This window comes from Miscanthus floridulus, chromosome 16, assembly GCF_019320115.1.
Source record: "Miscanthus floridulus cultivar M001 chromosome 16, ASM1932011v1, whole genome shotgun sequence".
In the NCBI taxonomy this organism is placed as follows: domain Eukaryota; kingdom Viridiplantae; phylum Streptophyta; class Magnoliopsida; order Poales; family Poaceae; genus Miscanthus; species Miscanthus floridulus.
The window spans coordinates 10,629,918-10,700,663 of NC_089595.1; the positions used below are offsets into that span (position 1 = coordinate 10,629,918).

Here is a 70,746-nt window from a genome sequence, read left to right on the forward strand (position 1 = left end):
CTTTGTCGAGGTCGGAGGCCTGTTTGGCCAAGTTTTTTTTTGTGCCTTGATGCCTAAATTTGGACAGGTCTTTGTTAAGGTCAGAGGCCTGTTTGGCCAAGGTTGTTTTTGCCTTGATGCCTGAATTTGGACAGGTCTTTGTCAAGGTCGGAGGCCTATTTGGCCAAGGTTGTTTTTGCCTTGATGCCTGAATTTGGACAGGTCTTTGTCAAGGTCGAAGGCCAGTTTGGCCATAGAGGTCGTTTCAAATTGCCAATGCCTGTGGCCGACGCTTTAAAAGGACCTATGCTTATTTTTGTTCACCGAATATTGCGGCGCCAGAGCTGGCCGCTTTTAGTTTTGAACTTTTTCAGCGTTCTTTTGGGGGAATTACCTCTTTATACTTCTAGAGGATTTTTACATTGAGCCTGCCTCGTTAAAAACCTCACCTCTGCTTGGAGTTCCCCTGTGAGGAAAAGAGTACAGGCTCTTTTACATTTTTTGGGTTTAAGAAAAAAAACTGAAAGGTAAATGAACGGAGGGGCCGCCGCTTATTAATTGCGGAGGTTGCCCTTTGGTACATTGCCTAGATGTAGTATCTGTGGAGGCTATCAATATTCCATGTGTGGGTTGTCGTGACACCTTCGCTGTCAGTCAAGTGGAAAGAGCCCGGGCGGCCTGCTGCCGTTGCTGTGTATTGGCCTTCCCATTTCGGCTACAGTTTTCCAACAAGTTGTGCGCTGGGTTTTCTTCTGAGTACGAGGTCTCCGTGTTTTATGTCTTTCCTAACCACCTGAGAGTCTCTCCACTTTTTGGTTTGGGATTGATATTTTGCAATGTTTTTGACTGCTTCTAGTCTTATGGCTTCTATTGTTTCTTTTGCATATTCTTCATCTTGCAACATTAGCTGTCTCGTTGTGCGGAGGCTTTCGTGCTTGATTTCTTCTGGCATCATGGCCTCTTTTCCATAAAGCAGTTTGAATGGTGTGAATCCTGTTGTTCTTGAGATAGATGTATTGTGTGACCAAATCACTCTGGGTAATTCATCTACCCATTTTCCTTTGCGTAGGCCCAGCAATGTTTTTGATATTGCTGAAAACACTATTCTATTTACTCTTTCCACAGCACCATTGGACTCTGGGTGGTATACTGAGGCGAAGGCTAGTTTTGTCCCAATGCTTTTGCAGAATTCTTTAAAGTTCTCTGAATTGAATTGTTTTCCATTGTCTACTGTCAGAATCCTCGGTACATTGAATTTGCAAATGATATTTTGCCAGAAGAATTTTCTGACGGTTTTTGAGGTTATCTTCGCCAGCGGCTTTGCTTCTATCCATCTTGTAAAATATTCTACTGCCACTACTATGAATCTGTTTCCTCCTTGGGATGGTGGTAATGGGCTGACCAGGTCCATACCCCATCTTTGTAGCGGCCATGTCGGAGGTATAAGCTGGGTCTCTGATGATGGTTTTGACTGCCCAGGAGAGAATGTTTGGCATGCTTTGCATGTTCTGACTGTCTGCTCTGCGTCTTGTATGTGTGTTGGCCAATAAAAGCCTTGCCTTATTGCCTTTGCTGATAATGCTCTAGAGCCAATGTGCGACCCGCAAATTCCTGAGTGTATTTCTTGGAGCAACTCTATGCCTTCGCTCTGTGATATGCATTTGAGGAGAGGCTGGACTACTCCTTTCTTATACAGTACACCATCTATGATTGTGTAATTTCTTGCCCTAGCCTGTATTCTTGCTGCTTTTGCTTCATCTTCTTCGGTGGTTTTGCCTTCTAAGAATTCTGTTATCGCCTTTCTCCAATCTTCATTTTGCAGGTGTAGTATGGGCTTAGGTGTCTTAGATGTCTCCGTAGTTGCCGGAGACTTCAGGATCTAGTAAAAAGTGTTTGGTGGCAGTGGCAGGTTGTTTGCCACCGCTTTAGCTAGCTCATCTGCCTTTGCATTTTCTGATCTTGGGATGTGCTTCAGGATGAAGCCCTCAAATCTCCGCTCCAAATTTCTGACAATGGATAGATATTTGATGAGTTCTAGCTCTCTTGCTGTGTATTCTTTCTCTACTTGGCCAATAACCACTTGAGAATCTATTTTGACTATCAATGTTTTGGCCTCTAGGGCCTTTGCTTTACTGAGCGCTAGGATCAGGCCTTCATATTTTGCTATGTTGTTTGTTGATTTGAACTCTAGCCTTGCTGCGTATTTCAGTCTGACGCCGGAGGGTGCCGTTAGGACGGTGGAGGCTCCTGCTCCGGCTTGGCCCCAGGCTCCATCCGTGAATGCTATCTAGCCTTGAGTGGTTGGTTGTACCTTGGGCTCTATCGGAGGTGTCCAATCTGCTATAAAATCGGCTAGTGCTTGTGATTTGATTGCTGTTCTGGGGACATAGGAGATACCAAACTGTGATAGCTCTGTAGCCTATTTGCCTATTCTACCAGAGGCTTCTTTGTTTCTGAGCAAGTCTTGCAGTGGCAGCGATGTTAGAACTAAGATTTCGTGGGCTTGGAAATAATGCTTTAGTTTTCTTGATGCCGTCGGTACTGCATAGGCAACTTTTTCTACCTCAGTGTAGTTTAGCTTGGCTCCAGACAATGCTTTTGAGATAAAATAAACTGGCTTTTGAGTTTTGCCTGATTCTTTTTCCAGCTCATGGACTAAGACTGCGCTGACTGCATGGTCGAAGGCCACCATATATAGCAATAGGTGGCTGTCTGATTTTGGGACGGAGACCACCAGTGAGTTTGCCAGATACTCTTTCAAGTTATGAAATGCCTCCGACTGCTTGGATCCCCACTCAAAGTTGTCTCCGCCCCTTAGTGCTTGGAAGAAGGGGAGGCTGTGTTCTGCTGATTTTGAGATGAATCTATTGAGTGCTGCTATTCTTCCCGTCAGCTTTTGCACTTCTTTCTTGTTTTTGGGTTCTGCCATTGTCATTATTGCTCTAGTTTTGTCTGGGTTCGCTTTGATGCCTTCGCTGCTTATGATGTATCCGAGCATCTTTCCTTTTGTGACTCCAAATATACATTTTTCTGGGTTGAGGCGGAGGCCAGCTGCCCTGAGGTTGGCGAAGGTCTCCTATAAATTGGAGACATGATCATCCTTGTTCTTGCTCATGACCACTATGTTGTCGACGTAGGCTATGATGTTTCTATCTAGTTGTGAACCCAAAACTTCCTTTGTCATTCTAGCAAAGGTTGCTCTGGCATTTTTGAGGCCCTCTAGCATTCTGGTGTAGCAATATGTCCCGAATGGAGTGGTGAAACTTGTCTTGTCTTCGTCTTCTTTTTTCATCCAGATTTGGTGATACCCAGAGAAATAGTCGAGGAGAGAGAACCTCTGGCATCTGGCTGCCTTGTCGACGGAGGCATCTATTCTTGGCAATGGGAAATGGTCTTTTTGCAAGCTTTATTCAGGTCTGTGAAATCTATGCACATTCTCATTTTGCCATTCTTCTTTGGCACCAGTACTACGTTTGCGAGCCATTCTGAATACTTTACTTCTCTGATGACTTTTGCGTCTAGCAACCTTTGCACCTCCGCCTTTGCTGCCAGGATTCTGTCCTCTGACATTTTTCTCTGTTTCTGCTTTATTGGCCTCATGTTTTCATTGATATCCAGTTCATGTTGTATGATGTCCCTACTGACTCCCTGTAGGTCGGAGGCTGACCAGGCAAAGATGCCTTTGTTTTTTACTAGAGTTTCCATGAGCTCTTCCTCCTCTGCTTTGCTCAACTCTGAGCTGATTGTTACTTTTCTGTCTGGTAACTCCTTTTCTAGAGGGGTCACCTTTGTCTCTTCTTGACCTGCCATATCTGTTTTTCCTCTGGGCATATCCGAAGGCTCTAGTTCTTTGTGTGCCGAGTCGACTGCATTGATGTTTCTTTGGGCTCTGTAGATTGCTTTTTCTATGTTTCTTGCTTCTTTCTGGCTACCTCGGACTGTGATAATACCATGGAGTGCTGGTATTTTCATGCACAGGTAGGCCATATGCAGGGATGCGTTGAATTTGGTTGTGAATCCTCTGCCCAAGATGGCATTGTATGGGTAATACAGATCGACGATGTCGAAGGTTATGTACTCGGTTCTAGCATTTGCTTGGGTTCCAAACGACACTGAGAGTGAGATTTTTCCTAATGCTTGTATCTGCTTGCCTCCGAATCCTATCAAAGGGGATTCGGAGGGCTATAGTTGATTTCTGCTGAGCTTCATTTGGTCGAAGGTATTTGCGAAGATGATATCTGCTGAACTGCCAGTGTCAATCAGTACTCTGCTTATCTCCCATGCTACTATGTTGGTCTTGATTACCATTGCGTCTGCGTGAGGGTAGCTCTCTAGCTGGAGATCTTCTTCTATGAAGGTGATTGGGACTCTGGACCAATCTGTGTATTTCGCTGGGCCTTGGACTGCTACGTTGTTTACCAGGCGGAGGTGATCCTTTTTCTGTTTTTTTGTTTGAAACTCCATTGATGATCCTCCGGGGATTGGTAGTATCATGCCTATTGTTGGTAGCGGTCCATGGGGTTGACTTGGTTTTCTGGGTTTGGCTCATTTTTTGGTGCTGGTGGTTGGTTGTGAGGTGGCGGTGGAGGCAGTTGCTGCATGTGGTGCTGTTGCAGCGGAGGCTCGAACCTGATTTGGTTTTGTGCTGGTGGGTTTGTTTCGAGGTAGGTTATATGGGGAGATTTTGGGTTTATGTAGGTCAGGCTTGCCTCCGACCTATAGTTACCCGCTGGAGGCTGCTACGAAGGCGCTAACCGCCATGCTGGTAGGAAGTTTGGGTAATAGGCAGAGGCCAGTGTAGAGGGATGTATTTGTGTTGCGTTTAGCTCTGGGTACATTGGATAGTACTGCTGGTGGCTAGTTGTGTAGGTGGTGCTGACCTCTCTTGCGCTCTACTGTGTCGGAGGTTGTGCAGTCTGCTTGTTCTTCATCCTTTCCTGTGTCTCTTTTGTCTCCGGACAATCTTTGGTCCTCGATGCTGAGCACTTGCCCCTGGCCTGGTTTCTGATTTGATGCATTCTAGTTATTATAGGTTTTCTGGGAGTTTTTGCTGCTGTTTTGCTGTCTATTTTGACCCTGCTCCTCTAGCCTTTTCTGGAGGTCATTGTCTGATCTGCAGTATTTCTCGAACTCGTCATACAACTGTTGTATGGAAGTTGGTTTCTTTCTTGCTAGGTGTGCAGCGAATGGACCGATTCGGAGGCCTTTGATCGCTGCTTCGATGGTGATCCCGTCTGGTGCCTTTGCCTTTAGTTGCACGAATTTTCGGAAGTAGTCGTGTAGTGTCTCTCCCTGCATTTGCTTGCACTAGAACAGATCTGTGGAAGTCAGCGACTGTGCTGTTAGCCCCTTGAAATTTGCCAATATCTTGTCCCGGAGGTTTTCCCAAGAATAGACTGTGCATGGTTTGAGCATAGAACACCAAACCAACGCGTCGCCTTCGGTTGCAATGACAAATGACTTTGCCAAGACGGCGTCGTCTCCGCCGACGGAGGCTACTGCGGCCTCATAACTCATAATAAACTGATGGGGGTCTGTCTTGCCATTAAACTTTGGTAGTGTGATTGGCTTGTACGCCGTTGGCCATGGCGACTGTTGTATGCCTTCAGAGAGTGGGGACTTAGGATCGATAGGCCTCCGCATCACCTGAGATGGCATCATGGTCGGGCTGATCACTGGCGGAGGTGTTGCTGCGGAGGCTAGGATTGCGGAGGTTGACGCTGGTACTGCATGCTGCATACTTAGCATCTCAGCATGTAGGACTGCCAACTGCTGTCGTATTTCTGCTGCTTGTGCTGACGCTTGAGTGGCTTGCTGATTAGCTGCGAATGCTGCTGCCATTCTATCCCTCTGTTGTTGCACTCTTTGCAACTCTGCTTACAGCTGTTGCAGTTCTTGCTCGAGTGTTGTGTCTGAATTTGGTTGGGCCTCCGGATCTTGGATCTCTGGATCTTGGGGTTCCGGTGGTTGAGCCTGGGCATCTGCTCTGGTGTCATCCTCCGCTGGCGAGGTTGCGTAGGTGCTACGAGTGGTGCGTCTAGGCCTTCCTCTTTGACCCGTGGTCGTTGCTGCTCTGGTGGTGGTTTTTCTTTTCCCTGCCATCATTGGTTTGCCTTGGCCAAACCACGGTGGGCGCCAATGTTGAGACTAGCGGTCTCAGACAGCGTGGAGGAGACAGAGGCCTCCGCCCGCCAAGCGTCGCCCTCAGGCGGAGGCTCGGGGAATAGGCACGACAGGTGGGCGTGTAGGGAAATGGCACGCAAAACTAAGGTTTCATTAATTCATTCTCCATCCTTTTGTACTGTTACAAGTGTTCCCTATTTATAGGACTCAACTACTTCTTGACAGAATTTATTACAATGCCCCTCAACTGCTACAGTACGTTCCTAGAATATTTCGCCACCGGTCTCTCGTTTACGGGGCAATCTTGCCACACCGTCTTCAAGTAATGGGCCTCCATAAGCGGCCGACCCACCGTGCCTCGGTCTTCGGCCTAGAGGCCTGGGTTCCCGATGCTGGCCTCTGACCTCAGGGGCGCGCAGCTGCCTACGCGAGTCTCCGCCGATCCGGTTAGAGACCTCATCCGTAAGTCTCTGCCCGGCCGCGCGGGGGCCATGCTGGCACGCTCGCGCGGACCACGGGCGCCTACGCTTAGGTACCTGCACACACTTAGGCAAGGTTGTTTGTTTGATTAGTTCGGGGGTAGGGCGGCCTCCGCCTTTAGCGCCGGAGACGCCCGTCAGCCGAAGCGGGGCGGCGTCCGCCTGAGCGGCCGGAGATGCCCGTGCCCGGCCCGGGCGAAATCCGCGATAAGCTCGCTGAGCCTCGTGCAGCGCCCTACAAGCATAACCAGAAAAGTTCTTTTAATCAGCGCCAGATCTCCGCCCTAGGATGGGCGAAGACGCCTTGGTGACACCTCGCCGTCGAAGGCCTTCGCCACCCGCCGAGGCCGTGTTACAACAGTTTCCTCAGCTCATCGGATGGATAAACAAATAAAATAATCAAAGATGCGAGCAATGCGCCGGTGCTAAAGATAAATTGTTGGAGCAGTCACCGTTTACGTTATCTGTAAGATGATCTGGTGGTGACACGTCGGTGTTGTAGAAAGCTGCTCACGTTAACTGCTGCGGATAGGATGAAAACGGATCGGATACGGACGAATATCACCGATATTACATTTGTTTTCATATTTCTGTCCGGATTCGGATTCGAATACGGATAGTGTCAACTATGTCGGATAGGATACGATTGGATATCGACATCATAAATATGCGATTTGAGTATTCGGATACGGATACGGTATCGAATATTGTATATCCGAACTCGGATACAGACAGATCTCAACCCCTCTAAACGGATTCGGTTTCGAATACGATCGGAAAATATCCGTACCGTTTTTATCCCTAGCTGCGGGTATGAGTTTGCCATGTCATATACAGCCACCTAACAACCCACACATACAGTGGTTTGGCTGAGGCACAGACTAAATAATTAATGGCAGGCCCACCTCTCTTCTCTTTCCTCCAACTCGGTATAAAAGTGACGTGGCAACTCTTGCAGATTGCTTACGTCAGCTTACAATACCTGCGTTGGTTCTGCCGTTTGGTGTCGTCCGTTTGCCGTTCGCTGCCGTCTCCGCCCGTTGGCCGGCTTGTGCTTTTTGTTGGGGAGCCTGGCCCGCGTGTCAGCGTGCTGGTGCGCTGGTATCTGTAGCCGTTGGGTGGCCAGCGGCGCTGGCTGAAGGGGTATTTGGCTGGCTCCTTCCCTTCTTTCTCTTTCACTCTTCTCCACTTGCTCATACTCTCAAGAACACAAAGAGAAGAATAAGCTCCTCCTCCCTTCTCTCTCCCAATCTTTGTGCTAACTCGATTTGAGAGATTGAGGCCGGATTCAAAGTGTTGATCTTGTGAGCTTGAAGTGCATCTCCTCCCTCTCCTCTCCATCTCAAAGCTTAGTGCTCATTCAAGAGAGGAATTAGGGAAACCCTAGTGTGTGTGCATTTGATTTCATATTTGGTGGCACCAGGTGGTTATTGTGATTGTGGATTTCTTGTTACTCTTGGTGATTACCGTGTGGTTTGGTGAGGGGATTTGGTGATTGTGTCCGCCCCCAATCAAGGATTGCATTTGTGAGGGGTTCTTGAGCCTTCCCCGCGGGAGATCGCAATTGGATACTCTAGTGGATTGCTCGTGGCTCGTGGAACCTCATCTTGTGTTGGTTGTGCGGCACCCGGTAGCGGTTTTGACGTGTGATGCCAATTAGCGCATGAACCATCAAGTGAGTGATTCGCCACAACGAGGACTAGCTTGCCGGCAAGCAAGTGAACCTCGGTAAAAAATATTATGTCATCCCTTGCCGAGGATACTCTAGTGGCTTCTTTGCTGTCGTAGCAGAACATATAGGTGTACAAAACGTTGGATGGAAAAAAAATTAGCATAGGTAGGAAAACAGTTGATAAAGAAGATGGAACCCACGCCTTCACATACTGTTGTCGCCAGGTTCACCAATAAGCTATAAATAGAACACTTGACTAAATCCACTTTTTTTATAGAAAAAAAGAGTGGTCGGCAGATGGTGTGATGTGCATGGCACCGCAGTAAAGCCCAGCCATGCAAAGTTTTTTTCACTTGTGAAACCCTTGGCGGGCCGGACTCCGGCGGACGGCTGTACCACAGCCCACCACATTGCTGGATATCCTGCTAGACATGTGGTTGTGCTCCAGTAGAGTACAGTAGTCACGGTATTTTGGTACACTTGGGTTTCGCTTAATCAGAGGAAAACTGTAACGTAACTTCGGAGTTGCCTGAGGTGCAGGTCACTTTGGTCGCCAAGATTTTAGCATGCACTCTGAAAGCTGCAATGCCTTTTCGATCTCCCGGCATCTATCATTTCATCTCATTTCTCGCTACCAGATTCCAGCAGGGCAACACTGTTTTCTCACTCAGTCTTGATCAGCCCGTCATCACCGCTGTGGCCAAGGGTTAATTAAGCTGGAGGCGATGGGAGACGACGTGACGCATATGGGCCCACCCGCCATAGACACAACAATCTGTTCCCATTGCCTTACTCCCCATCGCTTCTCATCGCCTCTCATGTTCTGGGCCCACCGGTCATAGACACACCAATCGGTTCTCATCGCCTCTCCAACCATTGTAAAAATTCTCTCCTTTTTAAAAACTATTTTGATATCTAACATTGTTTGATTTTTTTCTTCAAAACTAACATTTTTTGCCATGGCGCGGCCAAATGGCAGCGCGGCGAGGCTGCCACCGTGGCCGCGATCGGACCGCTGACCGCTGACGTGGGTGGCTATATCGCGCCACACGTCAGGGCGCGCCACCGGCCATGCTGCCGTGCACTCTCCCTCTCCCTCTCTCTCTCTCTGCTCCCAGGCCTGCATGCAAACGTGGAAAGCAGCTCCCTCTCCCTCTTCTCAGGCTTGCACTGCACCACTGTCCTCTCTTTTTTTTTTTATTGGCCGCATGCAGCTGGACAAAGCAAACATCGCCTCCTCTCTTTTCCTGGCACTGCACAGCCTGCGCCCGCTGCTGCTTGCTGGCTGGCAGGGCTGCTCCTTGGTCCTTGCATGTGCATGGGTGAGTGTGTTGTGTGGCGTGCGTAATTAGACCAATTAGACCATAATTGAACACTAATTAGACCATAATTGAACAACGTTTTGAGCCTAATTAGACCATAATTGAACACTAATTATCAAATAAAAACGAAAACGCTACAGTAACCCAAAATTCAAAATTCACCCAACTGAACACCCTCTAAATCCCTGCAGTCAACAAGGGTAATGCAGTAATGCCCCTTATACGATCTATCCTTGCCAGGCAGTCAACAAGGGTAATGCACACGCCACACACTCAGGCACGCACGCCGCACAACACACTCACCCATGCACATGCAAGGACCAAGGAGCAGCCCTGCCAGCCAACAAGCAGCAACGGGCACAGGTCCTGAAAATGACAGAAAGGACACATGTGTCCCTATCGTTTTTATTCTTCACGTGTGTTGATTGAACAAAAACAAACTATTGCACCTGTAAACTTATACTTTGGCCTCATTTAGATTGCAAATTTTTATAATCCGGACACTGTAGTACGTTTCGTTTGTATTTGACAAACTTTGTCCGATCATAGGCTAACTAGGCTCAAAAGATTCGTCTCGTGATTTACAACCAAACTGTGCAATTAGTTATTTTTTTATCTACATTTAATGCTTCATACATGCGTCCAAAAATTGATATAATGAAGAGAGAGTGAAAAAATTTGGAATTTGAAAGTGATCTAAACAAGGCCTTTATCGCAGCATACATCTATATATAGCATACTTTTTTTTGAAAGATATTACGCCTATTCTTTCCCCGAGGGAGTATATTTTAGCAAAACCTACCTAGTGGGGGAAAAAAATAAACATGCATGATGCTTTCCTTAACCGACAAAGGCATCGATTGGCCTTGTGATCCATGAGAACTAAAAAAAGAGCATCGGAGGAATATTATTTTGTTTGAACAACAACAGAAAGGTAGATCCGTATCGGACCTCGATCTGTGAAAAGGATCGGAAAGCTGCCTTGCCTAGTTGCCTTCCCTACTCACCTAACGCACGCCAATGAGACGAGCCTGCCTCTCCTTTTCTTTCGAAAAAAAAAATTGTGGACCACAAGATTTTAAATTTTTTAGGCACCGAGGAGTAGAGAGGTGTATTTTTTTAAGAATAAAAAGTATATAAATTTACAGGCAATTATTAGAAGGGTATTTTTATATAAAAAGTACCACGTCTTTTAAAAAATTAAATTATATTCAAGTTTTTTTTTCTAAAAGAAAAGGCACCTCAATTCTATAGCATTTCTTTCGCAGGGTACAACACGACGCACACACTTCACGCTCACACCATTCGCACACACACGCGCATGAGTCCATACACACGCAAAGAAAGTGACTAGGAGGCTCTAGCCCCCGTGCGTAGGAAACACACAAGCGTGCGCATACCCTACCTTTCTTTGGGAAAAAAAATAGAAAACACTTTGCCACACCAGGTTCAAATACTAGTGGCTAGCGCTTCTCAATGGATAGTGCTACCACCGACCATAGGACCTTTTACCAATTCTATAGCATTCGATGTACTTTGTGGGACTTGTTTTTTTTAGGTCAAAGGCGATAGGAAGGGAGATGCAACCAATTTTATGATTTACTCCATCCGTCCGGTAATATAGTCCATTCTAAAAATTTTAAGACAACTTAAGAAAACACTCAAATGACGCATGTACCCATGAATTATACCCCATTAAAGAGTTTCTCCACAAATTATGGTTTTCTTTCTAAAAAACAATTTGCCAAATCTAGGCATAGTCATCACATAGAATGCATTATATTTTCGTATAAATTTTAGAAGTCACAATACACTATATTTCAGGACGGAGGGAGTATGGCTTAAATTCTATTTAACCTAGTGCTAACAAAAAATATATATACTAGGATGTTATCTGATCGTCTTCGAGCCCCCCAACGCTCGTTCTTAATTAATGAAAACATCCTTGACAAATTCTTTCACAGTTGTTCGTCTTCCCTAAACCTAAGAATTTCACCCCTGACTATGAAATACGAATGCCCTCCTGGTTGTCCCTATCAATCATTACTTCGACGATTCGTAGGCCGACACAATAGGACCAGAATACTACGATGTTATCCCATGCTAATGTATCCAAAGGGGATGGTTTGCTTTAAGTACTCTAATTTCTTGAAAGTAACAGCGCCGGAGGCACAACCCTGATGAAGTGCAGATCAAAGACAATGCCGTAAAAAGAGTTGATGTAGAAAAAGGCGAAGACAGTAAGCGTGCTGACGAGAATGTTATGGCAATGCCTTGATATAATAATCCTAAAAAGGCAAACAATGCAAATGTCCTGCCAGAAGGTAAGACGTCCTCATATTTGGGAATTAATTAATTATAACATAAATATTTTCCCTGTAGATTATGAGTGTACACAAGAAGATGCTCAGGTAATTGAATACATGAAAGGAAAACATATGAAAAATGTACTCGTCCGAATCGATGATGCTTGGGTAGATAGAGATGACATGGGCTGCCTTTTCCATGATGATGCCCAAGTCGATGGCGCTGTAAGCATGCTTAACACTGCTTTTGCATTAATTAACTGATGTTCATGCGGAAAAAATATGCCAATTTTTAATTTGACAATTAAAAAATTGCAGGTCATAAGTACGTATATCCAATTGATGCGGCATGAAGAACACCTACTTCATAGAGAAGGTGGAGATATTTACTTGGAGAATACATTTATTACTCAATTGCTACAATGCGACGGAAATACTTATTATATTTTATTTAGCACTTATAGTCTGTGTGTATGTTTTTAGATTCTACTGCTATATTATCGAGATGGACTATACACTTTATTCATAATGGACATGCAAAACAAAATTGTGCACATTATGGATCCACTGCCACATGATGTATGTTACAAGGGTTATGATCAAAGCATGCCATATATAGCTATATTTCACACTATTGCTAAAAAGGTTCAATCTCGCCATGAATCTGACAAATTCTAAGTGGAACGACATTATTTATTACTGGAAATGAGAATTCCCTATATGTGTTCCAAAAGTTCCAAAAAACAAAGACTGGTAATCACTTATAATATGTTTCATCTTTCTTATCACAAAATAGATATTTGATTTATGTACAACAAATAAACAAATGCTCTTCTCCAGGAAATTGGGAGGCTTCCTTGTATACCATTTCATGAAGCCATGGGATGGCGAAAGATTGCCACCGATCAACACTATAAGCATATATATTCTCTAACTATATTCCGTACACTACATAGGAAATTAATAACCTAACTTATTATCTGCCATGCACAGCTATCAACTTCACTGAGGATAGAATTCTTGGCAGACATTTTGAAGAGTCGTGCAAACGAATGTTTTGACAGCTTCCTTGAAGATCTCCAAGTCATGATTAAGGACTTAGGTAGAATGTAACTTAGATGGTTAATACAAGAAATCACTTTACTATGCCTTCTTATGCAAAAGTGTTTCCCGGATTGTATACATGCTCAAATACAATTGTGTAAAAGTTAAACTATGGAAAAAAAATCATTGGTTGTTTTCATGTGCATCCCCAAGATAAAGCCGTGGTGTTAGCACGGGCATTATACTAGTGTGAATTAATGCCAATCCGAGTCCAAACAAGACCTCAGGTGGGATTTTTTTCGCTCATCATTCTTAATTGGGTAGTACTAGCGCCTGGACGTCCGGATGGACGCCTGCACCAGGCGCGGACAGCCCGCACCCGCAGCCGTGCAATGCTCCATCCCTCCGCTTCCCACACACATGCACGGTGAAAGGATCAAGATGCCTAAGAGGGGGTGAATTGGGCTAATTCTAAATTTTCTTGCAATAATCAAATCCTACGGTTAGCCCAATTAACCCCTTGTGCCTAGAAAAGTGTTCCTATTGATCTAACGCACAACGGAATTGCAACCTATGTTCCAAACTTTACTCTAGCATGGCAATTTTATGAATGTAAAGACAAGTACTGAATTGCTCAAAGTAAATGCACAAAGTAAATGCTCAAAGTAAATAGAGAGAGAGGAACGCGACGATGTTTTGCCGAGGTATCGGAGAGTCGCCACTCCCCACTAGTCCTCGTTGGAGCACCCGCGCAAGGGTGAAGCTCCCCCTTGATCCGCGCAAGGATCAAGTGTTCTCTACGGGTTGATTCTTCGACACTGCATCGCGGCGAATCACCCAAAGCCGCTCACAACTTGAGTTGGGTCACCCACAAGCTCCGCCGGGTGATCACCAAGCTCTCAATCACCACCAAGCCGTCTAGGTGATGGCGATCACCAAGAGTAACAAGCACGAACTCTCACTTGACCACGCGAAGCCTAATGAGAAGATGGATGCACAGTTTGCTACTCTTGATTCACTAATGAGGCTACTCTCTTGGATTCTCAAATCTCAATCACCTCACTAGGACCTTGCTCTTCTTGGCACTCACAAACGTGTTTCTCAGCTGTTGGAATGAGCAAAAGTGACTCCACACACGAGTGGAGCTTCTATTTATAAGGCAGCCTGAAAAACGAACCGTTATGAGCTTCTGCGGGGTGATCGGACACTCCGGTCATGTTGACCGGACGCTCCGGTCAGTTCAACCCGCAAACCAGTGAATACGTGTTGACCGGACGCTGGCAAACGAATGTTTTGACAGCTTCCTTGAAGATCTCCAAGTCATGATGAAGGACTTAGACAGGATGTAACTTAGATGGTTAATACAAGAAATAACTTTACTATGCCTTCTTATACAAAAGTGTTTCCCGGATTATATACATGCTCAAATACAATTGTGTAAAAGTTGAATTATGGAAAAAAAAATCATTAGTCGAGGTCGATGACGGGTAACTCATCGGCCGTGGTGAGCAGCCCATCGGCCGTACAGCTCCCACAGAGCCTCGTCGCTCTCCAGGTCCTCCGCCGTTAAGTAGAAGCCGGCCTGCACCGTGGCCACCAGGGCCAAGGCAGCCACGGCCACGAGCAGAGCGACGGCGGCTTTCATCTTGGTTCTTGGAGAGCTAACAAGACTGGCCTGCACCCGTTGGAATGTGCGTGTTTGAGTGTGGGCTGTGCGGTGCCTAAGCTGCATGGGCGTGCTCTCTTTATATATCCGCGAAGCCCAAATGAAGGTGATCAATGCTCACCGTGATAATTGATCGATACTCCTGCTAAACAAGCTTGGTTACACACTGATGAGTCTCCAATCATTAATTAATTGTTGCCTAGCTCGCGCTCCATGGGGACACTAACTAGTGTACTGAAAAACACCAGAGTTTCAGGGTGGTGCTTCAATAAAGAGGCATTTCGTGTGTGGCCAGTGAACCAAGAATAGGAAGGATCTCACGCGCTTCTATCCTATTTGCATTTGCATGCACACATACACCAGATCGCAATATGGAGCACTGCACATGGCTCTGCTATTTGTATTTGTACTTTTCTGGATATAATGGGGCTAGGCTCTTTACATAGCTATTTCGTGTATGGCTGAACCAAGACTTGTATCCCGGCCATTTCCTATTTTTAAGCTGGAATAAGCTGCAAGATAAGGCACAAATATGCCCTATGTGCATGTCGTCACCTCTAAACCTCACGCGCTTCTATCCTACTAGGTAGGTAGGGATTCCCTTCTGGTATGATTCGCGATTAATTTGTAAGTTTCGTGTACAACACAACATGCTGTGGAGCAATTTTGTCAAGTTCAGTTCAATTATTTCGGTCTTTGATTTCTCATCTCAGTTGTAAAAGACAGTAAAGACGAAGGTCCTTGTTTTTTTTGTAGAATTCAAGCGCAATTATATATGGGCATTGCTAAGAAGAAAGAGATAAGCGTTACACGCTGAGGTTTGCCTTGGGGGATCGGAATCCATGGAGATCCAAGCAAGTTAATTTTTTTTTGTTCCATTAGTACAGGTCAGCTCAAGTACAGGTAATCAATGAGATGAAGAGGCCATTGTTTGAATAACTAGAGCAACATATTTTCCTTTATCGTGCCATGATCGTGGAACTGTGATCTGAACATCTTAAAAAAAAAAGAAAAAAGAAAATAATTTGACCACAAGGAACCGGCTTAATTAAAGCTAGGCTGCATGCGCTCCTGTTTTTACAGGAATTGAAACATAATATTGATAAGTTGTTGTTAGTAAAACACAGCATGATACCACGTTTAACACCTTCAGTGGTATCCTAAAGGCGCCCTGACTTTCTACAAGCTATCAATGGTATCATGCATGCCCGCCCAATCCGGTAAAAAGGAAACGACGACATCTTCCTCTCAACTTATAGCCTCCCATGTGGGTCTTTGATTTCCTAGTTGAAAAGAGCCTTCTAAAACCTCGCAATTGTAGCAAACAGACAGGAATAAAATGAACAAGTGAAATAAAGGTAAACACAGTTTTAGCCAAATGGTAATTGTAGGTAATGACAAACCCCTTGCACTTGCAACTATAGTTGATATTCAATAGGTGGGAAGGTAATTGACTGAGACACTAAATTTCTAAAATCACGGTTGGTATGACGTGCATAGTTTTAATATTCAAATTGCTTTTAGGTTTAGTTTGCTGCACTAACTGCCCAAACAAACACTATATTTGAGCAAGAAGTAAGCATGTGCTAAGCGTAACATTCATGCCTATTAAATTAGGCTACAAAGGACCGAAATCTTGTTGCTCTAGTTTACTTTTCATCCTACATATGGACGACTTGTATCTTGAGAGCTTGTGCGGGGCCTGACTCCAGATTTCAATCCAACAACAAACAGAGTAACGGAGTGGGTAAATGCTATTGTAGTATTTCTATATCACAGTTTCATCTTCAGGAGAAAAAAACACACCTAAATTCATATTCATAGTGGGAAAGTGCATAAGAAACCATATTGGTTTCTTAATTTGCTAAATAACACGATTAAACATAAATATTTATATCTATTTATTTTAAAATAACATACAAAAAAAAAAAAGCAAATAGCTACCCGCGCTAGCTATTTGCGCGGGCCAATTGCTAGTTCTCTTCACAAGAGAACATGGCAGCCGGATGGTGTACGTGGCTGGGTGGTCGGTGAACTCGATCGGAGACCACGCCGCCGGTCGGCCGGTCATGCTGGGCGACCTACGCCGACGGCGGTGTGGCTGTGCTGGTGACGCCATGGCACATGGCAGTACAACACGTCGGTCTCGTTCCTCCGCACGACGATGGTTGCCCTGCTTGGTGAGCTGTATACAGGGGAATCCAAGAATCTCAGTGGTGCACACGGTGAAGCTATCATTGTTGATCTCATGCTGATGAAAGCCGTGCATTAGCAGTAAGGAAATTTATTCCCGTATGCATGCATGGCTCTGTAGATTGCTTTTGTTTGTGATATGCAGGCGAATTTTCCATGCTTTGCTACAGAATCAGGTCAGATCCGATCGATACGTCTCGATACGGTGGAAGTCTATCTTTTCTTTTTCTCCAACCGGACCTCACAACTTGGTATTGATCTCGGCTGTAACATCCTGAATTTTTGCGCAAACCAAAAAATTCGAACGTTTTAAAAGTTTTCCTGCAATGTGTGAATCATGTAGTCGCTAGGTCAAACAAAGGTCAATTTATAAATAAATTGTTGCATTCATGTGGATTTGTTTGTAGGAGAGCGTCGGTGCTTTTGTTTGTCGGTGTCAGGTGTGAGTAGGGATGAAAACGGTCGGAAACGGTCGGAAAACCTCTCAACCGTTTTCTACTTCTACATTTAAATACGAAAACGAAAACGAAAGCGGTAAAGCCGGACACGAAAACGAACACGAACTTACGGAATATCAAAAATTTCGAAAACGAACTAATTCGAGCGAAATTATGCCGAACACGGTCGGTATACGAAAAATCAATACGGAATATTGACCCGTAGAACCAAGTGCATAACAATTAACAAGTACATAATAATTAACAAGTCCTACAACTTTCTTAAAAAGTATCTCCATTCGACACGATGTAAGGAAGATATGATTTTTTAAGGCAACAAGCGGTTGTACGCGATTAATATATCGCTGACTTTGTTTAATTTTTTTAAACATCTTCAAGACATCAAATGAAAAAACTAAGAACTAAAAAGTTGTAGATCTCGTCAAGAGCTACAATTTTCATATAAAAATCATCTTCATCCGAGATTGTATGAAAAAGATATGATTTTTCTAAAGTTGGACTCATAGTGGGCCAAATTTGGTTCAAACCGAATTTCGAAACCGAATTTTGAATTCGGAATATTCCGAATTAAAAGTAGAAAAGTAGAAAACGGTCAAAAAAATGTCTAAACCGTTTTCGTTCCGATTTCGAATTTGATGTTCCGAATTTCGAACCGAATTCGAATTTGTCCGAAAATACGAATTCGATCGGATTAAATGTAGAAAACGATACGGTTCGGTACGGGATATTTCCGTACCGTTTTCATCCTTAGGTGTGAGTTTGTTTTGAGAGCACAAATCCGTAGCAATTCCCTTCAATCCCTTTTTCAATCTATCTCAAATTCCTTAATCGTAAAAGGAAAAAAACCTTTTTCCTTTTTCCCCTTATCCCCTTTTTGAATTCATATCAAATCCTTTCTTCTTCTTTTTTGAGGAATCTCTCTTGAATTCCTTGACTCAAATTGACAAATCATAAAAGGAGAACCCAATATCATTTTCTTTTTTTTTTCACTTCTCCACCAGCCCAACCCAATCCCTTCTCCTCTCCTGGCTGGCCCAGTAGCGTGCAGCCCAGGTCGCGCCCTCCTTACCCCGCAGCCTAGCCACCACTTGGGCCTCGGCCTACCTCCGCCCGCCGGCCTGCCTCGCGCCCTCTGGCCCAGCAAAGCCGCAGCCCAGCTCGCCTCCCTCTCGTTCCCGTGGCCCAGCTCGCCCCTCTTCCGCTTGGCCCAAGCCGAGGCCCTGCCTAGAGCCGCGCCCGGGGTTATATTATTATCTTGCCATAGCTATAACCATGTTTTTTAATAGAAAATACAATACAGTATCAATTCTCTCTTTATAAAAAAAAAAACTAGAAGTCCTAGCTTGTGCATTGCTACGGGCTTAAAAAAATCCACATTTTCTACTTATTTCAAGTAATCGCCTCCCTTGTCGGCTGCAAGGCCAAGCTCCATACATTACATGCTTTGCCCTCTTCCTCCCTAAGACAATCAGGACATGCCTTCTTCTGGACTAGGAACGACAAGTGCCATGGTTCCCAATGCTAGTTGCTTGGGACGTGTGCCTCTCCAAAGCCGCTGGGGTTCTCGGCGTCAGGAACATTGAGGACCAAAGCCACTGTCTCCTCATGGAGCTGGTCCACAAGTTTATTGGCCCGGACACTCTTCCCTGGAAGTCGTGGCTCATGCGTCACTCCACCTCTGACCTCTGTGATGGCAAACCGATCTCCTTCCATGATCATATTATTCATGAAGAGCTCCGACGGCTTTGGCGCATCATCAATGTGGCCGTCGGCAATGGGAACTTGACTTCTTTCTGGTTGGACACCTGGCTCGGTTCTTCAAACTTCGCCTCCGCTTGCCTCTGTGTCCGACTCCCTTGCTACCGGTGTGGAAACTCTTTTTCAACCATGTCAAACCCACCAAGCTTCTGATGAATTGGGTGGGCTTCTCTATGCTCTGATGCATGTCGATCAACCTCAATAATTCTCCCGATGTTAGATGCCTGAACCTTCCCATCTCGCCCCTCTTCACGAGCAGAGGCACCTACCTTGCCCTTGATGCCCAGCAGGATCCAGTTCTCCAATGCCCCAAGCTCATCTGGACAGCCTACCTGGGAAACTCAAGTTCTTTGGCTCGCTGCTAGATGTTGAGAGAACCAACTCCCAGCAGGATCGATGGACAATTTTTCTGATGATCTACACAATTTTTGCCTTGATGACTCGTATTAGTTTGCTTATTCCCTTGACGTACTGGATCTAACATTGGATATCGAAACTGCAGCCACATCTTAGAAATGCTACTGAATTGATCCTGCAAGCTAATAAAGATTCAGATGATGAAGTCGCCCTGGAAGCTTGCGAGTTTTGGTATGTTTTTGGGAAGCTGAAACCCATCAAGAAGCAGCTAGGCCATCTAAAGAAAAAAGACGTAGACATTCCGAAGGTGCCACTTGACAGCCCATCGATGGGTACAAGAAGCAAGACATGACTTCTTAGTAGCCCTGCCATGAGTACGCGAAGCAAAAGAAGGCTCATCCTTTGATTTGTGATATGCATATTGAATTCGCTCGTTGTATGGAGACCAATGTATGTTTGAAATCGTACTTTTGTGTGACCTTATTTATCTGAGACTGAAATTATGGTGAATTTGTGAACAATTTATGTGTCAATCTATGGTTAATTGCAATGCATTTGTGCATTTTTTATGCATTTGATAAGCTCGCTTTATTGCAATGTATTTGTGTACTAGATTATGTGTCGTATTATGTACTGTTATATGTGAATTCATTTGCGTAATATTTCTCCAAATGTACAACGGACAAATAAAACTCAGCATTATTTTTTCCACCAGGGGTATAATGGTCATTTTAGCCTGGACTTAACGCCGTCAAGTGCCCAAAACAGACGGAAGGCCACAGAAGGAATGAAAATTCGTTTCAGGGGCTAAATTAAAAAAAAAGGCCATACAAAGTCGCATGCGCACAAACAAGTGGCTAGGCCGGGCCGGGTCAAGGTCGCCCTTATTATCTTTTGTGCACGTCCACGTCGTTCACATATAGGGCCCAGCCAACACATCACATGTGTGCACATGTGATGTTTATTGTTTCTCTCTTCATTCACAGGCCTATTATACTACACGCATGTCTTAATTTTCTACCCCCGCAAGGCCGCAAATAATAATATAAGCAGCACAACAACATTTTACTGGAACACTTGTCGCAACTTCCTGCTTCACCTAATTCGCACTGTACCTACTACCTGCTACTACCGTATACCTATTTTCATCATCAGTACCAAGGGTACAATGCATGCAAGTTTTGTTGAGCCATCTGATACACTCCGGCAAATTTATTTATGAGTTAATTGTGGTGTGCACTCTTAAACCTTTTTCACCTTCCACCTAGGTCCATCAACTTTTTTTTTTGCACATCTGATCGAGGATCTATACCGGTACCATAGCTGCCATCCGGCCATATCATTGTCACCGAGGGGCACGTGGTCAACAAATTGCAGAAAGGTCCTTGTACCCTCCCCTCACACAACCATTCCCATATCTCCTTGAGTGTGTTGCCTGTGGGAAAGAGGAGGGATCGACGGGCACAGAGATCGTTAGCAATGACCCTCCTTGGCTGATTTGTTGGTCGATCCCTCGAACTGGAATCTCAGAAACAACAAGGTCCATCCTTCTAGCTAAATATCCAATGTACCTACTTTGCAGTAGCCACTTGCCACCTAAAACATAGTAATCATTGAAATTAATCATTTTTTAATGCTAGCAAAGACCTCCCAACCCAAGTTGCTGTGGTTCATCAGTGTGCAGCACGCACACTCTGCAAAAAAAAATATGACATTAATTGAAGAAGACTTACATTTCTCTCGTAGAGGCGGCACTTGAAGAAAATATGTCCTCGAACTTGAGAGGAACTATGTACCGCATGTGAGCTTAATGACATCGTCGCCGCAGCATTTATACAAGGGACAAGGGGTAGCCTACTTATCATCCCATACTTGAGAACCTCGGTGGATCCAAAATGGAGGTGACGCAAGTGGGTGCAAGGAACAAGAACTCATGACCGACATCATAGTAGGTACTTGGGGGTGCATGGGCTTACAAAGATTAAGCCTAGGGTTCAGGTAGAGAGCATGCAGTGACGGCGCCTGCAGAGAAGATGGTGGTAGCACTGGATTTTGCATTGAGCGCGTTGGGTTGTAGATGGCCAAGGTACATGTCAAGGGATAAGTTAGTGGATTCAGTCCTAAATTGATATGCTTCGTATACATAGGGGCTACATTACAAAAAGTCCACACCTAATAATAATATGTTGACCACGCGCTTCTGAGACCATTGACACACCTTGCTGTCGACAAGCACGACATCTACCGCTAAAAGAACAACTAACGTCACCAAATTCTGAAACAAATTTAGGAAAGTGTGAGCACTCATGACTTAAATTCGGGTGGACAGGTTCCTCCACACAATATATGGGTTTGAAAGAGTGTACTCTGAGTTTTGTATCTTCCTCTTCATTGATACAAGATTTTAAGGTCGGAAAGCACTATGTGCGATTCATTCTTGTTGTTCTAGGTTTCAGTATCTCTGGATCATGATTGCCGTGTAATGGTATCCATCATCAATCAAATTGCCCAACGCAGGCACCATTTTTCGTGGACAAAGAAAGCTGAAATGGGCCCTAATTTGTTTAGCCAGTAGGCAGCCATTTTGTGACTGGGCCATCAGCAAGATCATTTAGCGTCCTGGGCTTGATATCGCCAGAACGTGCCAACAAGCACTGACAAAAGGTGTGTGTCCATGTGGCCCATTTCCCTCAGCTGATTTCTTTCTTTCTTTTCTTCTGTTTTTCGAATTTTGCTCTGCTTCCAACACCTTTTTTCTGTTTGGGAAAATAAACTGAGTTGCTGGAGGAAAAAACTGGCCACCTAGTTTGGACTTTGGAGGGGGAAAAAAGGAGTGTCAATTGGTTCCCATTTCTCTGCCTGAAATAATTAATAATTCCCTTGGAAAATTACTGGGCAGGTTAAGCTTAATTTTATTTGCACCTCCTGCCTGCCTGCCATGTATAAATTGGCTGAATACAGCAGGGACGGGGAGGAAGCATATACAGAGCACAACAAGATCGAGGCAGCAAGGTGGAATTGAAATTTGAAGAGCAACACATGCGTATATGTGACCGAGGGATCGATGCATGGGCGATGATATAGATGGATCATTTATTTGTCAGCGTCGGCGGCGGCGGCATCGTCGTCGTCGAGGAATGGGTAGTCGGTGTATCCGACGACGGGGTCGGAGGTGTAGAAGGTGGTGCGGTCGTACTTGTTGAGTGGCGCGTCGGGGAGGCGGTGTTATGTACGACGTATAGGAATATGAAGTAAAGAATCAAGCCACAGAGGAGACACACGATTTAACGTGGAAAACCCCTCCGATGTGAAGGGGAAAAACCACGGGCACCAGCCAGCAACAATCTTACTATCTCAAGAGTTTTGGGTTACACGCCTATGGCGGCTTACAAGAGAATCAAATCTCCGCTACGCTCCGGCCCAAGCCTCCGGCGACGGGCCTCCGCTTCGCTCCGTCAGAAGCCTGGCCTATATCTTGGAGTGAATTTGGAACAACTCCAACAAACTCCACCTTGAGACAAATTCATCTTGTATCATAAATCAACCCTTCATCCTGAACATAACAAAGATAGAAAACCACTGGTGCCAACAATAGTCTCTTGGACTATCCAATTAAACCAACTAAGCTTGAGCACAGCTCAAACTTAGCAACAGGAATAGGCTTTGTCATCATATCAGCAGGATTATCATGAGTACTAATCTTGCATACCTTCAGCTTACCTTCTTCAATCACATCACGCACAAAATGATACTTAATATCTATGTGCTTAGTTCTCTCATGGAACATCTGATCTTTAGTGAGGTAAATTGCACTTTGACTATCACAGTGCAAACTTATGCAAGATTCAACTCCACAAAGCTCAGCGTACAAACCTTTCAGCCAAATTAATTCTTTGCACGCTTCACAAATAGCCATATATTCTGCTTCAGTAGTAGACAAAGCAACAACTGACTGTAAAGTAGCCCTCCAACTCACAGCACAACTGCCAACAGTAAACACATAACCTGTAAGTGATCTTCGCCTGTCCAGATCAGCAGCATAATCAGAATCCACATAGCCAATAAGACCCTTATCAGTTCTTCCAAACTTTAAACAGGAATCTGCTGTGCCTCTGAGGTACCTGAAAATCCACTGAACTGCCCTCCAATGTTCTTTGCCAGGATTAGACATATATCTACTAACAAGACTCATAGCATATGACAAATCTGGACGAGAGCAAACCATGGCATACATCAAAGACCCCACAGCACTAGAATAAGGAACCCTTGACATGTATTCAATCTCTACATCTGTACTAGGACACTGAGCAGCTGACAACTTAAAGTGGGGTGCAATAGGGGTACTAACAGCCTTAGCATTTTGCATGTTGAAAAGCTGAAGAACTTTCTTGATATAATTTTGTTGACTAAGAAATAGCAAACCAGATTTTCTGTCTCTACTAATTTCCATACCAAGAATTTTCTTAGCACTACCAAGATCTTTCATATCAAAACCACTACTCAATAGCTTCTTTAACTTAGTGATTTCAATCTTACTCTTGGCAGCAATCAGCATATCATCAACATATAACAGCAAATATATAGGTGATCCATTAACATGCTTGATGTAAACACAGCTATCATACTTAGATCTTTTAAAACTGTGTGCTAACATAAATGAATCAAACCTCTTGTTCCACTGACGAGGGGACTGTTTCAAACCATACAAGGATCTCTTCAACTTGCACACATATTTTTCCTTGCCAGGCACTATGAACCCTTCTGGTTGGTCCATGTATATGTCCTCCTCAAGCTCTCCATGCAAAAACACAGTCTTCACATCTAACTGCTCAAGCTCAAGATCATGTGAAGCAACAATACTAAGGAAAGTACGAATTGAACTGTGTTTTACCACTGGAGAGAACACATCATTGTAGTCAACACCCGAAATTTGACTGTAGCCTTTAGCAACTAACCTTGCCTTATACTTTGGAGGCTCGCTTGGAGATAAACCCTCCTTTCTCTTGAAGATCCATTTGCAACTGATGGTCTTCTTATTCTTAGGCAAAGGTACAATCTCCCATGTACTGTTCTTCTCAAGAGACTTCATCTCCTCATGCATAGCAGAAATCCAATTCTCAGTATCACCACAACGAATAGCTTCTTTATAGGTTGCTGGCTCATGAACATTCTCCACCTGTTCAGCACAACTCAAAGCATAGTAAGACAAATTACACTCTTCAATAAGACGTTTAGGAGGTGCAATTGTCCTTTTTGACTTGCGTTGAGCAATAGGTAAATCCTCCTCTAACTGCAAAATAGGAGGAGTTTGCTGAACATCATCATGAGCATCATCCTCAGCAACATCATTATCATGGTCACCATGCTCATCAACAGGCTCCACCTGCACACCTGTATCATCATCAACATGCTCCACCTGCATGCGCATACGCTGCAGCTCTTTTTCTGGAACATGATCTGAGGGCAAACTGTCAGTAAACATCACAGATTCATTGAAAACAACACTCCTGCTCATAAAAGTCTTTCCTGTTTCAGGATTCCATAATTTATAGCCTTTGACTCCCGAACTATAACCAAGAAAAAGACACTTAACAGCTCTAGGCTCTAATTTTCCATTATCAATATGAGCATAAGCAGTGCATCCAAAAACTTTCAACTGTGAATAATCAGCAGGCGTACCAGACCATACCTCAATGGGAGTTCTTTTATTTAGTGGAATAGAAGGCGACCTGTTTATCAAGTAACAGGCAGTATTAGCAGCTTCAGCCCAAAAATGCTTGCTCATCCTGGCATTAGACAGCATGCAACGGGCCTTAGATATGATGGTTCTGTTCATGCGTTCGGCCACACCATTCTGTTGTGGAGTATGGGGTATGGTGTGATGCCTAACAATGCCTTCCGATCTGCAATAATCATTAAATTCACGCGAACAAAATTCTCCACCATTATCAGTACGAAGCAATTTTACCTTCCTTTCAGTTTGCCTTTCTATCATTACTTTCCAGTCCTTAAAAGCAGCAAAAGTATCATCTTTCTGTTTCAGAAAATAAGGCCAAACCCTTCTAAAGTAATCATCAATAATTGTAAGCATGTAACGAGCACCACCAAGTGAGGACTTACGGGAAGGACCCCATAAATCAGCATGAACATAATCAAGAGTACCTTTAGTGGTGTGAACAGAAGTGTTGAAATGTACCCTTTTATGCTTCCCGAAAATACAATGCTCACAAAACTTTATTTTACTCGAAGTGCAGCCATCCAGCAGGTTTCTCTTCATCAATTCTGCCATACCATGGTGACTCATATGTCCCAAACGCATATGCCAAAGGTTAGTTTTACTAGGTTCATCATTAGTAGCAGCAGCAACAGCGGAATCAGAACCAGGTAAGGTACACCCTCTAAGGACATATAACTTTGCAGAATTAAGATCACCTTTCAAGCAAACAAGAGAACCTTTTGATACCTTCAGAACGCCATCTGAACCAGAATATTTGTAACCTTCTGCATCAAGCGTGCTCAATGAGATAAGATTTCTGGACATCCCTGGTATATACCTGACGTTTTTCAGCGTGCGTGTCATGCCATCATCAGTCTTGATCTGAACTGATCCAATCCCTACAATGTCACACGGGTTATCATCTCCCATCCGCACAACATCCCCTTTCTGCACAGACTTATACGAGCTAAACCAATTTCTGTTAGTGCAAATATAAAATGAACATACGGAATCGAGAATCCATTCATCATGACCAGCAACACAACCAGCAAATACTACCAGACAATCTCCAGAATCATCATCAGACGCAGCAGCAGCAACAGAGACCTTACCAGCCGACTTTTGTTTCCTCTTCTCCTTATTCTGTACTTTTCTGTAATCCTCAACATTATGATTTGTCAGCTTGCAATAAACACAGAACTTTTTATTACCATGCGGCTTGGACTTTGAACGGCCTCTTCTTTCGTAGTTCTTTCTACCATCATTGCCATCATTTGAGGATCTATTTTCAGTTCTGCCTCTCACATGCAAAGCATCGCCCCTGGAGAACGACGTCCCGTCATTCTGCACCATGTCTCTCATCTTCTCCCTAGACTGGAGAGCCTCATAAACTTCTTTTAGGGTTAGTTCATCACGGCTCAAAAGTATGGTGTCACGAAAATTTGCATACGAATTTGGCAAAGAACATAGCAGTAAAAGACCTAAGTCCTCATCATCATACTTCACCTCCATCGACACTAGGTCGGCGACGATCTTCTTGAATTCAGCGATGTGGCTCATCACTGAATCCTCCTCCTTCATCTTCAAGGTGAACAGCTTCATCTTCATCTGCATCTTACTGGTTAGATCATTGGACATACAGATCGATTCCAGTTTCAGCCATAGTTCTGCAGCAGTTTTCTCTTTCAGACACTCCTGCAAAATATCATTATGAAGATGCAACTGAATTAGGGCGAGCGCCTTCTGATCCTTGCGGATCTCTTCTGGAGTCCACTCGGCCTTCCTCTTTCCGAAACTATCCAGCGCCTCATCATAGTCATGAGTCTACGCCAGAATCCCCCGTATCTTGACTTGCCATAGCGAGAACCGCGTGTCGTAGTTCAGCAGCGGAAGATCGAACTTCATCGACGTCGTCATGAACCCTAACAGCAACCAAAACTCTGGTACCACTTGTTATGTATGACGTATAGGAATATGAAGTAAAGAATCAAGCCACAGAGGAGACACACGATTTAACGTGGAAAACCCCTCCGATGTGAAGGGGAAAAACCACGGACACCAGCCAGCAACAATCTCACTATCTCAAGAGTTTTGGGTTACACGCCTATGGCGGCTTATAAGAGAATCAAATCTCCGCTACGCTCCGGCCCAAGCCTCCGGCGACGGGCCTCCGCTTCGCTCCGTCAGAAGCCTGGCCTATATCTTTGGAGTGAATTTGGAACAACTCCAACAGGCGGAACCTCCGGGGCAGGTCCGGGTTGGCCAGGAACAGCCTGCCGTAGGAGACGAGGTCCGTGTACCCTTCCTCCACCACCTTGTTCCCCTCCGCCCTGTCGTAACCGCCGGCGGCAATGAAGGTGCCCCGGAACGCGTCCCTGAACGGCCGGAGGCGGTGCGGGATCTGCCGGCGCCCGTCGACGATGGCCATCCGCGGCTCGATCATGTGGCAGTAGAGCACGCCGACGTCGCTGAGCCTGTCCACCAGGTACCCCGCCAGGGCCACCGGATCAGAGTCGTGGCAGTCCATGTAGTCCGTGAACGGGGACAGGCGGACGCCGACGCGGCCCGCGCCGACCTCGCCGGCCACGGCGCGGACGACCTCGAGCGCGAAGCGGCAGCGGTTGGGGAGCGACCCCCCGTACTCGTCGTCCCGGTCGTTGGCGCTGTCCTTGAGGAACTGCTCGATGATGTACCCGTGCGTGGCGTGGACCTCGACGCCGTCGAATCCCGCGTCGAGCGCGTTGCGCGCGGCGCGGCGGAAGTCGTCGACGATCCCGGGGATTTCGCTGGCCTCCAGCCGCCGCGGCGGGGAGAACTCCTCGACGTGCCCGTCGTGGCTGACCTGCGGGGACACGCCGCGGTCGGTGCTGGAGACCGGCGAGGCGCCGCCCGGCTGGAACGCGGTGGTGGAGACGCGGCCGACGTGCCAGAGCTGGCAGAAGAAGACGGCGCCCTTGGCGTGGACGGCGTCCACGATGGGCCGCCACGCGCGGACTTGCTCGGGCGTCCATACCCCCGGGGTGTCGGTGTAGCCCTGCGCCGTGTCGGAGACGCCCGTGGCTTCGGTGATGAGGAGCCCGCCACGGGCGGCGCGCTGCGCGTAGTAGACGGCGGCGTGCGGCTGCGGCACGTTGCCGTAGGAGCGCTGCCGCGTCAGCGGCGCCAGCACCACCCGGTGCTGGAGCTGGAACTCGCCCATCTTGTAGGGGGTCAGCAGAGGAATGGCGTTGTTGTTGTTGTTGTTGGCCAGCTGATCCGTGGTCGTCGTCTCCATGGCCATATGGGTGGTGGTGGTGGTGGTGTGGTCTAATGCACCGGCGGAGCCATGTGTTGGCCATAGTGGGCTCCGGCCCCCCCTTGCCCGGTAAAAAAAAATGAGGATGTATGCTGTGGGATGGGATCAGAGCATGGACAAGCCTTTAAAGAGTAGTCAGGCGTAGGATTCTAATAAACATAGACTAATAAACTTCCTAGTTATGCCTCGCGACTCGATGGCTTGCGTGACCTGGGCACAACTGAGTCCCTGCCATCGAGTTATTCTAGGAGACTCGTGGCGCATGGAGTCCTCGCCCGAAGGCTTAGTGTCCGCCCATTTAGTGCACCTTGTTTCTTGTGACCTTTCGGGGATTTGAAATATGTGTCGTTATACCTCTGGCTGAGGTATGTACGCACCCTTACTTAGGTATTGGTCACTCCTCTTCCGTACAAAAAAAAAATAGTTTAGCTTTTTGTGGTGTTTGCTACAGCTTCTCGTCACTTCTGCTACCGGAGCCGTGTCAAATAGCCCGTTAGCCCGCGGTTAGAAGCACGGACGGAGCTATGTGGGGTCAAACTGGGTCTTGGCCTCTCTTGTTCCGGCTGTATCACTCTGGAGGTTTGCATGTCACTGCATGTATGTAATTAATTCATGCCTCTCTCGTACCATGCTTGATGTTGCTGATGAATGGATCACAGCTTACAAATATGTAAATCCACACATTGTTCATTCTTTTTTGACAGAATTTCAATTGTTCATTGCAGTCTATATAGATAGAACTTGAAAAAACAAATATTTTTCACAGAATTCCAATTGTCTATACTACTACTGATAATTACTGTAGCAGCGTAGCTTTGAATTGGCCCCCCCTACGCATTCATGCAAGCTCCGCCACTGGTCTAATGTGCTTTCTTTCTTTCTAGCAGCTGACAACAATGGAGGAAGGAAAGGAAAGCGATGAGTGAAGAGTGAGGAGAAATGGAGTGAAGCAGTAGGCCCATTTATAGAGTTGAGTGCAGTGATTATCGACCACACTCTACCCTACTCTACTGGGGTGCTAGTATTTTAGTTAATCTGATCCGATGACGCTTGCATAACTATTGTGCGGAGCGAGAGGGGACGACGATGCAGCTGCAAAAGATCTAGGAGTAGGAGATGATGGTCGATGGATGATGCAGCAGCCAGCAGGAAAGGAAAGGGAAACAAGTGAGGAAGAAGGCAGGCAGCTGCTCCCAATTCAAGGCCAAGACTGGATGCCGACAGCAGCCGGCGGCTATTGGCAGTCAACAGATGAACATGATAAAAGTGCCAACAACGAACTAATTAATAATTCGTCTGCTGCTGCTCAAAGTTTCGGGGTGTCACCTGATGGTGTCGCATGTGGTGTTCGGATATTAATAAAAAAATAAATTACAGAATTCGTCGGTAAACCGGGAGACAAATTTATTAAGCCTAATTAATCTATTATTAGCGCATATGTTACTGTAGTAATTTATTGTCAAATCATGGCTTAATTAGACTTAAAAGATTCGTCTCGTAAAGTAGTCGTAATATGTGCAATTAGTTATTTTTTAGTCTATATTTAACATTATATATATGTGTCTAAACTTTCGATGGGACATTATGTACTTTTGGGAAGGAACTAGACAAGCTTTATCATACAATAGTATATAATTTCCACGGTGACGCCACCCCTGACGATGCCACCACAAAGAAAGAAAAGGGCCGGGTTCCTTCCTTCAATTCGAATTCGCGGCATATGATAGGGAGAAAGCGCCGCCTTTTTCCTGTTTTTCTTTCTTTTTTTTTTCTTTTCCCAAACCTTAAGGAAAACGGCCTTCCGGTGCAGCTTCGGCTGCGGCTCGGCAGTAGCTTTGGCAAATCCGTAATACCTTTCACCCTGAAATTTTCATGGTAGCTTCGTGGCAATGTTATATGCCTGCTATAAATTTTATAGCCCTATGTAAAACTGTTGGCTAAGGTTGCTAGGTATCCATTAATAACTAATATAAGTAAAAGCACAATGTGGATTTAGAAAATGAGGCACTTGTATGATGAGCTTGACCCCTGCTTGGTAAAGACGACAGTGAGTTTCAGTCTTAGTCATTAGAGCTAGCTAAGTAGCTTGACATGTGCGTATCCTTATTTTAAGAGTTGTTGTGGCTTTAATGCTGAACTGTTGCATTATTATCGCATGCATGTAGAGAACGACCTGGTGGAGTTCGTGACCGTCGACGATCAGGAGTACGAGGGGATCGTCGAAGAGTACGAGGAGGAGATCCTCGTGCCGGAGAAGTTCCCGGAGTCGGACGTGACTAACGCCACTGACTCTGCGCCTGCCCAAGGCAAGCCCCGGTGCATAACCCTATTTTTGATAATCGCATTATATCTATATGTTGTGCATTTACATTGCAGGAAACTTTTATGATACCCACGTGTGTGTGTATCTCCTATGAGTCTTACTGGTGCAGGTTCGTGTAGTTGCTTTGCTTAGATTTACCGGTAGCGTGAGTAACCTGCCGTTACTCACAATAGGGGGTTATTATTATTGTTATAACTCTCGTGATAAAATGATGGAAAGGAAAACTGGTGACCGGGCAGGGATATGGTATGGGTATTGGTGGGTGTAACAGGTTGTGTCCCGCGGCCACAGAGCATAGCTTGGTTGCACTGTTTTCCCTGTTCGTGTCGATTAAGGACCGTCCGTTGCATGAACCCTGGTTAAGTCACAGACTTATTATCCTGAGCACATACTTACTTATGGGAGCGGGAAGGCTTGTTACTCTCTTGTCGTGGGTTTCAGCTCTTTTCGGACCGACCGATTGAAGGCGGGGACAGGTGGAGGTCTAAGCACCACATTGAGGCCGGGCCTCAAGTGTGGGAGTTTGGAGTCCAAGTTTGGACGGAGGCCTGGAACCCTTGACAGGAGGGGAACGGGTTGGTCGGTACAAGCGAGGCGTGTGTTTTTCGGGGTACCCAGCTGGGCACATTGATTCACGAATCGCCGTTTTTATGTGACAGTACGGCTTGACTACGATCTGGCACCGTAGTAAGAACTGGCATATGAAAGATGGAAAATGGCTCTAATTGCTCAACCCTTGCTTGAAAATAGAACAGGTGCTTACCTAGAATGTTGGATAATGAATAAAATGTGGCTGCTAATAATCTAAGGAGATAAGAACACACTCTTAGTATTGCTTTCCGCAAACAAGAAACCCACCAGCCATGAAGCCTATCATATTCCTTGAGAGTTGGGAAATATATCCTCTAGTCGGGTAAGTCTTGCGAGTACATTGTGTACTCAAGGTTTATTTTACCCTTGTTGCAGGTGCAACTTGAGCAGTTAGGTCTTGTGAGGAGGATTCTTCTGGTGGGCACAGAAGGATTCTTGTACCTTACCGCTAGATGTTTATTTTTATTCCGCTGTTTAATTATCGCACTCTGAACGCTGGTATTGTAATAATAAATCTTTGAGATGCTCTGTCGTATGAAATGGACTAAGTATTGTAAGCTTGAACCCATTATTGGATCCTGGATGTAAAATGTTGATTGTTTCGAGTTCTCCCGTTGGGTGTTCTCGACGGAACTGCTCGATTTAGCTCCCTTTCGGAGTACTTAGTGTCTAGTGGAAGACAAGTGCCTCTAAAAACGTGTTAAACTGGATGGTTCTGCCACATAAAAAAAACCATTTTATATGCAAAAAAACAAACCTTTTTGCTCAACACGTGCATGGGTTATTTGAGACTGAACCAAACAACAAAATTTAGAAGAGCTGGTAGCAGGGTATGACTTGACCAAATTTGGCATGAGATGAGGCGTGTGGAGGGAGGTTGTGGTCTCAAGCTAGAGCTTGTTAGAAGGTGATGGCCGGCGTGTGGAAATGTTTATGTAGTTTATTGGTCACATAAATCACAGGTTGCATTGTCGATGCATCAAGCTAGAACGAAGAAGGTTTTATACCACCGTACCAGAGAAAAAAAATATCACAATAACTCTGAGCAAAATTAAGATTCACATTAACTAGGAACACACAACACTTGCATTGGGCAGAAAAGCATAGCATCAATCAAGCAAACCGCATACAAACGTATCCATTGCCTGGCATATTGATAAGAGACGTTCTAATTAAAACCCATCAGTAGCTTGGCATCCAGCCTCAGACAGAGGGTACTAGAGTGGGTCCCGCAACAGCCTCAGCCGATGATGATATCGGTTCTGTTGCTATTATTGCTTTTTGACGGTTGCTTGCTTTTTAGAAGCAAAATACAGTAGCTAATACCGTTTTTTTTTTTACCTCTTTGTGTTAGAACTTGCTTGTTTTTTATAGTAAAATATAACTAACAGTGTATCACCATCATTTTGTTTACCTCCTTATGTTAGAACGGCTACTTGCGTTTTAGAAGAGAAAAATAGCTAAGGAAGCACCAATGCGGTGACTTCATTGTCAATTAGGCTCGGATGCTAAGCTAGTACGCTACCGCGTGCATAATTCGGTACCGAGTTAGAGTCAATCATCCATGAGAGGGGAAAAATACAGTTTCTGTAGGTTGTGACAGAGTACTCATATGGAAAAGCAACACTCTCACCTCACCTGTAGCCCAATAATTTTCTCAAGCATATGTTTTTGTTACCTTGTTGGTGAAGCCCTAACAAGTGTATTGCCATCTTTTTTTTTTCTTTTACCTCTATGCTAGAGCCAGGGTTGGTAATAGCGTGTTTGGTTTCTGCTCAACGTATATACCAGCTAGGCTGACCAGTGACCGGCTCACACAACTGCTTGTTGTTTAGTTCACTAAATCTGAAGAATAAATCATATTAAATTGGAATGGAAAAAAAGAGAGGTAATAAGATAGTATTTATTTTGTTTGAATCGATTAAATACTGTTAGTTTTGTCATGTTGAGCCATATCTACTTTAAAATACTAATTATACCATAAAACATGCTTACTTGCTTTCTAATACGCTGCGTCACGGGAGAACTCTGTAGATATCAAGGGAATTCTCCCTTTTGTCGGATACCATAATCTACCTATTTAGATGTTCACCGGCTACTTTTGCATGGCAGGAGACAAGCTCATTGGTTTATGCAGTCATCCAAACGCACTCTTGAGGGCCTGTTTATATAGTGACCTGGCAGGAGGCAGCAATCCAAATCGATCGCATGGGGGCGCTGCCTGCGCCAGGCAGCTCCGCCCAGTCACAAACCCAAACACGCCCTCGAAAGTTGAATCCCAGACCCAGACCCAGACCCAGACCAGGACATATGCGCGGAGCCTGGACACGGCACATGCGGGCAACCAAAATGCTATAAAGAAGTGCTCACCAGCTAGGGCCGACCAATCAGCACGCTTGCACACACAAGGCCTCCAATAGTGCAATCTAATCCACAACAAACCCATCTTAGGAAGAGAGGCATACAAAGTTACCGCAACCAGTTTACAATACCATACATATAGTTCAATATAAAAGGTAGCTACAATTCATAGCTCTGATTATTAACTTCGGCGATGCATAACGGTGTGCCAGCATCACCAAAACAGTGCAGGTACTTGGAAAAATACTCCCTTAGGTAAAGCATGAGCGCAGCGTCAATATTAGCAGTAGAACATGACGCGCTTCACATTTTCCTTGAGGGCAGGTAATGGCCTCACAGCAACATTCCCAACACCAGCCCTGGTGTTGCGTGCCTCTGGTGGAGGGCCACGGCTTGGCGTAGCACCGCTCACCATAGACCCACTGTCAGTGGTATCCGGCTCCATGTAGAAGCGAGCTCGGAAGGCTGCCAGGTGAGCATAGTACGCAGGAGGTACTGCAAGCAATCCAAATAACAGTCAGCGTATGTTTCATGACATTACCAACCCACACTACATCAACGGTGGGTGGGTACCGGTGATCAAGAAATTAAACTCAATGTCAAGTCGGGCTTACCGATTGATACTGAGCGAGTGCACCTAGCATACCTGAAAAGGTTGATCTTGAGTTCAGAAATTGGTGCTTAAAAAGAGCTAAAAAAAACTAAGGGATAGAGCAGTAAAATGTTACGTGTAACACAGGTTGTTGGTGAGAGTTTGCAACCCATCAGCGGTAAATTTGTTTTCATCCCACAGGACATGATAATGGGCAGGGCGGCTTGTTCCCTGAAAGTAACCCAAAAGGAATTCCATCGTTAGTGTAGAATAAAACAAATAACTGAAATTCAGCGATGAGACAGGGAAACCAGACCTGAATGCCAGCATGGCTACAGAGGTAGAAATCAAATTCAGTTGGATGGCAGATCTTTGAGTCCACCACAGTACCTATTATTTCAGAAAAGTTTAAGGGCATACAGATATTTCAGAAAAGATCGAGGGCATACAGATTATACAAGATAGCCTATTCCAAAAACACAAGCTAAGCCCAAAGTGTAACAAAAGGCACGTCAAGAACTTACCAGGCAGTATGTTTCCACTTTTATCAACAGCACGTGGGTCATTGTGATTATTAGCAAACAACCTAGTGTGATGACGCTTCTGGACCACAACAAAAGTAACCGGAGGCTGGTAATCCGACTCCAATGATGCACAGGCCTATATCCATAGTTTCGCTAGGGTGGTCAGAGAAAAATAAAGGTGAAGACAGTTACCAAACTAATGCACTCAAATCAAGTTTACCCTTCTAATGGCATCAAGTTCATACAACAGAACTTGGTAGAACTGTCCCTCACTGACACCATCCCTGAAAGTGATAAAAGTGTTCAATATACAGGGAATCACAGTCAGAAAAGGTGCTCATGAAGGGATACAAACCTGTAGAATATGATCCTCTTTGGTTTCTGTCCAGTTGCCCGCCAGAAAGAAATGAGAAGTTCCCTGCACAATCAACAAAAGTTATGCGTCTGGAGGAATCCAAACACGTAGAAGTGAATGCATCTCATTTATCTTAATAAAGATCATACCTGACCATGCCATCAGAGACAGATCCCCTTTGGGGATCTTGATATACTTTGAAAAGATCCTGTATCAATTCTTGGCGATGGGCTTGAGCACTCACTAATCCTGCATACTTGGTAACCTCAGGCCAGTCCTGAGAAGCAACAACCTAGGAGGAAAATACAGTGAGAAAAAAAGAGAGTAAAACTTCTACTGAAAAAGATAACATATCTTCTGGTATTTCTTTGCCACAATAGGGCTTCACTTACAGCTGCAATGGAAGGACTAGAATCTTCCCCAGGATGGGGATGGGTCACATCAGCACCAAAGATAATAGTTGGTACGTCACTGACAAGGGGGATTCTCCTTGTCAAAGCATCAACAAGTACCGTATTCCTTCCCCCAGCCTGAAAAGTACGATAACTGTAAGAGACGAATCGGTGTTAAAATCAAAGATTAGAAGAGTTAGTGCAATTACAAACCTTCACGTTTATTTTCAGGGCAACATTTGCAAGATACTGCTGCTTGTTCGCCTTGAAAACATGTTTAGTCAGACAGCATTGAGAGACCAATCCAAGATCAGTCTCACAGATCCTTTTGAGATCCCCTGAAGAATGAAAAGAATACTAATAGCAAAGTTTGTTCATTGAGCAAATGCTCGAGAGCCTTTCGGAAGAAAACATACCGTAAAGAGAACCATTATTGTCAGGCAGTATTACAATCAGCAAGTCAAGTTCTCGGCCCTGAGGCCTGAGTATGTTCATGGCATCTTGATAGCGTCCCTTTAATGCTCTTTCAACATGTTCAGGCCTCGCATAGCAAGGGGGCAGCACAGGTTCAAGTGCAAAATCCTAAAAGAGTATGTGAAGAGCAAATAACACAAACGAAAATATATTGAACATGGTTTTAAAGGCGTCGCCTAGGCGTCCAGGCGTACCCAGCTCGCCTTGGGAAACAGTGGCGCCTTGTCGCCTAGGCATCGCCTAGGCACCGCCTAGGCGTCCAGGCGTACCAAGCACTCGCCTGGACGCCTAGCCGCCTTTAAAACATGGATATTGAAGTTCTGAGACACACACATACCATTCCTGATACTTGGCACATCAAAGCCAGTTCATGACAGAAACTCCTGGCAGCACCATCTTGCACATTTCGTGAGAAATTAATGCATGCCCAGCTGCTAACTCTACCACCATTGACCATTTTCTACCGCAATAAAAAACATTAAAAACAATCATGAGAAAAGTTACAAAATGCTTAATGACTAATCAAGGGAAAACAAAAGGGAATAGGTTGAAAACCGATTTAAGTTTATGTTACAATAATGTTAAAGGCATAGGAGTAAATGGCCAATTTCAGTGGCGAGGTGGCATAAATATTAGTCACGAATTAACTACCAGGGTGATTGAAAACGGAGGCAAGACAAGAGCAAAATTTCAAGTAAACCAGACGCTCACAATAGAATTTGGCACGTAAATCATGCAAAATTTCTGTAAATATTTTCCACGTAAAACTACACAAGCACATGTAATTGTTAGATAAGGGGATGGCAGAAACAATATGAAGTTGTCTTTCGAACCCAGAAAATGGAACTTCACTAGTCATTAGCAGCTATCAAGCTTACATAAAGAATCTCATTAATGTATTGTTCATGCAATGATCAGACAATGGCTTGGAAGCATGCTATCATGCTTCAAGGGATTCACAGAGTGATTTTTTCTTGGCATCTATATCATGGTTGCAGGTCTAAGTTCATTTTTTTGTGTAAAATAAATATAACTGACTACACCTAAAGGAATTCACAGAGTGATTTTGTCTTGGCGGAGTAGTCATAACGAGGCATACCTTATTCATCATATTCCACTGGCCAACTCTTGGCCATACATCCCTCTCTCTGCCACTATCATGGTATTTCAGCTATTACACAGAAAGAAGAATATACCAGGACACCAGGTTAAAGTATGCCCAAATATACAAATCAACTGTTATGTGCTGTTAAACTTAAAGCAAGGTGAAACTCACTGACCTTTGGGGGAGGCAGAACACGAGCTTCAACGGATGCAAGACGCTCATCAATCCTTATACCAAATTCCTGGGCATAAGGATCCTCAGAGTAGGCATTGTGATGAACAGTCTGATCAAATAGGTAAGGCAAACAAGAGATTTAGAATCATCAGTTCATTGGTTTACTTTTGTGAAGGCAAAAGCTAATTAATTAAACAAAAGAAACAGAATATACCATGTCACTTAATCATTATATATGCAACGACAACAACAACAATGATAATATATATTTATATAAATAATTTTTGCACAAACAATTTATTCATCAAGCAACTTATTTTATGAATGTTATACGTATAAATGCACCGCTAGTGCTACTGCTGCTGCAACTACTAGTACTACTATTCCTTAGTCAAACCAAGAAATATGATCACAATCACCTGCAAGATGTCTTTCTCACGCTCATGGGGACGCTGGCAAGTCACCTTCAGTAGAGCAGTGATCTGTTTCTCATTAAGCCGTTTTGAGTAACGCTGTCCCTCAACTATCTTACAGACCTGGTATTTCAATGCCATAGGCAACTTATGAAAACATGCGGAAGCTGGATATGGCATTTAGAAATCATATGAATAGATAAACATAGTGCAATAATTAATACAGCGATTGCAATACAGCTGGCAGAAGACACTAACCTCCATAGGCAGATAATTTGGTCTTTGCTGATTGCCCACTTGCAAGCAAGGTAAAGTGGTGTGCTGAATACTGAAGCCATAAGTCTCCAGGAAGTATTGCACCACAGTCTTAACAGTACCATGATCATCAATAGGGAATCTATCATAGGAAAACCATTGAAATCCTGTAAGCGCATTATACCTTATGATATCAACTAATATAAGCTAAGAAACGTGCACGTACGATAACTCCCTTGTTGCCTGTGAAGTAAGGCCAGATATCCGATATTTCCTACGCATGTTTCCACGGTGTGTGACCTCGACTTTCACACCTCGTAGGGCTTTTTTAATCTATATGTACAAAGGAGAGCAAATGGAAAGAGATGAAGCATAAACCAAAGTTTCTATGAAGAAAGGTAGGGTAATAAATCAAACCTTCACACGATCAGAATCAGACAATGGTCTAACTGAGATATCTCTGTTAAGAAGCTGAGCAATAAATTCAATCACAGGGAGGGGCTCAATAAATGCAGTAGAGGACATATCTGCGAAAAAAGAAATCGAGCAAACTCAAATTTTCAGATAAGACCAAATAGTGATTCCACAAATTATGTCCAAAGGCATCATGATCTAGAATGTAGTGTATGTAGTGTGTTCCTAACTGTCATGATCATGTATCAAGTTTGAAAACTAGAAGGTAGAAAACATGAAAACAATGGTATCTAACCAATATTCAGAGAAAGACCCATCTGTGTGGGCCTTATGCTTTGGTAGAAACCTCGCCAAGTTTCCAAACCATCACCAAGATGCTGACGTCTCCCTAAGTTGGGAGAATAAAATGATCTACCAACAGGACAATACCTATACAGGGAAATGCAAATTACAATGGAGATTTTGCCACAGGAAAAAAAAAACTCTTACCGAAATACCATTCACTCAAAGATTACCTGGCAGTAGGCAATTCACGTAGCACAATGTCAAGTACTTGAAGAGCTTCTTGAGGAGCATCTGGTTGCCTCCCAGCTAGAAACATAGCCAGATGGTGGAGATCAGCGCGAGCAGCAAATTTGATCACCACCCGAAATACCCTCTGGCGCCTTAAAACAGAAGGAATGTCAGTAGGAAATTTTGGATACGTTTTAAGCACAGAGACAACAGCACAGCGTTACCTTTGGCCTCCACCAAGACTGTCTTCCTCATCTTGCAGAGTAATTTCGAATGTCTTCGAAGTAAACGGCAATGCTCCAGCTGTATAAAGACTCTTCCTTCCATCGTATGCAGGCAGACGCCCATCCAAATGGGAGTGTCTATAAAGGTTTACAAGCTCTCCCATGACAGCACGATTGACCCCGCGTGAAGTAACCTCAGGCGTTATTGATACCTGATGACAATAGGCTGATTATCAAAAATCTCATATAAAAACTATGGTGACGAATTATGTCATATTATTGGCTTACATCGTATTGGTGAAGGTCTTTATTAGGCAGCTCAGCAAAGAAATGATTTGCCTTCACGATGCACCTGGACCCATGTGTACCCTTGCCAGGGCGCAATGGGAATCTAACCGCTTTGCTTGACGCTGGTGCCACCTGACCAGCTTGGCTGGCTGAACTTTGGTCATGAATCGCAAGTTGCTGAAGCTGTTGCTGGACTTGTCCAGTGCTCACCTCGGCTTTCCTAGGCTGCGAGGACGAGCCAGCTCCCGGTGGTGATGGTGTTGCCACCACAGGGGCTTGATGTTGGACATCTGAGGCTTGGTGCAGCTCGGGAACTGGTCTAGATGGACCTGAAGGAACACTTGGTCCAACACTACCTCCCACATGCCCCCCACGGTATGGCTGCGGCATTCCCCCTCTGGGACGCGGACCACCACGTCCCTGGTAGTCATGCGGTTGAGACCCAGGTGGTGGCCCAGCACCAGGATGCTGTGAAGGTGGGCCGCCACGGCCCTGGTATCCACCACGTCCCTGATAGCCACGCGGTTGAGACTCAGGCGGCCCGCCAGCAGGAAGCTGTGAAGGTGGACCGCCACGTCCCTGATATCCACCACGTCCCTGGTAGCCACGCGGTTGATACTGAGGTGGCCCACCGCCTGGTTGCTGTGAAGGCGGCGCTCCACGGCCCTGATATCCACCGCGGCCCTGGTGTTGCCCTCCACCACTGGCACCCTGTTGAGTTGCCTGAGGACGCTGTGAGGAGCCCTGCCCAGGCGCTCCAGAAGCCTCCCCAGAACTCTCTCCAGGGACGGTTCTTTTCTTCCTCACCATGATAGACAGACACTGGCATAAGAGATACAACAAGACTGTGAGACTAAAAGATTCTAATGTATGTAATGTATATAAATAAAAAAAAATTAACATCGAAATGAGGTGAAAAAAACAAACAGAAGGACAGGGGCAGGTTACGTTTATATATATCACTCAATAAAGGAAATAAAAGGCCTAGCATGGGCACAGCATTTGCAAACTATTCAGCCTTGCATACACATACATCGTTTATCAACAAGACCAACCGCAACAGAATAAAACGATAGAATTAAATTTACATAAGAAATTAACTATGCCAATGGATGGAGGATGACGCGTGAAAACACATTGTTAGTAGCAAATGATGCATGCTATGTTAAACACACAAACAGAAGCGGGCAACATGCAAAAGTAAAACGAACTCGTCCCGTCACGGAAGATACTATTCTAGGACAAGTAATGTGGCGATGAGAGTCTGGGTTGTGGTTTGTGGCTACTGATCTGATGTTACGCTTCCCTCTCATACCATGTAACAACAGATTGGAATAGTAAACCTAACCAGAGGATGGAACGCGGGTAGATCAACGATTCACAGGAGGCAACAGCGCAACTAGGGAAAGGCCTGAACGGAACGGTTGGGATCGGCAGAACGAGACGGGATAGATCCCATCCAATCCACAGGCAAATTAACCCTACCTCCCTACCTCCTCTCCATGGAGGTCATGCAGCAACGGCGGCGCACGAGAGAGACGGGAACCCAAAAATAACCGTACGAAAGCGACGGACAGACAGATCTATCTACAAGTAAGTAGGAACGGAGCAGCGGAGGAGGGAAGGGCGATGCCGATACCGGAGCAAGACGGGCGGCGCGGTGGCGAAAGAAACCCTAGCCTAGCCCTGGGGGGCTCCAATCCTCCAACTCCTCCGCTAAGCGCGCTTTGCTTTGCTTTGCGGCCGCCCCAGCGCTCGTGCTCCTCTCTTTCTGTTTGTTGGTTGCCTGCCTTCTAGGGGAAGGAAAGGAAAGGGGAGTTGGCCAAGTGAAAAAAGATGACGCGACAGAGCGAGATCACGACGAGGAGAAGGACTGGCTCTTTTGTGGGCCTCATTGCCCGGCCCGGCCCCTGATGCCTACGCCCTACGGCCCGCAAGCAGCTTTTCTTTTATTTTGTTTTTCAGAAATGCTATACAACACGCATGTGTTTTAGCAAAAAAAAAAAAAAAAAACACATGGATTTCTCCCTCTCTCTCTTCAACTGTCTTTAGTCTATGTAGTCAAACTGTTGCTTCTATGCATGCATACCAGCGAGCGAGGCATACCAGCGAGCGAGACATATGCATGCATACCAGCGAGCGAGGCGAGGCTGCAAAAATCCCCCGAGGCCTGGCCCGATTTGTCCTTTTGTCTTTGCATAGAAAAAATTGTTTCTTGAGATCTGTGGATCTGTGATCTTGTGATTTATGATTGTCTAGAGGTAGAAGAAGGCTGGAGGTAGAAGAATGATGGAGGCTGTTGGATCTTAATTTTATGGTGCAAAAAAAATCATGTGTTGAAACTGTATAAAACACATGGTTGTTGAGTAGACAAACTCTTTCTTTTTTCACTTTCCCTTCTCCTTATTAGAATGGACAATATCATGCGCCATGGATGGTTCAAGCTAAACGAGATAAAACACAAACAAACTCCTTTTGTAAGACACGCATGCAAGCCGATTTCTATAGGCGCTTTGATCATCGCATGTGCCATTCTTTTATCTTCCAATACGCCCGTTCTAGCCTACGGACACACACATCGGATTGATCCCAGCAACTAGTACTAGGGCGTTCAGGCTGCCACGGACAAAAAAACGCAGCGAGGATCACACTTGTTCAAAAACCAAGAGGTTTACGAGCAAACCACCGAAGGGTAACCAACGTGCTTACGTGATGAAGAACCGCTAGTTTCCAGACAAACTAGCAAAGGAACTGTCAAAGCTCTCGCCCGAGAAGGACCACGTGGGGGCAAGGACGTCGTCGGGTTGCCCTAAGTCGGCCAACAAGACTAGAGCGGCATCCTTGGTCGTCGGATCAAGCGATGAACAACAATATGGGATTGGAATATGACATAAAGGAGTTGTAGATGTAAAAGACGATTGGATTGTTGTATACCCCAATCGGCCATGTACCCCCTATTTTACAGGGAATAGGGGTGGTCTTATCCCATTGAAAAATCAATGTGGCACTATCGTTGTGTCGCTTTGTAGATTTTTTTCTTATATCGTACCAAAACTAGCATGGGGCCTAATTGAAATGAGGCCCAATTTAAAATGTCAACAGGTTTATTTTGGTAGGACTCTAGCTTCCCCCCACACGATTATGTCTAAGCTCATTTAGAGAAATAGTTATTTTATATGGAGCTGAGATCCTTTTTAAAAAGCATTTGCCACCAATAACTTATCTTATTTTATTTCATGGAATGTATAGAGGAGGTACGGTCAAATGTCAATTTGTAGTATGATTATTTGGAGTGAACAAAAATTAATGGTGCATAAATTAAATTTAAACGATAAATAATGGTTCCTTTTGAAGTAGAGCAATGTTTACAAAAGTAATTATGACATAGCATTTAACCATACCTCCAAACATACATGATCATGAATTGGCTTTGCAATGTCTTCATCGAATTTATCCATAAACCAATCAGTGCAATAGTTTAGTTATGTCAAAAAATACAGTAAGTTGTAATAAGATAAAAAAAGGTGGACCAGCCCACCCTCCTTCCAATATGCATAACCTCGAAAAGAAAATAAAAACAAACTAAACAATAACAACTAAGGTCATGGGCACAAGAGTTGATGGAGTGACATGGGACGCGGTAAAACCAGATATATATATTTCGTACCGGATTATATGGGGATTTTAGTTGAGGTAGACCTAAAGAGACCATTATAATATGTTATATTATAGAATCCAATAGGAAAAAAGGAAAATTTGGTAAATCGATGTATATTTTTTAAGTCGCTGAAAAGTTACACGTTGGGTCTCTCCATCGTTTCTAATATCTCGCCCTTGAAAATCAAATATAATATTATAAAGCACACACATAGAAAAAAAATAAATGAAACGCATTCATTCCATCTCCACACACATAGTTTTACCAATAGAACAACACTCGGATGCTATACTTGCTTTCTAAAAACTCAAGTTGTTATGTTCCAACACTCAGATATGTGGCCCTTTGCTTTCTCGCAGCCCGTAAGCGAAGGATGCCGACATCTTACATTTGGAAAGGCTAGGTGTTGACGTCGTCGACCTTGGAGCTGTGGCGCCGCGATCGCACTCCTTGTCGACATAGACATATCACCTAAGCGTGAAGTCACACGACTCACTCAAGGCAGAAGACGGCGACGCGGAGGTCGCTGACCATGCGGAGGATGACGACGCCATCCTCCTCATGGACATATGGCTTGAGTTTGCCAGAGAGGAAGTTCAAGGTGTAGTAGGCTAGTAGTTACGTGGAGGGTTGGGCACCGTGGTGACGGGAGAAGCAAGAAAACCTACGGGAGAAGTCGCCCTTCACGACGTATCTTTCGACACGTGTTGACTAATTTTTTCCTAAGGGCGTCTTTGGCAAGGCTCCTGTCCAAGCGGCTCCGGCTTCCGTGTGTTACTGTGCTACACTGTGGCACTAGCAAAAACATCTTTGGTTCATTCTGTTTTTGCCCATCAAACCGACGGAGGCAACGAAGCTGCGTTTATCGAGCTCCTTTGGTTCTGTGCTATAGTGCGCGACATTGTCGGAGGCGGTGAGAGTCTGGCCAAACGGGCCCTAGGTGTGAAAAGATTAGGATAAAAAAGTTATTGGAGATAGTTTTTATATACTATACTAAAATGTATTAAGATTATGACGTTTCCTCAGGCTTAGCTTTTACTTCTCTTGCTGCTAGTAACCCCAGCGTACTCTGTAATGGTGTCGTGGCTTTATAAAAGCAGAGTTAATTCTCGTTTAAAAAAAATGTATTAAGATTTTGGAAACTATGAAAGATACAGCTATATAAGCAATTGAATTAACGGCAGGGCGGGGGCAGTTGACCATGGAGCAGGAGACAGACATGTTAGCGGGCCGCGCGCTGGAGCGGAGAGCAGGGGCCCGAGGGAGGTCCTTTTTCCTTGCCGCAACCGCAAGCAGCAGACAGCAGACAGCAGACAGCAGACAGCAGAGTGAGGGGAGTGGGGTGGGATCCAGTGCAGCCAGCCGCCTAGGCTTCACATCACAGCCGCACAGGTCCCCTCCTCTCTGACTGAGATCGGAGGAGGAAGAAGAGGGAGAGCGAGAGAGCAAGGGGAGCGGAGGAAGCGGGCGTGGAAGGAAATTAAGGAATGGCTGGTCGGCGCGCGGAGGAGGAGTACGACTACCTGCTGAAGGTGGTGCTGATCGGGGACTCGGGCGTCGGCAAGTCCAACCTCCTCTCCCGATTCACCCGCAACGAGTTCTGCCTCGAGTCCAAGTCCACCATCGGCGTCGAGTTCGCCACACGAACACTTCATGTCAGTCACTCAGTCCCCTCTTCCCTTCGTCTCTATTGTTCTACTACTACTGCATCATATATTCGGATCAGATCTCCGATGATCCTCTCCTCTCTATACATCGTCAGACAGATCCAGCCTCCTTCCATTCCCGTTAAAGGTCCTGTTTTTTTTATTATTAACAATTTATCGACCAATTAGCATCTATTACTAAACTGGCTGCTTCCTTGCCTGTAATTCGTTCGTTCGTCTATTCCATCACACTGTCAGCTACCTAGCTTGCTGGATGCTGGATCTGCGCGCGCTACCTTTCCAATTCATGACTCATTCTTCTCACTTCTCACCATCCATCCATCCATTCCGTAGCTACCTCAACTCAACACTCAGTTGATACATAACATACATACATACATCAACCAAATTAAAAGGCAAACAGTTGGGGGCAAGCTAAAAAGTTACTGTCTTTCCTGCTAAGCAAATCAACGAGTGGCCTCGATTGAATTCAAGTCGCACTGCACATGGGATGGGTGGTAGCAGATCCGCACGTGAGTCGTCTCCGCCTCCGCCGGTGCCGCACGTGCTCATCTCATCCCTTATGTGCATGATGGATGATGATTCATGTCAGTATCATATAATAGTCATCGTCAACCAGCACCACCACTACCGCTAGTGGGGTACACTATTTTACTTGTGGATAAACGTTAGCTTCAACATAACCAGTGTCGCTGTCAGCTCCGTAAGCAAGTGGCAACTGTGATCTGTGCTGTGCCCCTAGTGCAGAGTTAGCTAACTACCCTCCTGCCCAACTACCCTCCATGCCCACCAGCCATAGAATGAGTATGGGCAGGTGCCTACCACACCACACTGAGCTCAGCTGTTTTATCTTGCTTGCTTGCTGTGTTGCCTGAGACTGGAAGACTTCCTGCTGTAAGCATCAGCAAGCTACTCATTGTGGAAACTACACCTCTTGTACAGCAACATTCTCAGTTAACCATATCTGTTCACCTGCTGAATTTTGCCTTCAGCTGCAGCCTCCAGATCAAGACCCTTTCCGAATTAAGGGCGCATTCTGCATTTTTCAGACAGTTGCCAGTTAGTGGACCTGATATAACTAACCTAATCTGCTTCCCCAGTTGTTCCTAAAAAAAGTTCTGTATATATATATCTAATTTTGCCTGTCTTGCCCTCTATCGCAATTTTTCTGTCAATGTGTAAGCAGTCCAACTACAGACACTAATCCTCCAGTCCCTCACCTGTGCAACTTGATAATATTGTAGGTTGAGGGCAAGATCATCAAGGCGCAGATCTGGGACACAGCAGGCCAAGAGCGGTACCGAGCAATCACAAGCGCCTACTACCGCGGGGCGCTCGGCGCGGTCCTGGTCTACGACGTGAGCAAGCCCACCACCTTCGAGAACATCAGCCGGTGGCTCAAGGAGCTGCGCGACCACGCCGACTCCAACATCAGAATCATGCTCGTCGGCAACAAGACCGACCTGAGGCACCTCCGAGCTGTCGCCACCGACGACGCGCAGAGCTTCGCCGAGGCAGAAGGCCTGTCCTACATCGAGACGTCCGCGCTGGAGGCGATCAACGTGGAGGAGGCGTTCCAGCTGATCCTGGGCGACATTTACCGGGCCATCAGCAAGAAGCCTGTGGCGTCGGATGAGGCTGAGCAGGGCGCTGCTGGAGGCGTCAAGGAAGGTAAGACCATCAATGTGGCGACGGGTGGTGATGCCGCTGCTGAGAAGAAGCAATGCTGCTCAGCTTAGAACCCATGGTGATCTCGTTCAGTGGCGTATGTGTTGTTGTGATGGTTCTTTTTTCTTAAAAAAATCCTCTCGTCTGTACCACGCTAAAGCATAGGTCTAAGAACCGATTCGTTCTCACAGGGCGACAGTGCCGTTGTGTAGGGTGGGGCAGAGGTTCGGAGGTTTTCTAGGCCTGCGTGAGAATGTATTCTTTTTAATGCAATGCCTGGGGTGGTCATACCCTCGCAGGTCCAGTTTTTTTTTCTTTTCTTTCAGTCCAAAGTTTGTTGATTCATTTTGTCAGATAGTACCTTCGTTGGACCTCATGTTCACATATATTCTCTAAAGCAAGCAGTTATATATGATTATACCATCACCAAGTCAATTGTCTTCTAGTACCAACATGCCTACATATATTCTCTAATTGAGATCTGCATTCCAAAATTCAAGTACAGAATTGTCTGAAGACACTGAGAGGCTCCGGCTGACAAAAAGATGAGGTAGATGACCTTAATCATCATGTTCAACAATCAAAATAACCAGCACTTTACACCGGTTATCATTCAATTAACTGCTAATTTAAAGATTGACTGATGGTACATTTTGCTAGGTTATACAAACTGTGGCAATTAATGCTGATCTGTATAAGCCAGAACTCACCATATATCATGCAATCAACTGCAGGTTTTAAGATTAACTGATGGTACACTTTGCTAGGTATAATAATACTGGCAATTTATGCTAATCTGTATAAAGATGAATAACTGACGCTGAAATGACACGCTTATAGTATCTTAGTATCCTCCGTTCCACCCAGTGCCTCCTCCAATATAATCTTGATTGGACAACATTCTGCGGCATCCATCTAACCACAAGCCAAATTTAAGTGCCCCCTGAACCCTGACTATGATGAGCAGCAGCTGCTCTTCTGCTGTATTGGCTGCCCTTTCATGTGAACATGGACGGTGGGTCTCCTCTCCACGGTTGGTTGGGTTGCCATCCTGCAGCAGTAGCACGGCATCAATAGTAATTTCAATCAGTCAGGACGCTCGGTCTAAAATCCAACTCAGAACAGCACAAAAAGGCATTATATCACCTATACAACTGTCACATGGGGAGCATGCACACTCCATATTACTAGGCGCGTGTTTAGTTCCTACCCCAAAATCCCAAAAAGTGCTGCAGTACCCATCACATCGAATCTTGCGATACGTGCATGGAGCATTAAATGTAGACGAAAAAAAAATTAATTGCACAGTTTGGTTGAAAATTGCGAGACGAACGTTTTGAGCCTAATTAGTCCATGATTGAACACTATTTGTCAAATAAAAACGAAAGTGCTACAGTAGCCCAAATTCCAACTTTGGGCCAACTAAACACGCGCTAGAGCACCGAAAAGAAACATAAAGCCACATCAATTGCACAACAACCCACCTACATCACTTGGGAAAGCTAACATTAATGTCAAGAGGATATCCTGAATTTTTTACCTAAAGAATTCGAAGTTTTAAAGCTTGAGTCTCAAGTAGTTTGAAAGGAAATCTACATGTGAATTTGTGGGAAAAGCTTCATCATCTGGCAGGCTCGCATATATGAATAATGTAACTTCACCCAAGAAAATATGTAATCAAGTAACGAGTGGAAGAGCAAAAATGCAAGCACTCAGTTGTGCATAATTTTCCTCCAAAGAAAGTGCATCAAGAAGCAGTAACAAATCACCAACAGAGTTTTATGTAGCTTGCATTTCTGCGCCATGCAGAAACTTCAGTAATTTACGGTGCTGAGTGTAGCAGATAAATGGGAACAAAATGGCTTCTAAAAAAGTTTACTTTTTTCCATACCTTTTCTTGATTTCTGATGACATGGTTAGGAAAGCTTCCTCCACGTTGATGGATTCCTTTGCACTTGTCTCAATAAAGGGAATTCCTAACGAATCTGCAAAAGCCTGCAATTGATTTGATTGTCAGGTTTAGGAAGAACATATAAACATGTACATCTAATTATCTATCAAGAATAAAACAGAATCGTAGTGATCACTTTCATTTTTTTTATCGAACACGGAATAGAGCTATGTATCATTGCATCAAGAAGAATGTATGAATACAACACACTCACACCACACCCACCCACCCGTACACACCCTCAGTTAAGCATACACGCCTTTGGATAAAAACAAATCATTGTACTTTCATAACAAACAGAGATTGCATTCTTCCCTTCGTTGTGTTAATTCTTGTTTGCTACTTGTAAAAGTTGTCTTAGTTAGCTGTTACCCAGCATCACAAATACGGCTAGTGTTTTAAAGAGCAAGATAAGAAAAAGGATCTTTACCTTCGCCTTTTCAGTGTCAACAACCTTACTGTCAACCAAATCACACTTGTTCCCAACTAGCAGCTTGCAAACGTTGTCACTGGCATACCTATCACTCTCACTCAGCCACTGCTTGATGTTATTGAAGCTCTCCATGTCTGTCACATCAAACACGATCTGAGAAGAGCAATGCACAATATTACAAGTCCATACCAAGATTGGCACATTGTGTAAGGTCAAAAAGGACAATTAACTACTTCAGTTCAATAACTAAAAAGAGTGAACTGCAAATCTATTCAAGCCATCCTAGCTCGCTGTATTACATTGAATAAGTGAAACAGGAAAGCAGAAAATGATTGTGTGTAAATACAGATCAGCGCGAGCTGCAAATGACGAGTTAAGAGGAATTACAATGATTCCATGAGCTCCTCGGTAGTAACTGCTTGTAATTGTCCTGAACCTTTCCTGGCCTGCTGTGTCCCACTGAACAGGAAACACCGACACCATTATCAGCAACTGGTGTCTGAACAAACATGAGTATATTTTGTAAAGCAATGTGTGAGCTAACACATCAGTGTCACCAAATAATTAGTAATCAGTACCCCAATTTCCAATTTCTAGATGCAATCCATCATGAGCAATCTAAGTACTGAAGCTATCTGATGTAAATCATTAGTATTTAGAAATCTCCTACAAAGAAAAATCAGGTAAATTACGCGCCATAGTTCTAAGATTTCCTATCCATCACAGCCCTACAAACACATTATCCCCACTTTATTATGGCCTGATGTTATTCCTACATCCAAATTGTGTTTGAACAAATTTTGCGCAGGATAATAAGTGAAGGCACGGCAGAATGCATCAAATTGTGTTTGAACAATTCCTACATTCAAATTGCGTTTGAACAAATTACGCACAGGATAACAAGTAAAGGCATGACAGAACGCATCAAGTTGCGTTTGAAAAATGCTTCGAGGCAATTGACTATGATCTAGTATGATGTATAAAACCACATATTTCTGATACCACAGGACATGAATGAATCCAATTGCCTATGGCAAAAATAAATAAAAGGGTGTGAATGAATGAGCTTACAATCTGTAGCTTGACAGTCTTTCCATCAAGGTCGACAGTGCGGATTTTCTGAAAAGCAGGGCATGATCGCAGTAAGTTGATGATCCAGGAATAATGAGTAGAGGCGTAGAGCAGTATATAGTAAGGACAAAGAGAGAGGGTGTACTGACGAAATCAACGCCGATGGTACTGATGTAGGTGTCAACGAACGAATCATCCTGTGTATACATGGATCAAAATCAAAGGAAGCCGCTTTTGTCAGGAGCAGAAGCAATCGCGTACGGCGTACCCAATCAGTAATTTGCAGGAACGAGGGGAAGCTTACAGCGAATCGTAGGAGGAGGCAGGACTTGCCGACGGAGGAGTCGCCGATGAGGAGCAGCTTGAAGAGGTAGTCGCTGCAACAGGAGGCGAACTGTTTATGTACCCCAGGCACAGCAAAGTAAAGAAGAGAAAGAGTTGGATGGCGGAGAAGGCGGGACTTACTACTCGATGCCGCTGGCCATGGCGGCCTCGATTCGACGACGATGATGATGGAGTTTCGATGTGGGAGATGAAGAAGGGGAGGGGAGGGGTGATTGAGTTTGACACAACACAAGTGCGGAAGAAAGAAGGCAGGGACTCGGGGAGAACTGAGAAGCAAAGGAAAGGGGGCAAGTCTGCAGCTTTTCTTCCTCCGCTCGCCACGGCCACGGGTCGTCGGACGTCGGGTCAGCGGAGCTGGCCAAGTTAGGGCCGTTCTGGTTACGGCAGTGGCGCCGGCACCACCCGCACCCGCCGCACCCGCACAGGGGAGGGACCGGACGACCTCGGCGTCGGCTGCTGTGCCTCCTGCACAATCCAATGGGAGTGAAGACGAGATTATTTACATATTTACCATCCTTACGAGGTGAGTGGTATAAAAAATACCATGGTAGTGACTCATGTATTAGTGATATAGTGTAAGATGTTATCTGTAATAATGGTAAATATGTAAATACTTCGTGAAGACGGGGCGTGGCCCCTTTTTTTTAAAAAAAAATTATTAGGTAGCGTATCCGTGCGTTGCTACTGGATAACTAAATTTTTGTATTAGAAACACAAGGATCGCACGATAAAATAACAATACTGTAAGACATTAAACTGATATTTAATCTAAAAAATAAAGTTTGTGAAATTAACAGTCACTAAGAGCACGGCACCGTTGACCCACAAACTCTACTGTATAAACCTTTGGGTGATACGACTAAAATAATGTTTTATATCGGCATGAAGTCTTCGATATTACAAACTAAATGAAGCAATCAAATATATCATACAAACATTACCCAATCCATATATTTTGAACATGTTTGACCAATAAAAATGCACAAAATGACTATTATATTAAACTAAATTTATGTCCATCATCTATTAAAGTGTATGTCACAAGCATGTAAATAATTTTAATCTATGAGACGCGATACGGTGTCCTTAGCAAATTCTTGAACTCGACAACGTCTGGCTTCATCAACAAGCAGACGATTGTGTAGGCCTATAAATAAATAAAAAACTTTTGGATCAGTGTTGCAGTCAATAAATTAAATCAATGAATTACTCAAAAGAACCCCACTTTGAAAATCATGCGCCTGATTACAAATAGGACTGAATACCAATTCGCTAAAATCGTCAGTAGTGGTCACTCCGCCTATCATGCACGAGCAAAAAATATAATAACTGATACTTTATTTAGTCAATACATATGAGGACATTAGTGATACAATACCTGTCTTTCTATTCATTTGTACAAAGAGACCAGCTAAAATGCGCAACTCTGATGCCGCTCATCGCCATTTCGATAAGTGACGGCATATGTGTGTATACTTGACGGTTATTATGATGCAGTGGTACCTACGAGTTACAAAATTGATTAGCATCAAACAATAAAAAATTGATAGCATGGAGCAATGATAAAATTTTCAATCTAAGTACCTTTCATTCATCAGCATCACATATCTATAGGTTGCATCCACACGTCATCCCTTCCTCAAATATTAGACACATACACAACTATACCAATAACATCTACAAATACAAACGATAGTTATTGACGGAATAGGAGCATCAACAGTTAACTATGTATTTTTAAATATAGGCGTATGAGGTATACCTGCAAAAAAGTACTCAGCTTGAGCGTATACATCCTCGAATTCCATAAGGGTGAATTATGTACTTAGCACTGAAACAAATCAGTCTTCCACATTTGGCATTAAAAAATTTAAACTTTCTTATTTGACACCAAGTTAAAATTTTCTTCCCTAGATAGCACTGCCGTCCATTTAGACTAGTAACGGCGTCAAGTGGCTGGTAAAATGATATGAATGCCCTTCTTTGTAGCAGAAGTACATGATGCCAAATACGAAAATAATAGATGGCCAGGTTGTCAAATAAAAATATTATAAATATCACAAATATATTGTGAACTAAAACATGGAATTTTGATAATCAGAGTCTACAAATAAATAAATAATAAATTTCAAATTCTAAGGCAAGAGTAGGTCCCGCTGGGGTAGGCTTAGCACGGGAGGGATTTGCCCTGTCTAATTAGCTTGGTTAGAAATTATTTGATGCAGTTTAGTGACGTGGCGCACTACCATTGGTTGCTGTGACGTGGATGGCCAGCCGTTCGTGACCGAGCCGCAGAGACCGGGTGCAGAGAGACGGAAGCCGTGGGCGGCAGCAGCGCGACGTCCATCTCGGTGCCACGATGGCTTCCAGTGGCGGCGTGAGGGCGGCTTCGACGGCATTGGGTCGGCGGCCGAGGCGTTGTGCTTCGCTCTGGTGGCACTAACTGATGTGCTCGTGCTCCACGCCACGGCGGCCTCGACTGTAGTCCAGCGAGCGGCAGTGGTGGCTTCGAGGACGCCAAGTAGAGAGGCAGAGGGGCGGCGGTGGACGACCTCAGTAGCCTGGCGATGCGCTCTGGGTGAGCACGGCATCCCTGGTGGTGCTTGGCTTCGGCATAGAGCAGCGTTCGGCTTTGAACGACGTCCGTGACTTCCCGTCTCCATAGTCCAGAGAGCAGAGGAGGGGAAGGAGCAGAGCGGTAGCATCGTGGCATAGGGCGGCGGCAGTGCTCCTGGGCTCTGGCTCAAGTTGAGAAGGGAATCGAGCCGAGTATAGCGTTCGACGTCGTCGTCTTCGGTCTTCTCATCCACGCGCGGAATAGAGGGGAAAAGAGGAGCAGAGCAGAGAGCGCCGAACAGATAGAGAGAGCGGAGCAGGGCAACGACGGGGGCTTTGTCTCATCGGCAATTGGCGCTAGCGGCGTGGCACCGGTGCGAGCCAGCGGGATGCTCGTCTATGCGGCCGTTGCGACAAGTCAAGGCGCGGGTGGCTCCAGCAATGCTTAGCTCCAGCGTGGTGGCCGGCGGCGAGGTCAGGAAGCAGCTCCGACGGCGTGGCTTCGGCGAGCATGGCGTGGAGTGGTCGGCGGCTTTAAGCTCCAGCACGGAGATGGTTGAGGTAGCAGCGCGAGGACGCTCGGCGCTCCTGCGAGCCGTGGTAGCGGCAGCGCTCCAGCACCCGAGCAGTAATGCTGCGACAGTGGTGTCATCCTGCGACCACGCCATGGCCTGGCTCCGTCGGGTGAGGTCGCCCCGCTAGAGGGCACATGCAGCTGGTGCTGGGCGCCACCGCCCGCAACATCCTCTGCTCCATCATCCTCTCCTCCTCGTTCCATCAATCTAGGGTTTGGTATTTTTTTCGGGGAAGAAGGTCACGGACTCACGGGAGACAGGAGCGCTCGGCCGCTCAGGAAGTCCAGGGAGAAACTGCATGCGTGAGTAACAGAGGGTACGTTGGTCACACTAAGAAAAAACGGACACGGTCAAAATAATCAACTAATAGATGAATGGATGAAATGGACGGTAGTGCCATATAGGGAAGGAAATTTTAACTTAGTGCCACATAAGAAAGTTCAAAATTTTAAGTGCTAAATACAAAAGACTGATTTGTTTCGATGCCAAATACATAATTCTCTCATTCCATAAAGGTACGAGGACACTAACAAATCCATAGCTCTTTCGATGGTGCATTAGCCTTACTTTGTGGAGATAGAACCACAAAGTAGTCGGCACATAAACGGAAGATGTAGCCCAAAGGACCAACATGAGTAGGCGCGAAGCCAACTCTCATGAAGTCATAACATTCTCCTACACGAAGCAAACGATCGAACCTCATGGTTTGGTCGCCGTACGCAACTACTTCCATTTTGGTTCCCTGTAAGAATATTAGATCCAACAGATAGATAACAATATTCTGTAGAAAAAAATTAGACATGGTCCAAAAAGATGAGCTCAAAATGCACCTGCTCATCCTTCAAAATTACACGCAAATATGTATCACCATGGTGATGTCGTACGTTGCCTTTCCAAAAAACCATGGCACTCACATCCCATATAGAAGATATGTGTTCTATTCCCACTTCATGGAATTCAACCCATCTACAATCCCGTCCATGTCAATCAAAATGATAAAACACACGAGTAAACCTATGTTGACAGAAAATGATTGCCTCGATCAATTACAAGATAAATGTAACATAGTTACCTGTAGATGTGTGTATCGGTGATTGTAGGCGGCGGGTCAGCGTACACCCTCTTTCTTTTGAGTGACCGACAGCCAGAACCCATATCGGCAACTGAGAAACCAAAATCATGAAAAATAAACAGGATGACATTAGTCAGTCTAAACATAATATACTATTATTCTATGGAGATCGGTAAGCAATTAAAGATTTAAAGTTGTCCGCGTGCTCTGTGCCTCTGTCCTGTTATCTTGATGACGTCATGTGAGGCCTTTGAAATAACTACAACACCTACATTGTTAATTTGTTAGCATACATGATCGCAAATTTGATGCCCGTGCGTGGCCACGTGCCAACAAAATTTGAACTGCAGTATACGGTGATAGATCGTGATGCAAATCAAACCACCAAAATAAGATCATGTTTTGGTTGCTATCATGATGCCTTAGAGATATTTTTTGGTTTATATGATTTATTATTGGAGTTGTGTAGCCTCTAGAAATCCAATCCAAGCATGGCTATGAAATTTTTAGGATTTACATTCTCCAAGAAGTACAGGGAATAAATTTTATAAAGAGATAAAAGGAACTAAGCCTTGCATTAGCTAGAGATCCCAACACACATCACATAGCCTCTGCACGTATCTATCCAAGACTCTTAAAGAGGCATGATTTCAGATCACACAAGCACCAGAGGCAATAATAAGTAAAGAAACGCATCAGGGCAGGATGTGATTCACTAACAGGGTGGACGCATTCTATATAACAACCATATTTTGTTTATCCATGTGCGTGGAGGGCGCGCACATTCTACTATTTTTTATTTCTTTCTTGCGCCGTGGGAAACAAACGGATTTGGGGGAAGGCGGACAGCGGACGCCTCTGGTTTTCTTTCTTAGAGCATGGGAAAGAAGGACGCACGACCAGGGCAGGGACGGTCGGATGGGCTAGAAGGATCTAAAACTGTCCACAGTGGTTACGTTTGGTCCTAAACACGACTACACGTGGGCTATACATTCGTTGCGGGCTTGCGGCAGCTCGTGGGCTCGTGGCAGGTCCATCGTTCATTGCCACGGCTGCAGCACAGCAGCAAGCAACGTGCTCGTTGTCTCATCGACGGTCGCAGATGCCGGTGAGCGCGTGCACAGCCGAGACGAGACGCAGACGTCGAATTGTTGAAACGACTCACTAAAATTGGCGCCGGTCACTTTTGCAATGTGGTGTGTGTGCTTTGTTCTCTCGTTCAGTCGTTCCGGAGGTGGCGCTTGTGCAACAGTGCAAGTGACACGGTTGCTACTTTTTCCCCCTTTTTTCGGATGGCTTGTGTTGCTGCTCCAGCTATTGTTGCAGGTTTGTTAGCAGTTGTAACTTGCATCAACGGCATCAACCCAATGATGAACATCTCAAAAAATAAACCAGTGATGCAACTGATGGTTACTGTAAAAGTGATTGTTTGCTGAAGCTTTTACTCAATGGTAAAAGAAAGTTAAGCAAAGGAACTGTTGCTACGGTAGACTTGCAGAACCAGATCATGGAGCGATCGAGCCGGTGCTAATCATCATTCAATTAAACGGTCATAACAGGAATACTCAGCCATTTGAATCTATAAGGATCATGACAGCTCAATGGAAAGATGGAACACAGGCAATAAACATCAAATCAAAGTAACCAGAAGCACGAGAATCATGGCAAATGGCTGCGGTAATGATTCGATTTCATGCATAGATAGAGGTTCACAGTCTAAGAACTTGAAGCAAAAACACAGAGGGTTCATGACGAATTACTGGACCAACCATTCCCAAACCACTACCATGACAACACGCATCACATAGCCTCTGCGCGTATCTATCCAAGACTCTTAAAGAGGCATGATTTCAGATCACACAAGCACTGGAGGCAATAACAAATAAAGAAATGCATCAGGGTAGGATGAGATTCACTAACAGGGTGGACGTTTGTGGAAGACAGAAGATGTTGGAAGCTCCTTGTGGCAGTCTGCAGTCCTCCTCGAGGGCACAGCAAGATGGCAAAGGCGACGATGATGGCGACGCGCTATGGCGAAGCACAACCGGTGCGCAAGGGAGGATGCGAGGGCGAAGGTCGGTGCGAGCGAGGGCGAGCTCAGCTGGCGAGGGTGGGTGCTATGGCGAGGCCACATGATTTATAGCAGAGGATTGATAGCAGTCTCTCTCTTTTCTTTTGTCTTAATTCTCTTTCCTTCTGTGTTAATTCTCTTTCCTTGGAGCAAGGCGCAGGGAAGCCGGGAGAGGCTCGTTGCCATGTATGCTGGTGCATGCAAACATGCAATGTGTATATGGATAGCATAATAATTTTCTACTTCCTATTTTGTCGTGATTCCATGTAAACAAATTTGCAAGTGCTAGCTTTCTCCCATGATGCAAATATGCTAGTGCTAGCACCCTTCTTCATCCACGTTACAATTTTCAAACAACAAAATGTAAAAAAAAAAGATTATTTCTATAATTGTATCACAATACTAAACAAAGTAGCATAGTAGCATGGCCAAATAAATTTGCTTATAAATTGCATTAAACACATAGTGTTTCCCTCCAAATTCATCGATCAAGATTGTGATTCATTCTAAATTAGAGAAGATATATATATATATATATATATATATATATATATATATATATATATATATATAAATGTCACTTTACCGCAATGGCAACAAAAACAATATCATGATCTAGTTCTTACCATGACAACCGTATTCATTATGACAATCTATACTACCATGCCTTGTCTGTGATTCGCTTAAGATAGTCTTCTAATCCTATGTGTATGTAATTTCTTGTTTGCATTTGTAGTCATGCGTGTTTGTAGTCTCTTAATGTCATTTTCACATTTGTAATAATTTCTTAATTCTCCATGACATGCTAATACCATAGTCCAACCCTTTCGATTCAGTGATGTAAGTTTTCTTTGAAGTATCGCTAATCATTAACCATGGAAGCAAGGAAACACGTTATAAACAATAAACATCACGTTACAAATAAACACCAAGTATTGATCATTACAATGAAATTATAGTACAAACAATCATTGGTGATAATAGTATAATTACACCACCGTTGCCAAGTAGCACCACAAACTAAAAGCACTAGTATAGTACCCGTGCTAACGCTACGGCTTTATTTCAGGGATGTACATGGAAACAACCAAACAACGATTTTTGTTTCCAGAGTTCAACTTTCACACAATTTGTATATGACCATGTATATACAATCCGAGAAACACTTACACGTAACAAGACATAATAAAGTTATTTCTCGCATTAACCATATAATTTACAATCTGCCTATGTCCTTAAACATTCTTGGAGATCTTCATGGCCACTTCATGCAAACTTCATCCCAAATAATCAAAGATGTCGTACCAAGCTTCTTAAAGTAGATATATCTTCTTAAAGTAACTCTATAATTCACTTTTGATAAATGAAAGAAAAAAATGTATTTGATCTTTTTTAAAATTAAATAATAGATATAGTCGTAAATATATGTGCGCAACCGCGATGGATATTTATCTGGTTATTCCTCGGTTTCTCCCTCTCTCCCATCCTGTTTTTCTTTCTTTAGATGATTTTCGGGTATTAGAAAGCTAACTAATGAAAATTATTGGACAAAAGAAGAAAAAAGCATTTCTTCTTGGCATAATCAACTAATTTATCAAGTAAGTTTTAAGTACTCCATCTATTTTAAATTATAAGTCGTTCCAGCTTTTCTAGATACATACTCCCTCCATTCCAAATTATAAGTCGCTTTGACTTTTTTGGTTCATTCATTTTGCTATGTATCTAGACATATTATTATATCTTAATGCATAACAAATTAGATGTACCAAAAAAATCAAAGCGACTTATAATTTAGAATGGATGAAGTAGTTTTTACTATGTATATAGACATAATGTATATTTAGATGCATACCAAAAGCTATATATCTAAAAATTAGAACAAAACTAATTGTCTCTAGCTTGCGTGTTCTATTTTTATAATGGCCTTTTATTTTCATAATCACGTGTCAAGTCGGTTCGTTTGTTTTGTAAACTCGGTCGGGGCGTGTAGTGTGTTACTTTTGTAACACAGTGGTCTAACTCCTCTCTTTGGAGGATAAAACCGGATATTTCTTCTATTTTTTAAAAAAATAGGCAAAACCAAACGTGCTAAACCTCTTCATCGATCTTCTCTCTGTGGGCCCGGATTGTAAGTGACCCGTTTTGCTTCTTTGTTCGCCGTTGGTATTTTATGAGAAGAAAGGGGTAGACCTTTCCAGGTTTAGCGACCCTACAGACGCTCCACTGCTCTTACTGACGCGTGGGGTCACCATACCAGGTCCCACATGTTCTTGACGGAAACATGCGAGTGGGTATGTTGGCAGGCCTGTCGCCATTTCTTACTGACGCAATACCAGAACGACACGAAGAGTTTTGGAAGGGACGCGTCAGATGGGGCCAGGCTCGGCATGGGTTTTTCCATTATAATGACAATTCTGGAAATTGCCTTTATCGTAGTCACGGATCCCTCCTTCCTATTTGCCTTGACTGACTTCCATATTTGCCTTGATTGATTTTCATTGGTTTCTATTTTACCGTAGACTGCAGGATGTGCTGGAAATTGCTTTGATCAGAGTCACGGATCCCTCCTTCATATTTGCCTTGATTGACTTCCATATTTGCCTTGATTGATTTCCATTGGTTTCCATTTTACCGTAGACTGCGGGATGTGTGAGGCGTGCGTTGAAGCCTGCGTGGGAGAGATCCAAATAACGTTGGCCATCGGATCAAGTTGAAGCCTATGAGAAAGGATCAAGAGCCATAGATTTTAATGATACGGTAATCCTGAGTACAATTTCGTTGGTGCACAATGGTTGTAGTCTCTTAGCGGGGGACTTTTTTTTGGGAAACCTAGTATAGTTTTGATTGGTCGTTTATAGTAGAGATTAAGTTGTGTGAATAAACACCAATGTTCCAATAGCCACACAGACTGTACAGGAACGGTTGTAACTTACAGAATCAGGAGTGTTGAATTGCCGCGCAAGAGCATCTCCTCCAGCGACCATCTGAACCCGGGTGTGGTAATGGATAAACGTCGAGCTTGATGGTGTTACTGACCAAGAAGCAGGATTTATTGATATAAAATCCCATCACGAAGTTAGAATGTCGCTTAGAAATTAAGGCCCTTTTTGGCAGGGCTCCGGCTCCGGCCTATCGGCCGCCCAGCGGCCGACATCCGCCACTGTTCACCGGAGCTCATTTTCTCTCCCCTCCTTTTCCTCTCTCACTGACACGCGCGGAGCCGCCGGAGCTCGTTTTTCTGGCTCCGCGGCTCCGGCTCCCGCAGTCTCCTGTCGGCAGCCCAGCGGCCGACACCCTGCTACAGTGGCCAGAGCCGGAGCCGGCCGGAGCCCTGCCAAAGAGGTCCTAAATTCTACAGCAGCAGCAGTATAATCTCCATGAGCAAGGGTGCCAGCAGAGCTCATCTCAGCGAGCAGAAGTAGCCCACTTCCTTTAGGCAAACCCTTCAAGGGCAGAACACAACAGTAACTTATATGCAACAGTAACTTATTCAAGTTATTATTAATAGTTGCCTTGCAAGTAATATACATAAAGCATAGGCGAGGGTAAGGCTTGCCACTAATACCCTTTTCCAGACCCCGCATAGAGCGAGAGCTCTGCACTGGGTACGACCTTTTATATTCAGCTTCAAGCCATCTATGTTTCCAGGTGTAGGTATTATATGCACATTAATAATATCGGCCTAGAATATGCAGAGTATTCCTCTGAACCAGATTAGAGGAAATTTCGTATGAAAGCGAGATTAATTCACCTATACCAGCAATAGTTGAGCTCGGCGCTGTCAATTCAAAAAGGATCTGTAAGCCATTGTTCCTCTGAAATCAGTTTGGGTGAAAATAGGAAAGATAAGTGGCTTCAATTCTTCATCTGAACTTGTCAGCTCATCTTCAGTTTAGAGCAATTTGATTGATAAGCTCGATGATGAAGAGGGTGATGATGTTGGTGAAGTACTGCCATTGGCAGTGTACTAGACGGGCGTGTTGAGGATCTGATCAGGGAGAAAGTGCCACTGGGGATGACCGCGCTGCTCCGATCTCTCGTCCGAGAGACCGGCGGCTGGCCAGGCAAGGCGTGGCGCAGGGCTGGTGAGCAGAGGACGCTGCTTCTCATGTTCCTGGCAACAGCAAACCAGGCGTATGCTCGGTGAGTGTGGGACGCTGCTTCTCGCATTTTTAGGAAGTGCTATTTCTCTATTCTTAATCTGCATAGCAACAATGGAGAATTATGTTATGTCTGAACAGAACATAAGAAATGAGGCACAAGAAAGAAAACCAGAACTCACCCAACGTTGAAACAAAAAAGCTAACATTACCGGTCTTGTGTAAATTTCAAGAACTACACCTGCTGAGGCAATAAGAGGAGAATGAAAAAATATAACATTTTGAGGTTGATATTAGTTAACCGTTTTTTATATGAATGTGAATAAAGTATGACACAAATAACACTGAACGTTCCAATTTTTTCGTCATCTTTTGCTAGTGCCTACTCAAACACTGACGCATCAGATCAGGCAATGAAAAAAATCAATGTCAACCTTCTAAGCTGCTGGATTCAGAGGCTTCGCAGGTTTGTGCAGCAAAATGCAAATCAATAAATAGTTTAATGCAGCCAAAAAAAAGATTTGAGATTGTAATCCAGCTAGCTCAAACTGCAAAAAGGTGAAATTACATCTTTTCTATTGTTTGTACCATGTAGGATAAAGCATTGTCGCCGGTGTGTACCTAAGACTGAGAGATGGCAGGTTGTCTGAGCTGCAAACCAGCTCCAGGTGTAGCAGGTCAGGACGGTGCAGGGCAGGGGCGTCCGCGGTCAAGGGGCAGGGAGGCCATCGGAGGGCTTCACCGGCGTCGTGGACGAGCTCCGATGAGGGCGGTGAATCGACTGCTGCGACCTTTGACCGCCGGCTCGGGGAAACGCGAGCAGGTAGCGACTCGGGGAACCGCTGGGGGGCGAAAGCGCGGGCCGGTGCGGGAAGCTTGAGCGGCCGGCGACGACGGTGAGGCGACGGCGCAGCGAGGCCCCAGCGACTCAGTGACCAAATGCGCGCGCCTGGCCGCGCCGCTCGATTCGCCGGATTCGAGCTCCGGTGCGACGGGGAATGGGCTTCCAGTCGGCTCGCGCGACGCGGCACCGGATCCGGCACACCGGCTGCTGCTGTGCTAAGGCGCAGCGAGACGATGGCGAAGCGCGACGCGACAGCGAGACGACGTGTGTGACGAGGGCCTCATGGGGCGATTAATTAGGCGGTGATGACGCGGACGTAGCCGAGGGAATCCGCCACCACCGTGTCAGCCTTGCACGGATCTAGAGCGCGAGGGCGGCTGCCCGTCACCGACACCCGTGCACGCAAGGCCGTTGGGATGGGGAAGGGCGCAGTGGCCGCCGTCGGGAGGGGATGGGGAAGGGCACCGCCACCATGGTCGTGGAGAGCAGGGCCAGCAGCGCGGTGGCTTTGGTGTCGCATCCGGGGATGCATGGGAGCGAGCGGCTTTGGTGTCGCACCTATGACGTGCGCGGGTGGCGGCGGCGCGTCCTGCTGTGGGCGGGCACGGGCGCAGGGTGGGCGCGATGGGGGCACGGCGGCGACGCAGCCAGAATCACAGGAGCGGGTTTTGTTTTCTTCCCGAAGCAACGTTTCTTTCCTTGGAAGGGAGATGGGCGTAAGGGGTGCAGAGAAAGATCGCATGGGCGACAGGCAGGACGATGGATGAATGTCGCACCAAAAAGTGTCCACGCTTTGTTCTTTTTAGTTGTAGAAGATTCAAAAATATGCCCTTGGAGGTATGCTTTCAAAATCTGGACCTTAGCTCAGCGCCATCGTTGGTGGCGCCGAGGTTACACATCTCAACGCCAAAGGGTTTGATGCCTAGGTCGGAGCCACATTGGCGGCGTCGATGCTGACATGGCAGCCAGCTCGGCGCCATGGATCTTGGCGCCAAGTTTGGCGCCGTGGTTATTGGCGCTGAGCTTGGCGCCAAAGATCCTGGCGCCGAGTTGATGTTTTAACCCAGCGCCCTCTCCACCCTCCTCCACACACCGGCACCCATCCCCACCCCACGCGCGACCGCGGCGGCCGTCGCCACCCCCACCCCCACCGCCACCCCGCTTGGCCCTTTCATGCTCACCATGCTCGCCACGTTCTAGGACCAGCTCGTCTTCTACGTCACGCCCACCGACGCGCTCGCCAAGTTCACCGCCGACCCCTCCAAGCCCCGCGTCCGCCTCGGCGGCCTCGTCCTCGAGGGCTCCATCACGCACCCCTCGCCGTCCTCCCCTGAGATTGAGTTCGTCGTCACGGACCTCATCATCGACGTGCTCGTCCGCTACGAGGACGCGCTGCCCGACCTCTTCCGCGAGGGCCACTCCATCGTCGTCGAGGGCCTCCTCAAGCCCTTCACCGATGACCTCCGCCACCACGACGATGGGAGGAAGGTCACCGAGAAGGCGCGGGAGTGCGCGTGCTTCTTGCATGGCACCAAGGTGCTCGCCAAGCACGACGAGAAGTACATGCCCAAGGAGGTCGGCGAGGTGCTCGAGTGAAACGAGAAGCGGCTCGAGGCCAAGGCAGAGGCGGCCGCCGCTCAGGGGTCCATTGTGGCTGCGGCGGCGAAGGAAGCAAAGGCAAGCTCGTAAGATTTTGTCCGCCTTCTGGTTCAAGATTTTCTGGATCTTGAGTATGAGGCATCCGGCATAGGTACATTTGGATTTGATTTCACTCTAGCGCTGGGGAATATCTGCAGCGTGATTGAATTTGATTCTAAGCTGATGTGATTGTTGAGCTGGGAATCAAGCAATTTTTGTTAGGGGGATAATGACAAATGTTGATTGAACACAATATACAAACTCGTTCTGAAGTAATACTATTGGTATACTCCTTCCACTGAGTGGTACTATAAGTTTACTAGATCATAAGGGTGAGCTATAGGTGGATTTGAATTTGATTTCACACCAGAACTGGGGGTATCTGTGGCATGATTCGGTTTTAAGCTATTGTGACTGTAGTACTTTTGGCCAGGGGATAAAGCAATTTTTTTTGTTACGGGCTGATTGAGCGTGGCTTCATGTATTGTTTCTCAAGCATTATTATCAGTAATACTATTTCGACTGAGTAGTATGGTTTTTGTGTTATCCTTGAGTTTTTGTAGTTGGAAGTGAGAACCAAGTAGTCAATTATGCTGGTATTCATGCCTTCATGGACATGTGGTGCTCTAACGTGCCTTAAGTATTGGAGCGTATGTGCTGTGTAGCTTTAGAGTTCTAGAGCTATTGAGCTATTTGAGTCCTTAGGTCATCGAGTCCTCGAATCGTCTAGCTTCTCTTTTCGGGGGAGAGCCAGAGCAAGCCAGCGAGAATGTCCCCTAGAGAGGAGAGAGCGCATCTCCTTTTATAGTTAAAAGGGATGGCCTTACAAGTGAGAGAAAGGATACGTGTGCTACCTAGTCTTATTGCCCACACTATCAGGTACGTGACGGTCATCGGTGCCCACAATACTGTTTATGTCAGACGCAGGTGGCAGGCTTATCGTGTTCACCTGGTACGGCAAACGCCGGTGCCTACAATACTGTTTGTACTCTAACACGCCTAGAAGGTTGTATAGTGCTCGTCTGGCATGGCCTAGTGGCACCGTCCTGAAGGTGCGCAGGGCATGGCATGGTACGGTCCTTGGTATTGCAGTTGACTTGAGCGCCTTACCTTATCTACTCTGCCTGATCCCTGGGCCCTTACCGAGCGGGTGTCCCCGATCAGCCGTCCCCAGTTGGCCCCGACCGCATTGGTCAGTGAAGAACCATGAGCAGATGTTCGGCGTATCTCTGGTCGAAAATGGAGGTCGGAGTTGGACCTCACCTCCACCTTGGCCAGGGCTTCCGGTCGGGAACCGGATCGTTGTCCCGGCCTATCATTATGTATATGGGCCAGCCCAGGAGGCAAGTGTTGTTGCTACGCCGTCTGCTGGGCCGAGTTTTTGTAAGAAAGCAGGTCCAATGGGGACCCTGGGTTTATGAACCTAATAGGAGACCCCGAGCCCTTTTGGGACTTCTGTGAAGTCATGAATGCGCTGTTTATACTCGTTTTGCGAGCACCCGGTGGGTGTAAGATTGTGGATCACCATTGGCCGAGATGGAGCGTGGACCCGAGGCATCGGGTGAGACGAAGCACCAACCTGAGTGTCCGGCATGGCCAAGGGGTCAGGCAAGATGGAGCACAGACCCAAGTGTCGGGCATGCCCAAGGGGTCGGGCAAGACAGAGCGCGGTCCCAAGTGTCAGGCATGATCGAGGTGTCAGGCGAGACGGAGCGCAAACACAAGTGTCAGGCGTGACTGAGGGGTCGGGCAAGACGAAGCATGGACCCAAGTGTTGGGTGTGGCCGAGGGGTTAGGTGAGACAGAGCATGGACACAAGTGTCGGGCGTGGCCGAGGGGTCGGGCGAGATGGAGCACAGACCCAAGCGTCGGGCACGCCCAAGGGGTCGGGCGAGACAGAGTGCGTTCCCAAGTGTCAGGCGTGGCCAAGGGGTCAGGCGAGATGGAGCGTAGACCCAAGTGTCGGGCGCGGCCGAGGGGTCGGGTGAGACGGAGCGTGGACCCAAGTGTCGGGCGTGACCAATGGGTCAGGAGAGACAGAGCACGGACCCAATCATCGGGCATGGCCAAGGGTTTAGGCAAGACGGAGCGCGGACCCAAGTGTAAAACACAAATGATTCCGTGGGTCAGGATCGAACAAGAAGGTCGAGATAACCCTGTCCGCTTTGGAGCAGATCAGGCGAGGGCCACTGGGGATCATTTGTGTTTTCTCCCTGACTCTTTTTGAAATGAGGCAGCCTTGAGCCCTTTGCGGGCTGGCCTTCGAACCCCGATCGGTCGTCGCTCATATCGAATGAGGCGACTACCGCTTCGTGACGCAACACAAAGCGTTGTGATACATCAATTGCATATGCAATGCTTGGATGTATGGGATGAATGGATGCATGAATGTATGGATGAATGTATGAATGCATGCATGTGAAAGGATGAATGAATGATCATGCACTAGAAAAGAAAATAAAAAAGGGGTTTGGTAAAGTTACCTCGATGACTCAAGTGACGGATCTGGGGAGCTCCTATCGGATATGTCCAAATGGGATCTGTGTCCATCATTTGTGATGGAGTTGGCATAGTCTGCATGGGGCATCCCACTGCTCCTTTCCTGTCTCTCAGTAGCCACCCAGGCCGTGCGATCGACCTGGGTGACCCATTGGTCTGTCCTCGATGGAGATCCTATTGGTGGGCCCCTCTAGACCCTTCCTAGGAAGGTGGAGGGGTGTTTGCGTGCGGTTGCACCTTATTTCCCATGCCTAGGTTGCAGTAGTGGTGGGCCCTGCCCAAGCCACGTCCTGTTAACCAAGCGACGTTTCATCGGGCAGGGCACATCCCATCAGCCAGGGCGTGTCCCACCGCACGCCTCTTCGCCTTAAATAGGGAAACTGAGAGGGTTTTCGTCCCATTCTTTTGCGTTTCTCGAACTGCTGCCTCTTCTCCTTCCTCCTTTTCACCAAGCCCATTCATGCGCCACGGCGGTTTCTAGGAGAGAGGAGGGTAAAGCGAGGGAGAGAAAAACTCACATATTCTTCCGTAAATCCGAGGCGCGATGTCGAACTAGAGGCCTTCCAATGTGGATGAAGAGGTGCTGGCCGCCTTCATTGAGAAGGGGTTGCTCCCATCAAAGGAGGTCGCGCATTGGAGAGCCCCTGCACCGAGGAGGTTGTTCCACAACCCCGTGCCAACGAGGTCGTAACCTTCCTCGCCTTCCACGATCGTGGGCTCAGGTATCCCACGCACTGGTTCCTGCGCGGGCTCCTCAATGAGTGGGGTCTGGAGTTGGAGCACCTCAACTCAACTAGGGTGCTGCACATCATTGGCTTCATCACCGTCTATGAGGCCTTCCTCAGGATGGAGCCGCACGTGGACCTCTTCCGGTGGATCTTTAGTGGGTGAGCCCTACCCAAGGGTAAGCCGCCTAGAATCACACCGGTTGGGGGATTCACTTTGTAGAAGAAGCTAAAGCCATTGGCCCCCTACCCTGCGTACTCCCCCTATGACTCCAATCAGGGGTGGCATGGTGAATGGTTCTACATCAGGAACCCAGTGGAGGCGCCATTCCCAACATTTACTGAAAGAAGGCTGGAGAGGAGGGAGAGCTGGTCGTGGGGTCCCACTGATCGGTAGAACAAATTGGAGGTTATCGAGACGGAGCTTCAAAGACTTGTGCAGCATGGCCTCGATGGGTTGCGGGTCTTCCATACCTTCTTCCGCCATCGGGTCACCCCGTTGGTGGAGACAAGGCGGCCGATGTGGGAGTACTCCGGCCCGATGTATCCTGACCACGCGTCGCCGGAGGAGTTGCCAAAGGATGAAGTCTGGAGTCGAATCGATCAGGTGCTGCAACTGAGGGATAAAGACTCCCTCGAAGGGATGCCTGAAATTCTTCACACCGTGAAGCTGTCCAATCTGGTATGCCCCCTATTCCTGTGACCTTATCCTCCTTGTTTTGATGTTTTGATCGATTTCGAGTTGCCTGTTTCGAAGGGACTCTCGAGCTATAAATCCCGGCCACATCTTCCGAGGGGGCCAGAGGGCGTAGCTCGACAAGCTGCCCAGAGGGAGGCGGCGCTTGCTAAGAAGAAGAAGAAATCCAAGAAGGCCCAGAGGAGGTTCAAAAAGGAGAAGGAGATTAGCCGGCGGGTCCGGGAGTGAGAGCCAGAGCGACATGGAGGCAGAGCTCGAGTCGGAGGAGCCCATAGAGATGGGTGGCGACGCGAGTGCCTCTAAGGATGAAGGAGACAGGGGTGCTATCGTGACCTTGGTGGAGCACTGTGAGCCTATCGCCGCATCCATCAGCGGCGAGCGTTATACGGAGGCACGCCGCGATGTTCCTAAATCAAGGAAGCGTGCCACGAGCGAAGACACCACCATCGAACGAGAGGCGAAGCAAGCATGGTCACCGTGCCCTTTGGAGGCGTCATTGGCTTCACACCAACCTACTCTAAGTGTGGTGGAGCACGCCGGTCGGTCGGGGGGATGTGATCGTTCCCCTACATCTTCAGGGTCTGCGTGCGTGCGTGACCTCCATCGGAGAGATGCTCCATCAGTTACTCCGGTGGTTTTGCCACAAGCTGGCGGTCATGACCATTCGTAGGACGATCGAGGACCGACCAGGTCGGCTCCTCCCTCAGTCGATATGAGGGGCACGGGTCATGACCTACAAGCGGTCCTCATCTAGTCGGCTTGTCATCTGTCGGTTAGGGCTTCAGGACTCTGCCGCTTTTGTCTAGGTATGCATTCATGCTCCCTCCTGTTCTCATAGTTGAGTTTTTGAGTGTGACTAACCCATGCTTGTTTGATAGCAGCCAGGGGCTAGCAGGACTAGGAATCTCCCTAGCTCCCATGCGAGGGAGTGGAGACCCAGCTAGTAGTGGGTCTCGATGAGCGGCGGAGGAAGCAGGCTGGCGGAGGCGTGACCTTCCCTACCGGGGGTTGCGTCTTCCTGAGCAGTCGCGAGTATGGCGGCAGTGGCGGCAGTGATGGCGGCGATCCCCATGGTAATGGTGGAGGTTGAGTCAGAGGTGACTCTCGTGGTCCCTCCCCCAATGGCTACGGAGTTGGAGAAGAGGAAAATCGGGCTCCCTACCTCACCCGGTGGAGGAGCGCATAGCTCGCTCGCTTGGTCGGAGCTGGAGGGGTCTGGAGGAGCCATGGCCAGGACAAAGGTAGTGCACCCACCAGTAGGCTGTGGAGTCCTAATGGTGGATATCCCCTTCTCCGGTGAGGAAGACACCGGGGTGGAGCCACCGGCCATCCCGCCATCTCGAGAGTTGGTGATGATTCAGTCGTCGCATGATATTACGATGGCTGGATCATCCAGCAGGTCGGGGGCCACCCACACGCTGGTGTGGCCTTGCCCTAGGGAGCTGGGAAAGACCTGGTTCGTCCTTCATGATGAGGAGGAGGTGAAGCTCTAGCACTTGCTCGGGGAGAGAGGACTATCGATGGTGTCCGATCTTGCCCTTACCAAGGCAAGGCTCAAGGAGGCTTTGGAGATGGTTGAGCTCATCCATCAAGCCATGATAGTCGACCCACCATGCATTGTAGAGGTAAGTTCTCTGCATTTTTAGTGTTGTCCTTGACTCCTTGGCCTTTCAATACTTGTCTTAGCATGTCTGCTTCTTGCCTCATAGGATTTAGAGATGATGTCGATCCGTAAGTCCCGATTTCTTTGGGAGGAGCACCATTAGATGGATCAAGAAACAATGGCGTCGTGGCAGGTCGATGAGCTCAGGCACTAGCTGGAGTCCGCTCGCCGTGAGTCCTAAGACCGTGTGGCTGAGGTGATGGGAGCATGGGCGGTGGAAGTGCGCGTGGTTGAGCGGGCGACTACTGCCGAGTGGGAACTCAATGTGGTGAAGGTCCACTTGGAGGCGACTAAGGTAGTGCTTTAGAAGTCCTTGGAGGCTCTAGAGGTAGAGTGGAAGGCCCGGTCAAACGCTGAACAAGAAGTGGTTGCGCTTCAGGGGCAGATGCTCGGGGCAGAGGAGTCGAACGCTCGACTGATCGAGAAGGTGACCCAGCAAGAGGAAGGGCTCTCCATTCTCAAAAGCGCTTGCCTTGGTACGTATCTGTTCCACCCTCGGTTGATGCCTTGATTTCTCCTTTCCTTTGTGTCTAAATTTGTCATCTTTTTCTAGAACTAGGTGGAAAGATTGGCTCTCTAGAGCAAGAGCTAGAAATAGTCAAAGAGGCGGTCAGTTGGGGCACGGAGGTGCTAGCCCAATCCCTTGAGGAGCGATGTGTTCTCAAGGTAGAGCTCGACCAAATTCGCAACGTTGCGCAGTTGGTCATCCAGCTAGCAGAGGTCCCAAATGAAGTTTGGGCACTTATCTTCGACGGCATGTTCTACGGGACGTCGGGGGTGCTGACCTCGGTGGCTACCCATGACCCCAATCTGGACTTCATGGCCATCTGTAGAGGGTATGCCGATGGGTGGAGCGCAGACTAAATCCATGCACTGGGGAAAGTTTGGTGCCACATGCATAGATGGTCACCGAGCAGGTCACCACGCAGTGGGTGATGGAGGCTCGCCATTTGAGCATGGCTGAAGACGTGTGCCAGGAAGAGGGAGTGGAGACCAGGTCAGAGGCAAGCGTTGTCCTACCCCCAACAGAGCCAAATGTTGTCCCAACCAGAAGCGAGCTGCCTTCATCCTCGTCGACCATACCATCAGCCGATGCCGTCGGGGGACCATAGTAGAGTTTAGAGTAGAAACAGTCAGTTTATGTAAAAATACAAGTTCATGGGGGAGCTCCTATATGAACAGTTTTACATTCATGAATATTTTGAGTTCGTTTTGTGATGAAATCACTCGTGAGGGGAAGCTTGTCCCATCCACCCCTGTTTTTACCCTTGTGTAGCTTTGTTTTTTGTCCTTTCTTTTTTACACCTGCCCGTTGACCCGTAGGCTGCAACCTTAAGAACCCGGGCATGACCCACGAGGCTTAGCTGGTCCTAACCGTAGGTCATGGTGGGGTGTGATCAGTTGGGAGGTTAAAATGTAAGTTACATAGGGTAATCAAAGGAACAAAATGCCCTTTCGTTTGGGCGATGCCCTTTCATTTGGGCAAAAAATATTACTATATGATAGTAAAAAGGGAGGGTGGTACTGCACCCCCGTGGAGCCCCCGAGTGACCTAGGCCGAGAGTGCTCAGGTTGGGGTGCTGTAGGAGCAAACGTTGAATGGAAAGCAAAGGTAAGATCGAGCTTTAGGGGAAGAAACGACGTAACTGTTCTATGTTCCATGTGTTGGTGAGAACGTTGCTGTTGTCGTTCTTTAGCTGGTTGGCGCCCGATCGGATCACTTTGGTCACCATGTAGGGTCCTTCCCATGGTGGAGAGAGTTTATGTTTCTCTTTGGTTGACTGGGTCCTTTGGAGTACAAGATCACCGACCTCAAGGATCCTCCCCCTGATTTTTCTTTCATGGTACCTGCAGAGAGTTTGCTGGTAACGAGCGGAGCTGATGATGATCGTCTTACAAGCCTCCTTGAGTAGGTTGATCGCGTCCTGCTGAGCCTCCACGACTTGGTCTTGATCGAAGGCCTTTACTCTTGGAGCGCCATGATCGTGGTCGGAGGGCAACACTGCTTTGGCTCCGTATGCAAGGAAGAAAGGGGAGAACCCTATGGACTGGTTTGGGGTCGTTCTTAGGCTCTAGAGGATCGCTGGGACCTCTACAACCCATCGCCTGGCATACTTTTTGAGTTGGTCATAGATGTAGGGCTTGAG

The 70,746-nt window shown here is 46.1% G+C and overlaps 4 protein-coding genes and 1 pseudogene across 5 annotated transcripts; 2 read left to right on the plus strand and 3 right to left on the minus strand.

Annotated features, from left to right (window-relative positions):
* Positions 1–22,246: 22,246 nt before the first annotated feature.
* Positions 22,247–28,377, minus strand: LOC136513282 (putative 12-oxophytodienoate reductase 5). Its single transcript, XM_066507274.1, has 2 exons — positions 27,311–28,377; positions 22,247–22,580 (listed from the first exon to the last, which is right to left on the minus strand). Exons 1-2 carry the CDS (start codon positions 28,351–28,353, stop codon positions 22,451–22,453), a joined length of 1,173 nt encoding a protein of 390 aa, XP_066363371.1. The 5' UTR covers positions 28,354–28,377; the 3' UTR covers positions 22,247–22,450.
* A 5,332-nt stretch (positions 28,378–33,709) lies between these two features.
* LOC136514492 (protein argonaute 1B-like) lies at positions 33,710–41,211 on the minus strand. 2 transcript variants are annotated; one of them, XM_066508436.1, is made up of 23 exons: positions 41,006–41,211; positions 39,367–40,188; positions 39,079–39,290; positions 38,857–39,006; positions 38,637–38,770; positions 38,345–38,454; positions 38,154–38,260; positions 37,931–38,069; positions 37,679–37,795; positions 37,261–37,368; positions 37,080–37,151; positions 36,318–36,440; positions 35,923–36,088; positions 35,720–35,844; positions 35,507–35,644; positions 35,264–35,406; positions 35,115–35,177; positions 34,980–35,043; positions 34,760–34,895; positions 34,552–34,625; positions 34,372–34,466; positions 34,258–34,289; positions 33,710–34,138 (listed from the first exon to the last, which is right to left on the minus strand). In XM_066508436.1, the coding sequence occupies exons 2-23, from the start codon at positions 40,174–40,176 to the stop codon at positions 33,924–33,926; spliced, it is 3,333 nt and encodes a 1,110-aa protein (XP_066364533.1). In that variant the 5' UTR covers positions 40,177–40,188; positions 41,006–41,211; the 3' UTR covers positions 33,710–33,923. The 2 variants fall into 2 exon arrangements, with proteins under 2 accessions (XP_066364533.1, XP_066364534.1); XM_066508437.1 differs by lacking the exon at positions 37,679–37,795.
* A 3,067-nt stretch (positions 41,212–44,278) lies between these two features.
* On the plus strand, positions 44,279–46,779 carry LOC136511927 (ras-related protein RABA2a-like). The gene is made up of 2 exons (XM_066505949.1): positions 44,279–44,679; positions 45,936–46,779. The coding sequence occupies exons 1-2, from the start codon at positions 44,512–44,514 to the stop codon at positions 46,428–46,430; spliced, it is 663 nt and encodes a 220-aa protein (XP_066362046.1). The 5' UTR covers positions 44,279–44,511; the 3' UTR covers positions 46,431–46,779.
* A 152-nt stretch (positions 46,780–46,931) lies between these two features.
* On the minus strand, positions 46,932–50,616 carry LOC136512568 (ras-related protein RABD2c-like). Its single transcript, XM_066506537.1, has 8 exons — positions 50,280–50,616; positions 50,119–50,191; positions 49,964–50,011; positions 49,815–49,862; positions 49,131–49,202; positions 48,741–48,896; positions 48,251–48,354; positions 46,932–47,410 (listed from the first exon to the last, which is right to left on the minus strand). The coding sequence occupies exons 1-8, from the start codon at positions 50,297–50,299 to the stop codon at positions 47,314–47,316; spliced, it is 618 nt and encodes a 205-aa protein (XP_066362634.1). The 5' UTR covers positions 50,300–50,616; the 3' UTR covers positions 46,932–47,313.
* Positions 50,617–61,828: 11,212 nt separating this feature from the next.
* LOC136510254 (cytochrome c-type biogenesis protein CcmE homolog, mitochondrial-like) lies at positions 61,829–63,066 on the plus strand (annotated as a pseudogene).
* Positions 63,067–70,746: the final 7,680 nt, after the last annotated feature.

Bases quoted from the DNA above. Each gene is read 5' to 3' on its own strand.
- LOC136514492 (XM_066508436.1), bottom strand. From the start codon at position 40,176: ATGGTGAGGAAGAAAAGAACCGTCCCTGGAGAGAGTTCTGGGGAGGCT. The intron at 35,407-35,506 runs GTAAGTGAAGCC...TTTTCCTCCTAG, and splicing joins CTAGTCCTTCCATTGCAGCT to GTTGTTGCTTCTCAGGACTG. The intron at 34,626-34,759 runs GTAAGTTCTTGA...CTGAAATAATAG, and splicing joins AAGTGGAAACATACTGCCTG to GTACTGTGGTGGACTCAAAG.
- LOC136511927 (XM_066505949.1), top strand. From the start codon at position 44,512: ATGGCTGGTCGGCGCGCGGAGGAGGAGTACGACTACCTGCTGAAGGTG. The intron at 44,680-45,935 runs GTCAGTCACTCA...ATAATATTGTAG, and splicing joins TCGCCACACGAACACTTCAT to GTTGAGGGCAAGATCATCAA.
- LOC136512568 (XM_066506537.1), bottom strand. From the start codon at position 50,299: ATGGCCAGCGGCATCGAGTA. The intron at 50,192-50,279 runs GTAAGTCCCGCC...CTCCTGTTGCAG, and splicing joins ATGGCCAGCGGCATCGAGTA to CGACTACCTCTTCAAGCTGC. The intron at 47,411-48,250 runs GTATGGAAAAAA...CTACTGCTGCAG, and splicing joins TCATCAGAAATCAAGAAAAG to GATGGCAACCCAACCAACCG.
- LOC136513282 (XM_066507274.1), bottom strand. From the start codon at position 28,353: ATGGCCATGGAGACGACGACCACGGATCAGCTGGCCAACAACAACAAC. The intron at 22,581-27,310 runs CCGCCTGTTGGA...TCGTACATAACA, and splicing joins CCGGACCTGCCCCGGAGGTT to CCGCCTCCCCGACGCGCCAC.